Source organism: Scyliorhinus torazame, chromosome 8 (genome assembly GCF_047496885.1).
Source record: "Scyliorhinus torazame isolate Kashiwa2021f chromosome 8, sScyTor2.1, whole genome shotgun sequence".
NCBI classification, from domain to species: Eukaryota; Metazoa; Chordata; class Chondrichthyes; order Carcharhiniformes; family Scyliorhinidae; genus Scyliorhinus; species Scyliorhinus torazame.
The window spans coordinates 236,320,375-236,392,463 of NC_092714.1; positions in this window are offsets into that span (position 1 = coordinate 236,320,375).

Here is a 72,089-nt window from a genome sequence, read left to right on the forward strand (position 1 = left end):
TCCTGTACACATTGGACAAAAACGGACCCATCTAAAGTACTCGAACTATAGCGTTTCCAGTCAATATTTGGAAAGTTAAAGTCCCTCATAACAACTAACCTGTTGCTTTCGCTCCTATCCAGAATCATTTTTGCAATCCTTTCCTCTACATCTCTGGAACTTTTCGGAGGCCTATAGGAAACCCCTAACAGGGTGGCCTCTCCTTTCCTGTTTCTAACCTCAGCCCATACTACCTCAGTAGACGAGTCCTCATCAAACGTCCTTTCTGCCACCGTAATACTGTCCTTGACTAACAATGCAACCCCTCCCCCTCTTTTACCACCTTCCCTGAGCTTACTGAAATACCTAAACCCCGGCACCTGCAACAACCATTCCTGTCCCTGCTCTATCCATGTGTCTCCGAAATGCCCACAACATCGAAGTCCCAGGTACCAACCCATGCCGCAAGTTCACCCACCTTATTCCGGATGCTCCTGGCATTGAAGAAGACGAACTTTAAACCACCTTCCTGCCTGCCGGTACACTCCTGCAACTGTGAAACCTTACTCATGACCTCACTACTCTCAACCTCCTGACTGGAGCTACAATTCAGGTTCCCAAGCCCCTGCTGAACTAGTTTAAACCCTCCCGAAGAGCATTAGCAAATTTCCCCCCCAGGATATTGGTACCCATGCCATGTGCAATAGGGGCTGGTTTAGCACAGTGGGCTAAACAGCTGGCTTGTAATGCAGAATAATGCCAGCAGTGCGGGTTCAATTCTCGTACCGGCGTCCCCGAACAAGCGCTGGAATGTGGCGACTAGGGGCTTTTCACAGTAACTTCATTGAAGCCTACTTGTGACAATAAGCTATTATTATAGATGGTAGAGTGGCTTTTGGAGTCAGGAGGTAAGTCATTAACTGTATAATACCCAGGGTGGGATCTTCCAGCCCTGCTCACTGCTAGGATCATCCGATCCCACATGAAAGTCAATAGATATTTGGCTGGAATCTCCCAAACTGATGGGGCCAGAAAATACCAGGCCCAACCTGCTCCCATAGTCACAGTGTTCATGTGACTGGCTCATTTCAGTTTCTGGTCAACAGTGACTACACCCCACCCCCACCCCAGGATGTTGATCGTACCAATGGATGTCAAGGAAAGATGATTGGCTTTTTCTCCTTGCAAAAGGTGATTGGCTAGCACTTGTATGACACAAATGTTACTCGCCATTTATCAACCCAAAATGGAACATTGTTCTGGTTTTCTTGCATGTGATCACAGATTGCTATGTTGTTTGACAACTTTGCAACTTGAACAATATTCAATCATCATTGAAGATTGCCACTCTGACCTTACGATCATTGAGGAAGCAACTGCTTTTCACAGTAACTTCATTTGAAGCCTACTTGTGACAATACGCAATTTTCGTTTCATTTCATTTCAACTGAAGATTATTGGGCCTAGAACACTTCTTTAAATTACTCCTGCAGAGATCTCCTATAGCTGAGATGATTGTCTCTTACAACCATAACCATCTGCTCCTTTCCAGTATGACTCCAGTCAGTGGCGAGGTTTCCTTTACTTCCCATTGACTTCAACTCTACGCGAGGTCCATGGTACCACATTTAGTCAGATGCTGCTTTGATGTCAAGATCATTCCCACCTCCCCTTTGGAATTCAGATCTTTTGCCCACATTTGGATCATGGGTGTATTGTGTTCTGAGTTGTCATGGCGGAACCCAAAATGACCCCCAGTGAGCAACTAAAACCAATGAAATGAGGTACTGATCTACTGAATCTCAAAGGATTGAATGGAGTACTCCTGTTCCTATGTACCAAACAATCAGCAGCGATCAAAATGTTCAGTTGAATTTACAGTGTGCAAACTCCAGCTAGTTTGTAGAAATTATCCTTATGTTTATTCACTGTCCAAAGTCATTTGCGTTTAAACAAGGAAGTATCTAAATCCCTTTGTCAGTTTGCTCTTTCTTCAATGCAAATGATCCTATTATCTCTCTGTAATCGAACTTTAGATAAGCAAATAGTGGATGGATTTTACATAAATGCCATATAAAAAGAACATTTTTAGACGGTGGCGCTCACTCAATAACTATCAGCTGAACTTGCAATTTGAAGATTCACACCCAGAGGATTTTCCTTTTATAAAGTATTACCATCCCGGGACCAGAACCCAACATTTGCTAGGGTACCGGATAAGAACCCCAATACTTTTTTTAATTTGTAGAACTGTGAGAAAAGGATACTTCGCTCCAGGAGTGATTCCACACACAAATAGGGATAGGGTATATTAAAACAAACTTTATTATCAACTTTAACATCATAAATTCAAATAGCTTACAATTGCTTAACAATAAAATGAAACACTTTAACTCCTAACTGTTACCTTCTTTAACTCCAATCAAGTAAACCCCATTACACTTAAACCCCACTTTTAAATACAGTGAGCAAACACAGGATTACCGGCTGTACACTAGAATAGAGTTTATTTTAAAAGAATGCTTGGAGAAAGAGAGAGACCTGTGGGGAAACAGCCTACAGATCCTTGTCTGTATCAGACTGCTGCTTAACCCAAAAGCCTTTTTGCAGAATCTACTGTTCAACTCGCAGCCAAAACTGACTAAATACAAACTGACTACTAGTGACCGGGCACAGACCTGGTTCCTCCCATTAATTATATCATCCCATTCCACTCAAATCCCATGATATACTTACTTACATTTAACACAGTGAGTGGAACTCAACCAAAACGTTTCTTTTTTTTAAAAATATATTTTATTGAAATTTTTTTCCCTGAGCAACATTTTTCCCGCTTACAAAACAAGCGAAACGATAACAGTAACAAAACAGAAATTTTTAAACTTTTTAACGATGATAATAATAGTAGTAATAATATACAAGTAACAAAACCTCGTACTCTATTGACCTATACTCAACTGCCTCCCCCCCTCCCCCCTCCCCCCCCTCCCCGCTGGGTTGCTGCTGCTGGTCATCCGTCTTCCCTCTAACGTTCCCCTAGGTAGTCGAGAAATGGCTGCCACCGCCTGGTGAACCCTTGAGCCGATCCTCTCAGGGCAAACTTTATCTGCTCCAGTTTAATAAACCCCGCCATATCGTTTACCCAGGCCTCCAGTCCGGGGGGTTTCGCCTCCTTCCACATGAGTAGGATCCTGCGCCGGGCTACTAGGGACGCAAAGGCCACGACATCGGCCTCTTTCGCCTCCTGCACTCCCGGCTCTTCCGCAACTCCAAATAGAGCTAACCCCCAGCCTGGTTTGACCCGGGCCTTCACCACCTGCGAAATCACTCCCGTCACTCCCTTCCAATACCCTTCCAATGCCGGGCACGCCCAAAACATATGTGCATGGTTTGCCGGGCTCCCGCCCACATTTGTCCTCCACTCCAAAGAACCTGCTCAATCTTGCCCCCGTTATGTGTGCTCTATGTAGCACCTTAAATTGAATCAGGCTAAGCCTGGCGCATGAGGAAGAGGAATTTACCCTGCTTAGGGCATCAGCCCACATACCCTCCTCTATCTCCTCCCCTAATTCTTCTTCCCACTTTCTTTTTAGTTCGCCCACCGATTCCTCCCCCTCTTCCCTCATCTCTCTATAAATCTCTGACACCTTGCCCTCTCCGACCCACACCCCTGAAAACACCCTGTCCTGTATCCCCTGTGTCGGGAGCCGCGGAAATTCCCTCACCTGTTGTCTAGTAAACGCCCTCACCTGCATATATCTCAAGAAATTCCCCCGGGGTAACTTATACTTTTCCTCCAGTGCTCCCAAGCTCGCAAAAGTCCCATCTATGAATAAATCTCCCACCTTCCTAATTCCCAACTGGTACCAGCTCTGAAATCCTCCATCCATTCTTCCTGGGGCGAACCTATGGTTGTTCCTGATCGGGGACCCCACCAGGGCTCCCCGCACCCCTCTCTGTCGCCTCCACTGTCCCCATATGTTCAGTGTTGCCGCCACCACCGGGTTCGTGGTGTACTTTTTCAGTGAGAACGGTAGCGGCGCCGTCACCAGCGCCTCTAGACTCATCCCTTTACAGGACCTTCTCTCCAGCCTTTTCCACGCCGCTCCCTCACCCTCCATCATCCATCTACGTATCATTGCCACATTAGCGGCCCAATAATAATCTCCCAAGTTCGGTAGTGCCAGTCCTCCTCTGTCCCTACTGCGCTGCAGGAACCCCCTCCTTACTCTCGGAACTTTCCCTGCCCACACAAAGCTCGTAATGCTCCTATCTATTTTATTAAAAAAGGTCCTGGTGATTAAAATAGGAGACATTGAAATACAAATAAGAACCTCGGGAGGACCATCATCTTAATTGCCTGCACCCTGCCCGCCAGCGATAAAGGCTGCATGTCCCACCTCTTAAAGTCCTCCTCCATTTGTTCTACCAGCCGTGTCAGATTAAGTCTGTGCAAGGTTCCCCAGCTCCTAGCGATCTGAATCCCCAAGTATCGGAAATTTCTTTCCACTTTCCTTAGCGGTAAGCCTTCTATCTCTCTACTCTGGTCCCCTGGATGTATCACATATAATTCATTCTTCCCCATGTTTAACCTATACCCCGAAAATTCCCCGAACCTCCTCAAGATTCGCATAACCTCTATCATCCCCCCCGCTGGGTCCGACACGTATAGCAATAGGTCATCCGCGTATAACGAGACTCGGTGTTCTTCTCCCCCTCTAGTCACCCCTCTCCATTTCCTGGAGTCTCTCAGCGCCATGGCCAGAGGTTCAATTGCCAGCGCAAACAACAATGGAGACAGCGGGCATCCCTGTCTTGTTCCCCTATATAATCGGAAATACTCCGATCTATGTCGACCTGTAACTACGCTTGCCGTTGGTGCCCCATAAAGTAGTCTAACCCAGCGAATAAATCCGTTCCCAAACCCAAACCTCCTTAACACTTCCCATAAATACTCCCACTCCACCCTATCAAATGCCTTCTCTGCGTCCATTGCCGCCACTATCTCGGCCTCCCCCTCCACTGAGGGCATCATTATCACCCCTAATAGCCGTCGCACGTTAACATTCAATTGTCTCCCTTTTACGAACCCTGTCTGGTCTTCGTGCACCACCCCTGGGACACAGTCCTCTATCCTCGATGCCAGCACCTTTGCTAGCAGTTTGGCGTCCACGTTCAATAGTGAAATAGGTCTATAGGACCCACACTGCATCGGATCTTTGTCCCTCTTCAAAATTAGCGATATCGTCGCCTCCGACATTGTCGGGGGTAGTGCCCCCCCTTCCCTGGCCTCATTGAACGTCCTCGCCAACAACGGGGCCAACAAGTCCAAATATGTTCTGTAGAATTCCACCGGGAACCCGTCTGGCCCCGGGGCCTTCCCTGCTTGCATGCTTCCCAGTCCCTTAATAACCTCGTCCACCTCAATCGGTGCCCCCAGGCCTGCCACCGCCTGCTCCTCCACTTTCGGGAACCTCAACTGGTCCAGGAACTGCCGCATCCCCTCTTCTCCCTCTGGGGGCTGAGACCTATACAGTTCTTCATAAAAGGTCTTAAACACCTCATTTATCTTTCCTGCCCTTCGCACGGTGTCTCCCCTCTCATCCCTAATTCCTCCTATCTCCCTCGCTGCTGCCCTCTTTCGCAGTTGGTGCGCCAACAGGCGACTAGCCTTTTCCTCATATTCATACCTCCTCCCCTGTGCCTTCCTCCACAGTACCTCCGCCTTTCTGGTGGTCAGAAGGTCAAACTCGGTCTGGAGTCGTCTCCTCTCCCTGTACAGCTCCTCCTCCGGGGTCTCTGCAAATTCCCTGTCCACCCTTAAAATCTCCCCCAGTGATCTATCCCTTTCCTTGGCCTCTGTTTTCCTTTTGTGGGCCCCAATAGAAATCAGCTCTCCTCTGACCACCGCTTTTAGTGCTTCCCAGACCACTCCCACAGGGACCTCGCCGTCGTCATTGACCTCCAGGTATCTCTCGATACACCCCCTCACTCTTGCACACACTCCCTCATCCGCCATCAGTCCCGCATCTAATCGCCAGAGTGTTCTCTGCTCCCTGTCCTCTCCTACTTCCAGGTCCACCCAATGTGGGGCATGATCCGAAACCGCTATGGCTGAGTATTCAGCTTCTTCCACTCTAGAGATCAACGACCTTCCTAGAACAAAGAAATCTATCCGGGAGTACACTTTATGGACGTGGGAGAAGAAGGAATACTCCCTAGCCCTGGGTCTAAGAAATCGCCATGGATCCACTCCCCCCATTTGGTCCATAAACCCCTTAAGTACCTTGGCCGCTGCCGGCCTTCTTCCAGTCCTTGAGCTGGATCTATCTAGCCCCGGGTCCAGCACCGTATTGAAGTCCCCTCCTAAAATCAAATTTCCTGCCTCCAGGTCCGGAATACGCCCCAGCATCCGTCTCATGAACCCGGCATCGTCCCAATTTGGGGCATACACATTAACCAACACGACCTCCATTCCCTCCAGCCTACCACTCACCATTACATATCTACCTCCACTATCTGCTACGATGTTCTTTGCTTCAAATGCTGCCCGTTTCCCCACCAAAATGGCCACCCCTCTATTCTTTGCGTCCAGTCCTGAGTGGAACACCTATCCCACCCATCCTTTCCTTAGCCTAACTTGGTCCGCCACCTTTAGGTGCGTCTCTTGGAGCATAACCACGTCTGCCCTTAGTCCTTTCAAATGCGCGAGCGCTCGGGCCCTTTTTATCGGCCCATTCAGGCCTCTCACGTTCCACGTGATCAGCCTCACTGGCGGGCTACCTGCCCCCCTCCCGTGTCGACTAGCCATTACCTTCTCTAGGCCAGTCCCATATCCCGCCTCCGCGCTCCCGCTCGCTCCCCCAGCGTCGCATTCCGCCCCCGACCACCTTCCAAAACGTTTCTAAATATCAGTTTGGTGAGTTTGGCGGGGTGTTGCTTGAATGTTCAGGTAGATGAGTTGTTTGGAGGTTTGTACACTCTCTCCCATGCCTCAACTTCAACTCTGCATGTTCCTGAAGAGGTCCCTCCCTTCTTTATCGTGGTCAGTCACAAGCCAGGGACTCCATGAGTCCGCTGGGGCATTTGATCTTTTCAGGGATATTATAATGACATCCCAAAACCGTTTTTTCTCTTCACCTGGGATTTCTTCATCTACTAATTCTCTGAAGCATATTACGAAATGTTACAAATAACAACATTCCACCGTAAGAATTAAACTGATATTTCATATTGTGCCCTTTAGCTTCCAGCCACAAGTGAGTTCCAATTACAGCAGTTGCTTCATGAATCTGGTGTCAAGCATATGAATCACATGTCTTGTCCAGTGGAGCTGTGTTTTGAATGATTAGCAGCTTGCTGAGGTGCACGGTGGCTTGCGAGAGGATGCTGCTGTTGTATCACTTTTGCTGCCACCAGATTTAGAGGCGAGACTCTGCTGGTGGTACTGCTCCAGTGTTTTGAGATGCATATTGCTGCCAGTAAACCATGACTTTTGTCTTGGATTTAAGATCCTCAAATATTATTTTCTCAGTCTGCCGGAGGCTGGGTTGGAGGCAATGACCTCGGTAACCTAACATCTCACCAATGGGAAGTTGCTCAGTCTCTCAAAAGTGACTCTAACCGCATAGAATTTTAGTATACAGGCATGGGCCTCTCGACCAAACAAGTCTATATGCTGGTGCTTTATTTCCATATCTGCCTCCTTCCAGCTTACTTCATGTCACCTTCGCAACATATTACTTTCTCCCTCATATATTTACCAAACTCTCATCTGTGCTTATTCCCTCAACCCCTATGGTAACAGAGTGAAACCCAGTTTCTGAGTGAAGACATTTCTTCTGAATTCCCTGTTGGGATTATTGGTGTAACTTAAATCTAAGGTCCGTGTTTTTGTACTCCCTAAAAGTGGAACCCTCTTCTATACATTTGCATGATTGAACCCCTTCATAATTTTTTAAGTTTTCATCAGATCACCTGATAGCTTTCGACCTGATTGTTGCACTCTCTCAGTTCTGGTGTAAATCATTTTTGCCCTGTCTCCGTGCTTCTGTATATTTCTGTACAATGGAGACTAGGACTGTGCACTGTACTCCGAGTGCGACCCAACCAAGGTACTCCATATGTTTATTATAGAATCTCCACTTCTGGGGCGAGATTCTCCGACCCTCCGCCGGGTAGGAGAATCGCCGGGGGCTGGCGTGAATCCCGCCCCCGCCGATTGCCGAATTCTCCGGCACCGGATATTCGGCGGGGGCGGGAATCGCGCCGCGCTGGTTGGCAGGCCACCCCCCCCCCCCCCCGCAATTCTCCGGCCCGGATGGGCCGAAGTCCCGCCGCTAAAATGCCTGGCCCGCCGGCGTAGATTAAACCACCTACCTTAACGGCGGGACAAGGCAGCGCGGGCGGGCTCCGGGGTCCTGGGGGGGGGCGCGGGGCGATCTGGCCCTGGGGGGTGCCCCCACAGTGGCCTGGCCCGCGATCGGGGCCCACCGATCCGCGGGTGGGCCTGTGCCGTGGGGGCACTCTGTCCCTTCCGCCTTCGCCACGGTCTCCACCATGGCGGGGGCGGAAGAGACTCCCTCCACTGCGCATGCATGGGAATGCCGTCAGCGGCCGCTAACGCTCCCGCGCATGCGCCGCCCGGAGATGTCATTTCCGCGCCAGCTGACGGGGCACCAAAGGCCTTTTGCGCCAGCTGGCGGGGCGGAAATTCGGCCGGCGCGGGCCTAGCCCCTTCAGGTTGGGGCTCTTCCCCCCCAGATGCAGAACAATCCGCACCTTTGGGCGGCGCGATGCCCGACTGATTTGCGCCATTTTGGGCGCCAGTCGGTGGACATCGCGCCAATACCGGAGAATTTCGCCCCTGAATTTCATTCTGCTAGAAATGAATCCTGATGCTTTATGTTCACGTTTTATGGCTTTGTTAACTTTGATCTGTGTTTGCTGCTCCACATCATTAGTAACCACCTGTCATCTGCAACTGCTTCTTAAGAATTCTCTGTCTTCTCAGCTTGCTCGCTGCTTTGAAAAATGCCAAACCTTCCTCTTCAACTACTTCTTCAGGTCCCCACCATTTCTGTTTTATGTTTTTCTCTCTTGTTAAACCCACATTTCCTCTCAATGGGAAGCCAAGATATTTACCCGCAAGCGAGGATCCCAATGTTCTGGGATTTCAGCTTTTCATGTCTTTGATTAGGGAATAATAATAATAATAATCTTTATTGTCACAAGTAGGCTTACATTAACACTGCAATGAAGTTACTGCGAAAAGCCCCTTGTCGCCACATTCCGGCGCCTGTTCGGGTACACGGAGGAAGAATTCAGAATGTCCAAATTACCGAACAGCACGACTTTCGGGATAGTGATCATTCACACAAGATGAGCCACAGTAGGTTCCAGGAGCAGAGGAAGAATCGTCACAGCCGATTTCAAACCTGTCCTCATCCAATGTACATTCCAACCTATTTGGGGGATAGGAATTGCGACTGATTTAACCCATGAGCACTCAGGGAAATTACTGTGGCGCCATTGATAAAGAACAATATACCCAAGTTTGTTGATGATACTAATTTAGGTGGCATAATGGTTTAAATAGGAGCAGAAAGTTTGCGACGGGATTCTGATAGATTAAATGAGTGGGCAATTGAGTTCAGTGCAGCAATCTATTTTCAGCCTAACAGAATTAGATCACCAACATTGCATGCGCATTAAGGGAATTAGGCAATTTGAGGTAACAATGAATTGTTCTACACCAATTTTTATACTGGCAGTACGTTTCCAGATATGCCCAAACTGGGAGGCCCAAAGTTGGCACAAATAATTGGGCAAGTTACTTGTACCTATTGTGGTAACATATGCATTTTACCTGAATAGGTGGATTGAATATGGACCGCTTGCCACACCAGCAGCAGCTAGCAGATCTGTGATGGAAGGAGCGATGGAATGCTGTTTGGCAGAGACCTACAGTCATGCTGTGAAGTCGGCCTGCAGGAGCACTCCTGCTCAACTCCAGCCCCACAAAAAGGTAAAGCGGGCGATTCTCTGCTGGCGGAACACCTGGCGCTCATCCAGCTATGCCAGGAGAATAATGGGAGAGCCTCTAAATGGGGTTGGCGCCAATGCCGAACAGAATGTGATGCACCCAACCCATTGCAGCTGATGTAACCTGGTTCACACCCAGTGTGGGTGTGAACCAGATTAACATGTTTAAATAAGCATTGAACTATGCTTTGCCAGTTTCAGGCCGGATTGTCCCGGCTCCTTGGATTCTCCCAACTGCCGGCCCAGCTAGGCCGACGGGAATCACCACTAGTCTCCAGCAGTGGGGCTCTCAGGACATTGGAGCCCCAGGTTGCCATGGCATGGCAGGGCAGGGCCCTGGTCGGCACTGCCGAGGGGCAGGGCATAAAAACGGGTGGGTTTGAAAAGGGCAGGGCCTGAACAGGTGTGGGCCTGAACGGGGCGGGGCCTGAAAGAGGGCAGAACATGAATGGGGGCATGAAGGGGAGCAGGGAATTTGGCGATCCCAGAGCGGGGTGTTGCCCCCCTGGGCTGGGGAGCTGGTACCGGCAATGGCGCGGGTCGCCTGATGCCGGTGAGAAGGGGTGAGGGGTGGGGGGGGGGAGACCCAGTGGGGAGCCCCGATATCCCGATGCTAGTGATATTTTGACGGCGAGGGGTGGAGCGGTTGATGCCGACAAGGATTCCGGTGAGGGGGGCACTGACGCCCTGATGCCAGCAATATTGCGGGGGAAGGGCCTTTACTGTCACTTTGAGAATGGGACACCCTTTTCCGATCTCTGTGAAGCTGGACTTGTTGGTATGTTTATGTCCCACCCCTCTCAATGCTGCTGCAAAACCTGCCCCCCACCAAAGAATTTCTAAGTGTGGATGGATTGTGATCTGAATCGCGCTGCCCAACCGACAGGAATCGCCGGAGGCCACACTTAGAAAATTTGGGGAGAATTTGCCCCAATTTTTAAAGAATATGGGTGGGATTCTGCGGCGGCCGACGCTGGAATCACCGAACACGATTGGGTGGAAATCGGTTTTGACCCCGAAGCCGTGGCGGGCGCCGTGTTCACGCCAAAGCACAATTCTCCGGTGCCTCGGCAGCAACATCAATGCGGCCCACTCGTCACGTACAGTAAACGCTGTTTGCATATCATTAGCGGGCCTGACCCGGTATTCTCCAGGACCTCCGCGATCCTCACCGGGGGGGTTTTCCCGACGGCGAGGTTCACTTGTGCTTTTAAAAATTGAGAAACGGGCGCCGTGGCTGATGAGGGACAGAGAGGAGGTAGGAAGGGGAGAGGCACTACCATGGGCTACCGATCCTGATACTGACCAAGCTGGCTGGGGTGGGGTGTGAGCTCTGCCAGGGCCGTGGCGGCGGCGTGACAGGGGGGGGGGGGGGGGTGGGGAATGGACTGTGAGGTCAGGGTGATCACAAACAGGACTGGGGCAGTGTCCAGGCATGGACCGTTATTGCCCGGGCCTGCAAGACAGCCAACTTGCCTCGCGGCCCACTGACCACCCACTTTGGCCCCTGGTTTTGCAGAGTGCCACCGGCTGTAAGGGTGCCCCCACCCCACCAGTCTCGCACCCCAGCCCCCACTCTCCACCCCCCATTGTCCGCCAGTCCATCCTTCCCAACCAGCCACCTCCCACCGGTGGGGCATCATGTGGCCCGCCCAAGGGCAACGCCCACAGTAGCCCCTTCAAGAGGGCACCGTATGGGACCCATGGAGTGTACCACTGGCAAGGACCTCACCAGCTGACGGTAACCCTGACAGCAGGGACGGGTGCCAGGGCCAGAGGTCCCAACAGTGCCAGGCACAGACGGGACCCGGGGGGCGGAGCTGAGGGAGGGGAAGATGCGGGGAAGAACCCGCAGTGCCAACCAGACCCACCGTGTAGACGGTTGGACCTGGTTGGGCACGGGGATTCATACCATGAGAACATGTCAGCCTTTCACCTCCTGCAGACAATGGATATTGGAATACAACCAGTAATGGTGTACTTCCTCCTAGTCACCACAGCCCTGGGGATGAATTGAGGCTGTGCGAGCTAGAGCTGCTCGAGGAGGAGGAAGCTACAGTAGCGGAGCCTGCCCCAGAGGAACAGGAGGCAGCCGCTGAGGATGGAGAGCCAGCTACCCAACAGGCCGAATAGGAGGAAGTGCTGGACGAGGCCTCATGTGTACCGGCACCGCTTGTCATTCTAGCACCCGCCGAACCGAGCATGCCGGCGAAGACTCCGGCTGAGCAAGGGGACAGTGCGAGATATCTGCCAGATCATGGCGAACCTGGCCCTGCAGGGGAATGGGGGAGGACATCCGCTCCCGGTGGTTGTCAAGGTGACCGTCGCCCTGAACCTTTGCGCCACGGGCTCCTTCCAGGCGCCGAGTGGGGCCCTGTCCGGGATCTCACAGAGCTTGGTGCACAGGTGAATCTGTGCTGTCACAGAGGCCCTCTATGCCCAATCGGCACAATACATCCATTTCAATGTGGACTGAGCCCACCAGGATGTCCGGGCAGCGGGGTTCACTGCGATCACCGACGTGCCCCAGGTCCAGTGGGAGATTTATGGGATGCATGTCGTCCTATAAACACCTGCAGATGACAGGCCGCTGTACAGAAACCAAAAGGAGTTCCACTCGATGAACGTTCAGCTGGTAAGTGACCATCAGCTGCGTGTCATGCACGTCTGTCCTTTAAAAGCACTTGTCTTTGCTGGAGCAGGCCAGTGGATTTCGGCGGGAGAACAGCTGGTGAGTCAGTTTCAGCGGGAGCAGTGCGGAAGTGGCTGCTGGGAGGTAAGTCTGTCCTTTAAAAGCACTTGTCTTTGCAGGGGCAGGCCAGTCGATTTCGGCGGGAGAACAGCTGGTGAGTCAGTTTCACCGGGAGCAGTGCGGAAGTGGCTGCTGGGAGGTAAGTCTGTCCTTTAAAAGCACTTGTCTTTGCAGAGGCAGGCCAGTCGATTTCGGCGGGAGAACAGCTGGTGAGTCAGTTTCAGCGGAAGCAGTGCGGAAGTGGCTGCTGGGAGGTAAGTCTGTCCTTTAAAAGCACTTGTCTTTGCAGGGGCAGGCCAGTCGATTTCGGCGGGAGAACAGCTGGTGAGTCAGTTTCAGCGGGAGCAGTGCGGAAGTGGCTGCTGGGAGGTAAGTCTGTCCTTTAAAAGCACTTGTCTTTGCAGGGGCAGGCCAGTCGATTTCGGCGGGAGAACAGCTGGTGAGTCAGTTTCAGCGGGAGCAGTGCGGAAGTGGCTGCTGGGAGGTAAGTCTGTCCTTTAAAAGCACTTGTCTTTGCAGGGGCAGGCCAGTCGATTTCGGCGGGAGAACAGCTGGTGAGTCAGTTTCAGCGGGAGCAGTGCGGAAGTGGCTGCTGGGAGGTAAGTCTGTCCTTTAAAAGCACTTGTCTTTGCAGGGGCAGGCCAGTCGATTTCGGAGGGAGAACAGCTGGTGAGTCAGTTTCAGCGGGAGCAGTGCGGAAGTGGCTGCTGGGAGGTAAGTCTGTCCTTTAAAAGCACTTGTCTTTGCAGGGGCAGGCCAGTCGATTTCGGCGGGAGTGGAGCTGGCTGGTTAGTCAATTTCAGCAGGAGCTGTTTTAGGCGGGAACAGGAAGTCGACCCGCGGACATCTGGGAAGACCCTCACCAATAAATTCTGGTGGAGAGGAAACCCGAGACACTACACGTGTAGTGTCTCCCACCCGCCCTCCTCCTCTAACCTAATAATAAAACCCATTGGTCTGAGGTAAGTACCATATTTTACTATATTATTATTATTTTTTATAAAAAATTTAATTTAGTTGTTCGCCAGATCTTGGTAGAAAGTTAGAGGAATGGCAGGGAAGGGAGTGCAATGTTCCTCCTGCAGGATGTTTGAGGTGAGGGATGCAGTTAGTGTCCCTGCTGATTTTACCTGCAGGAAGTGCTGCCATCTCCAGCTCCTCCAAGACCGAGTTAGGGAACTGGAGCTGGAGTTGGAAGAACTTCGGATCATTCGGGAGGCAGAAGGGGTCATAGATAGCAGCTTCAGGGAATTAGTTACACCAAAGATTGGAGATAGGTGGGTAACTGTAAGAGGGGCTGGGAAAAAGCAGTCAGTGCAGGGATCCCCTGCGGTCGTTCCCCTGAGAAACAAGTATACCGCTTTGGATACTTGTGGGGGGGGGGGGACTTACCAGGGGTAAGCCATGGGGTACGGGCCTCTGGCACGGAGTCTGTCCTTGTTGCTCAGAAGGGAAGGGGGGAGAGGAGCAGAGCATTAGTAATTGGGGACTCGATAGTCAGGGGCACAGATAGGAGATTTTGTGGGAGCGTGAGAGACTCACGTTTGGTATGTTGCCTCCCAGGTGCAAGGGTACGTGATGTCTCGGATCGTGTTTTCTGGGTCCTGAGGGGGAGCAGCCCCAAGTCGTGGTCCACATTGGCACTAACGACATAGGTAGGAAAGGGGACAAGGATGTCAGGCAGGCTTTCAGGGAGCTAGGATGGAAGCTCAGAACTAGAACAAACAGAGTTGTTATCTCTGGGTTGTTGCCCGTGCCACGTGATAGTGAGATGAGGAATAGGGAGAGAGAGCATTTAAACACGTGGCTACAGGGATGGTGCAGGCGGGAGGGTTTCAGATTTTTGGATAACTGGGGCTCTTTCTGGGGAAGGTGGGACCTCTACAGACAGGATGGTCTACATCTGAACCTGAGGAGCACAAATATCCTGGGGGGGAGATTTGTTAGCGCTCTTTGGGGGGGTTTAAACTAATGCAGCAGGGGCATGGGAACCTGGATTGTAGTTTTAGGGTAAGGGAGAATGAGAGTATAGAGGTCAGGAGCACAGATTTGACGTCGCAGGAGGGGGCCAGTGTTCAGGTAGGTGGTTTGAAGTGTGTCTACTTCAATGCCAGGAGTATACGAAACAAGGTAGGGGAACTGGCAGCATGGGTTGGTACCTGGGACTTCGATGTTGTGGCCATTTCGGAGACATGGATAGAGCAGGGACAGGAATGGTTGTTGCAGGTTCCGGGGTTTAGGTGTTTTAGTAAGCTCAGAGAAGGAGGCAAAAGAGGGGGAGGTGTGGCGCTGCTAGTCAAGAGCAGTATTACGGTGGCGGAGAGGATGCTAGATGGGGACTCTTCTTCCGAGGTAGTATGGGCTGAAGTTAGAAACAGGAAAGGAGAGGTCACCCTGTTGGGAGTTTTTTATAGGCCTCCTAATAGTTCTAGGGATGTAGAGGAAAGAATGGCGAAGATGATTCTGGATAAGAGCGAAAGTAACAGGGTAGTTATTATGGGAGACTTTAACTTTCCAAATATTGACTGGAAAAGATATAGTTCGAGTACAATAGATGGGTCGTTTTTTGTACAGTGTGTGCAGGAGGGTTTCCTGAAACAATATGTTGACAGGCCAACAAGAGGCGAGGCCACGTTGGATTTGGTTTTGGGTAATGAACCAGGCCAGGTGTTGGATTTGGAGGTAGGAGAGCACTTTGGGGACAGTGACCACAATTCGGTGACGTTTACGTTAATGATGGAAAGGGATAAGTATACACTGCAGGGCAAGATTTATAGCTGGGGGAAGGGCAATTATGATGCCATTAGACGTGACTTGGGGGGGATAAGTTGGAGAAGTAGGCTGCAAGTGTTGGGCACACTGGATAAGTGGGGCTTGTTCAAGGATCAGCTACTGCGTGTTCTTGATAAGTATGTACCGGTCAGGCAGGGAGGAAGGCGTTGAGCGAGGGAACCGTGGTTTACCAAGGAAGTGGAATCTCTTGTTAAGAGGAAGAAGGAGGCCTCTGTGAAGATGAGGTGTGAAGTTTCAGTTGGGGCGATGGATAGTTACAAGGTAGCGAGGAAGGATCTAAAGAGAGAGCTAAGACGAGCAAGGAGGGGACATGAGAAGTATTTGGCAGGAAGGATCAATGAAAACCCAAAAGCTTTCTATAGGTATGTCAGGAATAAGCGAATGACTAGGGAAAGAGTAGGACCAGTCAAGGACAGGGCTGGGAAATTGTGTGTGGAGTCTGAAGAGATAGGCGAGATACTAAATGAATATTTTTCGTCAGTATTCACTCAGGAAAAAGATAATGTTGTGGAGGAGAATGCTGAGCCCCAGGCTAATAGAATAGATGGCATTGAGGTACGTAGGGAAGAGGTGTTGGCAATTCTGGACAGGCTGAAAATAGATAAGTCCCCGGGACCTGATGGGATTTATCCTAGGATTCTCTGGGAGGCCAGGGAAGAGATTGCTGGACCTATGGCTTTGATTTTTATGTCATCATTGGCTACAGGAATAGTGCCAGAGGACTGGAGGACAGCAAATGTGGTCCCTTTGTTCAAAAAGGGGAGCAGAGACAACCCCGGCAACTATAGACCGGTGAGCCTCACGTCTGTAGTAGGTAAAGTCTTGGAGGGGATTATAAGAGACAAGATTTATAATCATCTTGATAGGAATAATATGATCAGGGATAGTCAGCATGGCTTTGTGAAGGGTAGGTCATGCCTCACAAACCTTATTGAGTTCTTTGAGAAGGTGACTGAACAGGTAGATGAGGGTAGAGCAGTTGATGTGGTGTATATGGATTTCAGCAAAGCGTTTGATAAGGTTCCCCACGGTAGGCTATTGCAGAAAATACGGAGGCTGGGGATTGAGGGTGATTTAGAGATGTGGATCAGAAATTGGCTAGCTGAAAGAAGACAGAGGGTGGTGGTTGATGGGAAATGTTCAGAATGGAGTACAGTCACAAGTGGAGTACCACAAGGACCTGTTCTGGGGCCGTTGCTGTTTGTCATTTTTATCAATGACCTAGAGGAAGGCGCAGAAGGGTGGGTGAGTAAATTTGCAGACGATACTAAAGTCGGTGGTGTTGTCGATAGTGTGGAAGGATGTAGCAGGTTACAGAGGGATATAGATAAGCTGCAGAGCTGGGCTGAGAGGTGGCAAATGGAGTTTAATATAGAGAAGTGTGAGGTGATTCACTTTGGAAGGAATAACTGGAATGCGGAATATTTGGCTAATGGTAAAGTTCTTGAAAGTGTGGATGAGCAGAGGGATCTAGGTGTCCATGTACATAGATCCCTGAAAGTTGCCACCCAGGTTGATAGGGTTGTGAAGAAGGCCTATGGAGTGTTGGCCTTTATTGGTAGAGGGATTGAGTTCCGGAGTCGGGAGGTCATGTTGCAGCTGTACAGAACTCTGGTACGGCCGCATTTGGAGTATTGCGTACAGTTCTGGTCACCGCATTATAGGAAGGACGTGGAGGCTTTGGAGCGGGTGCAGAGGAGATTTACCAGGATGTTGCCTGGTATGGAGGGAAAATCTTATGAGGAAAGGCTGATGGACTTGAGGTTGTTTTCGTTGGAGAGAAGAAGGTTAAGAGGAGACTTAATAGAGGCATACAAAATGATCAGGGGGTTGGATAGGGTGGACAGTGAGAGCCTTCTCCCGTGGATGGAAATGGCTGGCACGAGGGGACATAACTTTAAACTGAGGGGTAATAGATATAGGACAGAGGTCAGAGGTAGGTTCTTTACGCAAAGAGTAGTGAGGCCGCGGAATGCCCTACCTGCTACAGTAGTGAACTCGCCAACATTGAGGGCATTTAAAAGTTTATTGGATAAACATATGGATGATAATGGCATAGTGTAGGTTAGATGGCTTTTGTTTCGGTGCAACATCGTGGGCCGAAGGGCCTGTACTGCGCTGTATTGTTCTATGTTCTATGTTCTATGTCTGTGCCCGATGCCCAGGCGTTGTGCACAACGCCTTCATCCTGGCACACTCGGCGGCTTCTGGCCTATTTGAAATGCACCCCCCGGAATGGGGAGTTGGCTCCTGGGCAATATTATTGTGGTAGTCGGTGTTAGGGGTATTACGGTACCCAGGTTGATGCTGTAAGACCATTGGTGTGGGAGGTACCTGAGACAGCAATATCATTGGTGAAGCCTGCCTGCTGGTTCCGCCCAGTAAGGCGGAGCATAAGAGCCTGTGTCTCCCTAGAAGCTGCATTCTGTACCTGCGCTGCTGGGGGAAACATCTAGTCCAATAAAGCCTTCAATTGTCTTCCAATCTCGCTTCTGGAGTTATTGATCAAGTATCAATTTATTGGACTAGATTTTAAAGAATGGAGCTCCGAATCAAGCTGGAGTGTCTGCAACTCAGCCCCCATGCGGCAAACTCAGCGGCAACCTTCAAACACTGGCTGGCGTGCTTCAAAGGGTACCTCAGGGCGGCCACGACTGAACCTACCGAGGACCAGAAACTGCAAGTTTTCCACTTGAGGATGAGCCCAGAGATCTACACCCTCATTGAAGATGCGGACGATTTCGAGGCCGCAATGACCCTGCTGAAAGGACACTATATTCGTCCAGTAAACCAGGTCTACGCCCGACATCTGCTAGCGACGAGGCAACAAATCCCGAGGGATTCGCTGGAGGAATTCTACCGTGCGCTCCTGGTGTTAGGTAGGAACTGTGACAGCCCGCAAGTTTCAGCCAGCGACCACACAGAACTTTTGATCCGGGACGCTTTCGTTGCAAGTATGCTGTCCTCCCAAATCCGCCAGCGATTGCTAGAAAAAGAGACACTAGGCCTCAAGGAAGCAAGGGCCCTTGCTAGTTCCCTGGATGTGGCCTCCCGAAACGCCCGCGCTTACGTGCCCGACCGCGCAGCGACCCCTTGGGCAGTGTGGAACCCCCCGCGGCCGACTCCAATGCATCTCCCATCCCCCCACAAGCTTGTGCTGCGTGACTACCAGGCAACCCCGGGGGGCTCCGCTGCTATTTTTTGGGAGAGCCAAGCATCCCCGGCAGGGCTGCCCGGCCCGCTCCTCCACCTGCAAAGGGTGCGGCAAAAAGGGCCATTTTGTGGCGATATGCCAGACCCGGACAGTCGCCGTGGTCTCCGGGGGCGAACCGGGACCGCCTCCCTAACCCTCTCTACGAGCCACGTGCGGCCAGCGGGCGCCGCCATCTTCCTGTTCCAGAGCCACGTGCGGGCCCCGGGCGCCGCCATCTTGTTCCCCGGGGACCACATGCGACGGATGGGTGCCGCCATCTTGCACACCCCCAGCCTTGTGCGACCAGTGGGCGCCGCCATCGTGGCTGGAGTCTCAGGACCCCGGTTTGGATGACCACACACCGCCCGAGCAAAACCTCCAACCTCTGCCACGAATTGCCTCGGTGACCCTGGACCAGTCTCGGCCTGAACGCTCTCGACTGCGACGATGACCGTGCTCATCAATGGGCACGAAACATCCTGGCTGATCGACTCCGGGAGCACAGAGAGCTTCATACACCCCAACACGGTAAGGCGCTGTTCTCTTCCCATCCACCCAGTTCATCTCCCTGGCCTCCGGGTCTCACTCTGTGGAGATCAAAGGGTTCTGCGTAGCGAACCTCACGGTCCAGGGAAGGGAATTTAAAAATTTCCGACTCTACGTTCTCCCTCACCTCTGCGCTGTCACGCTCCTCGCGTTAGATTTCCAATGTAACCTCCAGAGTTTAATTTTTAAATTCGGCGGCCCTATACCCCCCCTCACTGTCTGCAGCCTCGTGACCCTCAAGGTCGATCCGTCTTCCCTTTTTGCGAACCTCACCCCGGATTGCAAACCCGTCACCACCCGGAGCAGACGGTACAGTGCCCAGGGCCGGACCTTCATTAGGTCGGAAGTCCAGCGGTTACTGAAGGAATGTATTATTGAGGCTAGCAACAGTCGATGGAGAGCTCAAGTAGTGGTTGTAAAGACCGGGGAGAAGCATAGGATGGTCATCGACTACAGTCAGACCATCAACAGGTTTACGCAGCTGGACGCGTACACTCTCCCCCGCATATCTGATCTGGTCAATCAGATTGCACAATACAAGGCCTTTTCCACGGTGGATCTAAAATCTGCCTACCACCAGATCCCCATCTGCCCTAGCGACCGCAAATACACTGCAGTTGAAGCAGATGGGCGTCTCTACCGCTTCCTAAGGGTTCCCTTCGGTGTGACAAATGGAGTCTCGATCTTCCAACGGGAGATGGACCGAATGGTTGACCGGTACGGTTTGCGGGCCACGTTTCTGTACCTCGATAACGTCACCATCTGCGGCCACGACCAGCAGGACCATAACACGAACCTCCGAAAATTCCTACATACCGCAAAAATCCTTAATCTAACCTACAACAAGGACAAATGCGTGTTCAGCACCGACCGTCTAGCCATCCTCGGCTACGTAGTGCATGATGGAGTTATAAGCCCAGATCCCGAACGCATGCGCCCCCTCATGGAGTTTCCCCTCCCCCACTGCTCCAAGGCCCTGAAACGCTGCCTGGGATTTTTTTCATATTATGCCCAGTGGGTCCCCAACTATGCGGACAAAGTTCGCCCACTAATTCAATCCACGGTTTTTCCCCTGTCACAGAGGTCCGCCAGGCCTTCAGCCGCATCAAAGCGGACATTGCAAAGGCCACGATGCACGCAATCGATGAATTTCTTCCCTTCCAAGTCGAGGACTATGCGTCCAACATAGCTCTGGCGGCCACCCTCAACCAAGCGGGCAGACCCGTGGCCTTCTTCTCACGCACCCTCCACACTTCAGAAATCCACCATTCCTCAGTTGAAAAGGAGGCGCAGGCCATAGTAGAAGCTGTGTGACACTGGAGGCATTACCTGGCCGGCAGGAGATTCACTCTCCTCACTGACCAACGGTCGGTTGCTTTCATGTTCGGAAATGCACAGCAGGGCAAGATAAAGAACGATAAGATCTTACGGTGGAGAATCGAGCTCTCCACCTACAACTATGAGAACTTGCATCGTCCCGGGAAGCTAAACGAGCCTCCTGATGCGTTATCCCATGGCACATGTGCCAACGCACAAGTGGACCGACTCCGGGCCCTCCACGAGGACTTCTGCCTCTCGGGGGTCACTTGATTCTTCCATTTCATTAAGACCCGCAACCTGCCCTACTCCATCGAGGAGGTCAGGACCGCCACCAGGAACCGCCAAATCTGCGCGGAGTGCAAGCCGCACTTCTACAGGCCAGAGAAAGCGCACCTGATAAAGGCTTCCCGTCCCTTTGAACGCCTCAGAATGGACTTCAAAGGGCCCCTCCCCTCCACCGACCGCAACAAGTACTTCCTGAACATGATTGACGAGTACTCCCGGTTCCCATTCGCCATCCCCTGCCCCGACATGACTGCAGCCACCGTCATAAAAGCCCTCCACAGTATCTTTACACTGTTCGGTTTCCCCGCCTACATACACAGCGATAGGGTCCTCCTTTTTGAGCGACGAACTGCGTCAATTCCTGCTCAGCAAGGGCATTGTCTCGAGCAGGACGACCAGTTACAACCCCCGGTGAAACGAACAGGTAGAGAGGGAGAACTGAACGGTCTGGAAGACCATCCTACTGGCCCTACGGTCCAGGAATCTCCCAGTCTCCTGCTGGCAGGAGGTCCTCCCGGATGCTCTCCACTCCATCCGATCACTGCTATGTACCACGACAAACCTGACACCTCACGAACGTCTCCTTGTCTTCCCTAGGAAGTCCTCCTCCGGGACCAAGCTCCCAACCTGGCTGCAGCTCCTGAACCCATCCTGCTCCGCAAACACGTGCGGGCGCACAAGTCGGACCCATTGGTCCACCTCCTTCACGCTAACCCTCAATACGCCTACGTGGCGTACCCCGACGGCCGTCAGGATATGGTCTCCCTCCGGGACCTGGCGCCCGCTGGGTCCCCACGCACACCCCTACCACCAACCCCACTCTCCCTCCCACCGGTGCCCCCCACAGCCGCCCCCTTCCCAGATCATAGACTTTACAGTGCAGAAGGAGGCCATTTGGCCCATCGAGGCTGCACCGGCCCCTACAAAGAGCAACCCACTCAAGCCCACATACCTACCCTATCCCCGCAATGCAGCAGTTAAACTTTTCGGACACTAAGGGCAATTTAGCATGGCCAATCCACCTAACCTGCACATCTTTGCACTGTGGGAGGAAACCGGAGCACCCGGCGGAAACCCACGCACACACGGGGAGAACGTGCAGACTCCACACAGACAGTGACCCGGTCGGGAATCGAACCTGGGACCCTGGATCTGTGAAGCAATTGCGCTAACCACTATGCTACCGTGCTGCCCAGGTGGATCGGTTCTCCCACTGGTCCCATCTAGGGGTGATGAAGCTGCCGAAGAAGCCAAAGCCACGCTCCCGGAGCCACGGATGCCCGAGCCGGAGCCTGCTTCACCGCCGAAACTGCGACGATCGCAGAGGATAACCAGGGCCCCTAACCGACTAATTGCTTCATTTTGAATGTAAATAAATACTGTAAATAGTTGCGACATGTAATGAGGCAAAACACTATAGCAATGTATACCGGGTACCACCATAACCTCAACCTCTACCACTGTGTTGCTAACTTTTGGTTGGTTCTTAATTTGGCTCTATTTAATCACATTTGCTCAAGAGTCGCCAGGTATCTTTCGACACCGCCACAAGGTTCAGAACCGAATACTGATCAATGACTCGATACATCAGTTAGTAAGTTCAAAAGCAATGCTCATTTATTTACACACAGTCAAATCTACTCATGCATAAACTCTACAAACTAAACTACCACTATTACTTAGGCCTATACTTAGCTTCAGGCGCCCACTCAGTCAGAGGAACAATGGCCGTTGCTCGGTTCTGAGGCTGCTGGGTTGAGCTGTTTACAGGGTAGCAACTAGGAGCGTCTATCTCGTAGCGTGCGTTGACTTGGAACTTACTTGGTCTGCTATAGCTGCTAGGCTGGTCTCTCTCTTCGCTGAGAGCCAAAGCCAAAGGAGAAAGATTCTCCCTTGGGTGATACTCTTATACTGGAAAGGGCTTCGCGCTCTTTTGGGGGGAATTGGGTCTTTCCCAATCATCCGTATCGATTTTCCTCCAATAGAGGGGTGGTTCCCTGATCGCTGGGCGTGTCCTGGTGACTGTCAGTCTGCTTTGTCTGAGCTTCTTCTGGCGCCGGGGAGTCTGTCCTAACATTGTGTATCTAAATTCCCTTTTGTCCCCGGAAATGGCTCATTAGTATGTAAATCGTTTGGTAGTTTCTGTCCTGTCTGAGCGTTTAATCAACAGACAGAGCTTGCACCTGGTTGTTTCTTAGCATTGTCCAATTTTCCTTGCAGTCTTTGCAAGTGTCCATTTTGTAATTGGGACGTGGCCATCCCAGATGGCTACACACCCTACTTGTGATCCTCAACGCGAAGCGTGAAGGATCACATTACCATGGCGTCTTCATCCTCTGGGCACCCATGCTTAGGCTCTACACTGTCCTATCCTATGCAACACAATTTTACCTAAATCATTTTAATTACATTCATTATCAGAAATTTCTACAGGGCGCTATGACATTAATACATGCATTACAGAAAAATAAAAAAACTGGAACCTCTAACTATTCTCAATAAGCTATCCTCATTTAAATAATCCAAAAATACAAACAATCCAACAATAATCTATACATCATAAACTGTACAAAATAGCAGCACACAAATTTCTCTGGCCTGGCAGTCAGACACAGAGGTTTACATCTCTTTATTCCATAGAATACTTTAAACAAAATGGATGCTCTTTAATCCGTCCCAATGGGTTCGGGGGTCTGGTGAAATCCAAAAATGGGGGACCTAAATCTGTATACGGGGGTGCGAGAGCGATATGCTCTGTTTCGCCATTTCCTGACTCTAAACGTTTGCACGACACTGCAAAGTATCGCCAGCACTAAGAGAGCTTCGACTACATATGAGAATGAGTACCAGGTGATAAACTTATCACACCAGGTCAGGGTATTGCTAGCTGTCGCTGGGCTAGTTATCTCGGGGTTCCGTGTATTACAGGGGTGAGAGTCATTTACGGTTTGTGTGGTGGGGGTCAGGGGGTTAGCGTCCGTGCGCAACTGAATGGATCCCGCTAAGATCCATGTGAACACAAAGGCTGTCTTCATCTTTGTCGGACTTCTTTCTCTTCCTCTGTGGTTCCTGAGTTTCTGGAGTTCTGTGAACACAAGCATAATTTCTGTTATTATCTTGCGTAAGATCTCGTATGTCTGTCCTTTACTGCCAATTTCCCTTTATAATTGGTAACCATCTGTGACTCCCTCATTTTTTTTTTAAACTGAATATTTGGGCAAGACATCTAAGAAAATACTGCCGTACTGCGAGCCGTCTCGCAGTCTGTGTGATTTACCATCCCAGTGTTTGAGGATGTAAATAGCATAGGGAAGCAACCTAAGGGTTGCCAAAACCAAACAAAAGAATTTTGAACGTAACGAGCCAAAATGGGGTGCGTATGGGCCGCGGCGGGTAAGAAATGGGTGGAATCCCCGGGTAGGACGGTGATCAATGCCGTATGAGCTCTACCCGTGCGTAGCTGACCAGAGGGGGGTCCTCAGGCAGGGCGGGGGCCAATGCCGTTTCTCCACTGCCTGAGCAACCAGCAAGAACGGGTAAGAATGTGGTCATCGTGGGGGGCTGCCTCTCGAATTAGGAGAGCAACTATGAGTCGTATTCTGTCGACAATCTAGTTTCTCTGAACTATTGTCTGGGACAAACTTGTTCCATTAACAAGTTTCTGGGGACAAACTAGATCCTCTAACAGCCATTTGCCGTCAAAGGGGGTGGTGACGTGGGGCCGTGAAAGAAACTTTCCGAGTTTACACACAACACTTAACGATAACACTAACGAACAAACATTCAACAAACATGGTGCAGGTTCCATCAGAAAGGACACCGTATCTCTCCATCGGTTCCTTTTTTCTCCATCATCTGGACACCTCACTGCTCAATAGCGAACAGGGTCGCAAAGGGATTGGTTTGGTGGGAGTCAGACTCGAAGTCATCATCTTCTCCCGGCTGCCAAACTCTTGTCTGTAATAACCGTGCTAAAGGTGCTTGGGGCGAATTGGGGTCCATCTCATCATTCCGGATGAGCCTGAACGAATTGTCTCGGTGCCAAAATCGTGTGTCGAGGTTGGAGCTGCTATGCTTCAATCCGTAATCGTCGGGCGGTGGGTCTGGGTCAGGGGCTTTGATATAAGTGATCTCAAATGGGTTGGTAGAATCATGCTCAGATTCACTGGGAGTGGGGCCTGGTGCAGGGGTGTAGGCGTAATGTGGTGTGCTGTGGCTATCGTCATCTTGATCGCTATCACTGTCGCTGTCGCTGCTGGTTGAGGGAAGGGAGAGGCGGAGTCGTACCTCTGGGGGCGGAGTTGAAGTCATGTCTGAGGGCAGGCTGGAGTTGTTGGGGGAGGGTAGGAATACGTCATCTGTGGGCGGGGCATGATCATCTGCTGCTGCGAGCAGGATGTGTGTGTGGTTATTCTGTGAGCCGTAAGCCTTGAGCTGGTTTATATGAAACCACGCAGACTTAACATTGGGATAGGTTATTTTGTATACTGAGGGGCTGACTTTGTCCGAAATGGAGTACGGTCCGGAAAATTTGGGGGAGAGGAATGAACTGGGGTTGTAAAGGGAAAGCATAACTTGTTGCCCTACTGTAAACTCAGTGGCGTGTACTGTTTTGTCAAAACAGGCCTTGCTCTGTTTCTTCCTGGTTCCAAGTCTCACTGCTGCGGCGAGTTGGGCTGCCTTTTGTTCTGTACTAGTTGTGTGACCGCATTTTCATGTGTGAGGGCTGTAACTGCGGGGCTGGCCAAATCCAGTCCTAATAAATACTCAGTGCCTTTCATGGGGCGTCCGGTCATGAGGGTGTGGGGGGTGTATCCTGTGAATGTAGATACTGTGTTTCTTAAAAACATCAAAGCAAATGGGAGTACTGAATCCCAGGTGCTATTATTTTGCTGAACCATTTTCCTGAGGGTGGCTTTCAATGTCCTATTCATTCGTTCTACAATACCACTGGGGGTGGTATGCGATATGGAACTTTTGTGTAATTCCGAAAATCGTGAGGACGTTTTACATTACACGTCCGGTGAAATGGGAGCCTTGATCGGACTCTATACTGCGTGGGAGGCCCCATCTTATAAAGATGTTAATATTTTAGCCGTTGCCTTGGCCGTATTAGTTTGTGATGGAAATGCTTCCACCCATTTTGTGAAGGTGTCTATGACCACCAACACATACTTGTAACGATTCCTGCACGGGGGTAGGGGTCCTCTAATCTATCTGGTGATTTGTCCAGGGTCCATTAACGGGGCAGGTATGGCTAAGTTGAGCCTTTTTTGCATATCTGTCCGGATTGTTCTGTGCACAGATTAAACAATTCTCTACATAGTGTGTGACATCGGTTTTTAAATCAGGCCACCAGCAAAGCGGTCTGAAGGGGGCTAGGGTGGGTTCAATTCCTTAGTGTCCATGATTGTCATGGAACTGACAAATGATCTGGTTCCTGTCCTGGCTGGGAACTATATAAATGCCATCCTTTAAAATCACACCGTCATGTGTGGTTATTGAGTTTTTAAACTTGTCGTACCGGGCTGGGAAGGTTCCCTTTAAAACTTCCCTGAGTTTCTCGTCCTCTTTCTGGGCCTTCGCTAAATCCTGAATGTTGGTCTGTGAGACCTGAATTGCGTGTACTGGGGTACTTTCGGGGGGGTTCTAAAAATAACCATGCCTGGAGCCTGCCTTCGCTAGGGCGTCTGCTTTAACGTTACCGGGGGGGGGGGGGGGGGGAAGAACGGTGATGACTGCGAACCTTAATTATCCCGTATTTCCTATCCTTCACTGTCTCTAAGATATGGCGGAGTAATGGGGCTGAGGGTAGGGGTTTACCGTCCACAGAAACAAATCCTCTTGTTTCCCAGAGTGGTAGGAACTCTGTCAAACTATCGCAGACATACAAGCTGTCTGAATAGATGTCTGCTGGGGTCGGGAACGAGTCTGGGTGGTCTACAATATACACAATTGCTGCCAGCTCTGCTGCCTGTGAGCCGAAGTGTCCTGGCAACTTCAAGGAAATTTCATCGAGGGTGCGTCCCTGCTCGTCCTCTACATATATACCGCAACCGGTAATTCTCTTTCCGTTTAACACTGTGGATGAGCCATCCACATATATCCTTAGGGGTGCGCACGTGTCTGTGGGCTGGGGCCTCTGGGGTGTACTACCTGTTTTCCTGGGGGGTGTTTGGGGAATAAATGGGCCTGTGTTGTGTTTAGTGGTGATGATCTCACATTCATGAGTGGTGCCTGCATACTGCAGATTATCGGCAAGGAATGTGTGGGTTTTGGTTCTCTCTCTCCCTGGAAAAGAAGGGTCCAATGGGCTGCACGGATTTGGCTGACTGTGCCATCTTTAAGTCGGCCGTCTAACAATAGCTGTGTCGGTGTGTGTTCTGTGAGGATGGTGGTGGGGTTGAGTCCTGTAATGTATGCGAAGTATTGCACTGCCCAAAAAACTGCAAGCAGGTACCTTTCACAGGCAGAAAATCCTTGCTCTACAGGGTCTAACATGCGTGAGGCATAGGCATAGGGCGTAACTGGTCGTGGCGTTCCTGGAGGAGCATGGCCGAAAGAGTTCAGTCGGTGCTTGCTACCTGTATAGCATACGGGGAATGTGGATCTGGGACCTGTAATGCGGGGGCTGTGCTGAGTGCTCTTTTTAAAGCGTCCTCGGCATCTGTGTGCTGTGGAAGCCATTCCCAAGGTGCCTGCTTCTTGAGAAGGTCGGATAGGGGCGCTGCTTTAGTGGCGAAACCGTCAATATGGTTTCAGAAGTAACCAACCAGTCCTAGAAATGACCGGAGGGCTGAGACATTGTGGGGAAGGGGCAATTTGATGATCGAGTCAATTCTCTTGTGCTCGATCATGCGTTTACCATGAGTGATCACTGTTCCCAAGTAAATCACCTTTTCTTTCAGAATCTGGGCCTTCTTGGGGTTGACTTTACAACCAATTTCTTTTAGGAGTGCTAGGAGTTTGGCGAGAAGTGAAATGTGCTCTCCCTTTGTGTCTGTCTGTAGTAACAAGGCGTCTACATACTGGACCAGACAATCGGGTCGGGAACATTTTGCTAATCCATTTGCCAGCTGTCGGTGGAAAATGGAGGGGGAGTTGTGGAAGCCTTGTGGAAGGCACGTCCACGTATATTGCTGTCCCTGGAATGTAAAGGCGAATTTGTACTGGCACGCTTTAGCCAATGGAATGGACCAGCCGAGCAGTTGCCATACCAGGCTGTGATGCCGCCCGATAGGATGCTTTCTATGGTGCATCTGTAAAAGTTGGTAAGGGTCAATGTGGAAATGCCGAATTTCCTTAGTTTCCTGAGGAAGTATAGGCGCTGTTCTGCTTTCTTGGTGGTAGCGTCGACGTGGGTGGACCAGGACAGATTTTTGGAGATGTGCACCCCTAGGAATTTGAAACTGGAGTGCTGGCTGAGCCGAGAAAACCAGCATGCAGCTCTCCTGCTGGGTAGCCGAGTTTTCTCTCCAGATATTCCGGTACTCTGTGTACAAAAAATCTGCAGGCTTGGCCCATGCCATCACAGTGGCGGGGTGGGGCCTGATAGACCTCACAACACCTGAACCATGCTAAACAAAATACTCCCCCACATGGATCCGGGAAACACCCCAAACCACACGTACTGGGGCAATCCTCACACAAGCACTAGGCCACCCCTCCCCTCCCCCCATTCCATAGAAGCACCAGGGAACAGACCCCCTTCCCTCCACACAGGTACCTAGGCAACCCCACCCCACACATAATGTGAACCATCCCCCTTCCCTAATAGAGCTCCCAGAAGTGCCCCAGGCAGTGCCTGGGTACAGCCCAGGCATGTCCCTCCGCCATCTGGGGCAGTACTTGCCTTTGCACCCTCGGCGAGTTCCATTCACCTGGTTCACATTGTTCAAAAGCTGTTGTAAACCTCACCGGTGTCACATCACACGGCGAGTGGGGAATTTCTACTGTGGTTTGGGGAGGGGGGGGGGGGGGGGGGGGGGCAGGTCATGTATGGCAGGAAAGCCCTTTAATTGTATCATAATTTATGGAAATGAAGTTGACACCCTTTCTGAGTTGGAACCTCGTTACTTCACCAGCGAGGGGCGGGGAAAATCAGTAAACAAAGTTTTGCCGGTAAGAATCTCATTTTCCAACTCTTGGGAGATTTTGCGTCCCGCTGCTATTTGTGCTCATGACGAACACAGGCATAAAATTGCCCCCAACATCTTTACAACAGGAACAATTGGATGCAATCACATTGGGCCTTCAGAAGGGGAGTCCTGACCTCTCCCCTGGCCACAACTCATGGCTTCTTTGGAACGCAGATGCAGTTACGGGACATCATCATGGCCTGCAAACATTGGTAGGACAAACACAGAATTCAAGAGGTGCATTCCAGCATAATGAATGTTACATACTCTTTCTCAACATCAACCCACCTCAACCATTCGTCTACCCTTTTCCTGTCTCTGTAAACAAGGGTCAGTCTGTTTAAATCAATACATGAAAATCAAGAGCTACACTGTCTGTGTGGAGTCTGCACGTTCTCCCCGTGTCTGCGTGGGTTTCCTCCAGACGCTCTGGTTTCCTCCCACAAGTCCCGGAAGACGGGCTGATAGGTAATTTGGACATTCTGAATTTTCCCTCCGTGTACCCAAACAGGCGCCGGAATGTGGAAACTAGGGGCTTTTCACTTCATTGCAATATTAATGTAAGCCTACTTGTGACAATAAAGATTACAATGAAGATTACAATACACTGAGCATTGTTTTAGCCGTGTCCTATCTAAATTCAGGATTTGAGCTCTTCTCTTGTTACTTGGCTACAGTGTGTGTACATTACACCCATCCAATAATATTGTTTTAAGATAACAATTACTGCTTTCGCTTCAATGTTGTATTTATATTGAAAGCTATTTATTTTAGCGGGTTGGAAATGTAGATTATGTGGTCAGGATAATGGACTGCAGTTGAACAGGAAGTATTATCAACAACTCTACTCAACACTGCTGTGTCATCTTAATGCTTAAATAAACATGATGTGGAGATGCCGGCGCTGGACTGGGGTGAGCACAGTAAGAAGTCTTACAACACCAGGTTAAAGTCCAACAGGTTTGTTTCAAATCACTAGCTTTCGGAGCACTGCTCCTTCCTCAGGTGAATGAGGAAGGAGCAGTGCTTAAATAAACAACAACACAGAGGTGAGAACAACTTATACTGAAAACAAGAGAAGTGAAATGACAGAACATGTCTATGAACCCCTGCTCCCCCATCCCACACCCCTTTCTCAATTCTGTTCCCACAGATTACACCATCAACAAGTCTGGCTTTACTTCATATAAAATTGAGACACTGAACTGTGAACCAACTGCTTGACTATGTTAGGCAACTTGGTTGAGGCAGAACAACATGTACTAATTATCGTCGCCTTTGGGGAAGGGGAAGCTTTGATAAGAAATTGCTGCATAATTCCTGTTTAAACAAACTGGAAGACCACCTGGTATTAAAATGTACTTATCTGTCCAATCGGAAGCGAAGAGAAAATGTATATGTAACACAGATTAAAGATGAAGAAAGAAATGTGTCATGGGTTTCTGCTTTAGATGTGATCAGTAAGTTTGTCACAATAAATTACACTCGCCATTGTGTTAGTTTTGAATACATTAAAAAAAAAAAATTTAGAGTACCCAATTCATTTTTTCCAATTAAGGGGCAATTTAGCGTGGCCAATTCACCTACCCTGCACATCTTTGGGTTGTGGGGGTGAAACCCACACAGACACAGGAGAATATGCAAACTCCACACGGACAGTGACACGGATCTGGGATCGAACCTGGGACCTCGGCGCAGTGAGGTAGCAGCACTAACTGCTGTGCCACCGTGCTGCCCACGTTTCTTTAATACATGAACTGATGCAACTGGACAACAATTCAGAATGTCCTTTTTCCAAAATATGTTTGCATTTAAATATATTCCTCGATTTATTTGCCTGCTGTATTTCAATTAATACAATTGAAAATAGGTTGATCACAAACATACATTCTTAATAAGTGTTTAGTTCCTCAGCCATGAGGAACCTAATTTTAAATAATGAAAATGACCTTTAAAAAAACTAGACCGTACCATTTACTGTCAGGTTATTTGTAAATTGCTCAGCAAACAGGCACAAAATAGCAAAAACCTGCCAGGTTGATTAATTTGATCTGTGGGTATGGCTAACTTTACGTGCAGTGCCTGCTTCCAGTGCAATGTTTTATAAATTAGTGCAAAGGGACAGCACGGTGGCACAGTCATTAGCATTGCTGCCTATGGCGCTGGTGACCCGGGTTCGAATCCCGGCCCTGGGTCACTGTCCATGTGGAGTTCGCACATTCTCCCCGTGTTTGTGTGGGTTTCTCCCCCACAACTCAAAAGATGTGCAGAATAGGCAGATTGGCCGCGCTAAATTGCCCCTTAATTGGAAAAAATAATTGGGTACTCTAAATTTATAAAAATAAGTAAATAAATAAATTAGCGCAAAAGATCACAAAACTTAGGAGTGCAGAAATGGAATTGGTGCTGGAAATTCCTCAAACTTTTTCTTTAGCTTGCCGGTTATTGGGTGAATTGTACGGAAATGCCAGTACAATTTAGCATCCACACCAGGTCTAGCTGTTTACTGTAATATGACGCCATCTTACACTGGCCCAAGTTAACCTTGCAAAAGTTGCAACCTCCGTGTACGGGAAGCTGTGACTTACATTACATAACCTGGACAGGCGCACTCACTAACTGTTTTAGAACGAAGAACATAGAACATACAGCGCAGAAGGAGGCCATTTGGCCCATCGATTCTGCACCTACCCACTTAAGCCTTCACTTCCACCCTATCCCCGTAACCCAATAACCCCCCCCCCCCTAACCTTTTGGGGCACTAAGGGCAGTTTTAGCATGGCCAATCCACCTGACCTGCACGTCTTTGGACTGTGGGAGGAAACCGGAGTACTTGGAGGAAACTCACGCAGACCCGGGGAGAACGTGCAGACTCCGCACAGACAGTGATCCAGCGGGGAATCGAACCTGGGACCTGGAACCTGAAGCCACAGTGTGAGACACTTGTGCTACCGTGCTGCCCTGTTTTGTTGGCTGGAGTCACGGATTCAAGCCCTGGCTTGCTCAGAGTCTACATATAAAAATCTGCTGCAAAATGTTGGCATAGAGGTGAGAACAGGGTCAAAATTGGCAACAGGTTTGGGACTAAAGCAGGGGGACCACGTTAGGGACTGATGTGGATTGGCAGGAGCGAGCTTAGAATTTACAAATAGGGGGATTTTCCTCCCCCTCCGCCGTGTGTTCTGCAGCGGCGGAGGGCGGTTCGCCAAGTGGCCGGCGGCGGGATCTTCTGGTCCTGCTGTTGTCAACAGGCTTCCCGTTGAATACACCTCTTGCCACTGGAAAACTCATTGTGGGGGTGCAGCATCAGTGGGACTGTAAGACCCCGCCAGAAAATCCCGCCCCATTGTCACATTCAAAATCAGACAGGGGAAGGCTGAGTATAATGAGGAGCATAGATAAGGTGGATAGTCAACATCTTTTTCCCAAAGGTAGTGGAGTCTAGAACTAGAGGGCATAGGTTTAAGGTGAGAGGGGAGAGATACAAAAGAGACCAGAGGGGAAATGTCTTCACACAGAGGGTGGTGAGCATCTGGAACGGGCTGCCAGATGGCGACAAGTGTGTAAGTGTTGCAATATATGTTCTCAATAAAAGTTAAGTTTATCTTCACTAAACCTGTTCCTCAAGTTATTACGCACACTGTGAAAGCAAGTTCCTTATCTTATTTTAAAACTTGTCAACAAAGCACTTTAACAATTCACATTTTTAGAAAAGTTTTCAGTCCCTCCAAGCCAATCTGCCCCTGTACAGTTTTGGATTGTACAGAATGTACCTGATGTGTTGGGTGTTCTGGATCACATACAGGTCACAAACACTTGAAATAGTGCAACACTATTTTATTGAATCATTAACTGTTTAAACATGCTCAGACTGTGGGTTATTACGATGCTAGCTTTAACTAAAGACGTTTGCCTTGTCCTAACCAGTCGATGCACTCAGCACATGGTGAATGTCTGTGTTACAGGCTGTGTGCGCTGTCCTCCTAGCTAGCTGCAACTCGAATGAGCGGGAACTCTGACGTCCCCTGTCTTTATAGTGCTTGTGCTCTCACTGGTGAGTGGCTGCGGTGTTGTGTGTGTTGATTGGTCCCGCTGTGTGTCCATCAGTGTGTGTCTGCACCATGATATACTGGTGTATATTATGACAGTACCAATCTTAATCACAATCTTGGTACGGTAACTAATTCCAATCGTGCTGCAGGCCTCCATCCTAATCTGCTGTAAGCCTGAAGCCTGCAAGAGATGGGAACAGGAGTAGACCTCCCATCCATTGACTCTATCTGCACCTCCCGCTGCATGGGGTAAGCGGACAGCTTAATCAAAGACCCCTCCCACTCGACTTACTCACTCTTCCAACTTCTTCCATCGGGCAGGAGATACAAAAGTCTGAGAACACGCGTGAACAGATTCAAAAACAGCTTCTTCCCCGCTGTTACCAGACTTCTAAATGACCCTCTTATGGACTGAACTGATTAATACTACACTCCTGTATGCATCACCCGATGCCGGTGTCTACGTATTTACATTGTGTACCTTGTGTTGCCCTATTATGTATTTTCTTTTTCTTTTATTTTATTTTCATGTACTTAATGATCTGTTGAGCTGCTCGCAGAAAAATACTTTTCACTGTACCTTGGTACACGTGACAATAAACAAAATCCAATCCAAATCCAGTTCGTCCAGCTTGTATTGGGTTCCAATTGATTTGCTGCCCTTGAACATAATTGGGGAGTTGTAGTTGGCCAGCACTTAACTGAAACTCAAACCAAATTTGGTAAGGGCCGCATGCCGGGACAAACAGGCATAGAAACATAGGGACATATGACAAAGCAGCTGACTATTCAGTCCTTTGAACCTGCTCCGCTGATCTGATTGTGTCTCAACTCCACTTTCCTGTCTGCCCTCTATAACCCTTGTCCCCCTTGTCTATCGAAAATATATCCAGCACAGTCTTGAATAGGTTCAATGACCCGGTCTCCACTGCCTTCTGGGAAAGAGAATTCCACTAATAGAAAAATAACTCTCCTAGTCTCCGTCTTAAAAAGTAGCCCTCTCATTCTCAAGCTGTGGGTCCTGGAAGCGCGACTTAACCACAGCGTTGTGTCCGGCGTGGATCTGGGCAGGCCCGTTAAATATCCGGAAAGGCCAAAATCGAGATTCGCACCAGGCGCGAATGAGTTTGCTATCTAACTGGCCCGCTCCCGATGACGAGTTCCGGATCTTGCCCAAATATGGTAAGCATATATTTGACCCCAATATGCATTAATTTCCATCTCTTTCTTTTAATTTAGAGTACCCAAATTTTTTTTCCAATTAAGGGGCAATTTAGCGTGGCCAATTCACCTATCCTGCATATATTTTGGGTTGTGGGGATGAGATCCATGTAGATACGGGGAGAATGTGCAAACTCCACACAGTGACCCGGGACTGGGATCGCACCGTGCTAACCACTGCGCCACCGTGCTGCCCCTATTAATTTCAATCTCATTAGCAAGATCGAAGTCGAATATAAGGGCCTCCTGGGAATTAACCGGCTCCCCAGAAAGAAATCACATGGGCATTGTTTAATACTCCTTCTTAAAAACATGAAGTTGGTGCATGGCTGCTGAGGGAAACTGAGGAAGTGAGTAGCCAGTTCCATTTTCGGGGAGGACGGGGGCTGACGAGGAGAGGAGGTGCAGGGCCCCTCTGGTGGGTTGGGCTTGGTCAGGGGGCTGAAGTGTTCCAAGTCGGGGTCGTCCCTGGGCCCCAGGGGGCGGGGGTTGGGGGTGGGGGGTGGAGGTTGAGGGACCTTTTGTCCGTGAAGCCTTCAAGCCATCTTTGAATATTGTGGATACCGTAACAGGGGCAACTACAGCTGCTGCCTGTCTGTCCTATCAAATACCTCCAGGACAGAGCCCTGCTCTTGGTTCTATGTTGAAAGTCACTTTAACCCCTTTTGACTGTGAGCAGCCTCTACTTTCACAGCTGAAGGCTATTTTGAATATGGAATTGTCCTTATAATTTGTGAGAGCAGTTCACGGCTACAGGTTGTGTTTGCTGCTTGCTCCTGCTGGTAGTTGCAGATACCTGGAGGCTGCTGTTGCTGTTTCCTTCCTTTTCTGTTGCTGGGAAGAAGGATAATTACCTGGGTACTAAAACACCGAGCTCAGGGGGACATATGAATCCAGAAGACAATCCGGTTTGAAGCAAGAATTCGCTGCAGTGCCTGGTGCGCAACATTGTTCCAAATGGGCCACCTGATGACCCCGTTGAAGAAATGCCTTTGTAAATAGCACCCAGAGGTGAGCTACCGACCACAGAACTCACAGCCTCTGATCAGCACTTACAGCTCTTATAGCCACAATATTTATAAAGCTGGTCCAGGTCAGTTTGTGGTCAAGAGTAGCCCCCAGGACTTCCGGGTGCGGCGATGACCAGCTGAGTCGCACGTTTCGGCAGCTCCCTGTGAAACGGACTTTTGGGCTCTTGATAGGAGTCCCAACGGCAATTTTGACGGCTAAAAACACTGTGTGGTAAACCAGAAGGGAATCCCCCCTGGATACGGGTGGAAAAAGGAGGAGAGAGTGGCCAGATTGCAGTGGATCCTTTAGAACAGCGGCAAGGAAGGCAAGCAAAAACCAAGATGGCGTCGGAAGGTGGCAGTTTAACATGGGGCCCTGAACAACAAGAGTTCTTGAAATGCTGTGTGGAAGAGCTCAAAAAGGAAATGAAGAAAGAGCTGTTGGCCCCGATACTACAGGCGATCGAAGGGCTAAAGGAGGAACAAAAGACCCAGGAGCGGGAGCTTCGGGTCGTGAAGGCAAAGGCAGCCGAGAATGAGGACGATATACAGGGCCTGGTGGTGAAGACGGAGACGCAGGAGGCACATCAGAAACGATGTGTGGAAAGGTTGGAGGCACTGGAAAACAACGCAAGGAGGAACAACCTGAGGATTCTTGGTCTTCCTGAAGGTGTGGAGGGAGCGGACGTCGGGGCATATGTGAGCACGATGCTGCACTCGTTAATGGGAGCGGAGGCCCCGGCGGGTCCGTTGGAGGTGGAGGGAGCATACCGAGTGATGGCGCGAGGACCGAGAGCAGGAGAAATTCCCAGAGCCATAGTGGTGAGATTCCTCCGTTTTAAGGATAGAGAAATGGTCCTTAGATGGGCGAAGAAAACTCGGAGCAGTAAATGGGAGAACGCGGTGATCCGCGTTTATCAAGACTGGAGTGCGGAGGTGGCGAGAAGGAGGGCGAGCTTTAATCGGGCCAAGGCGGTGCTTCATAAAAAGAAGATAAAATTTGGAATGCTGCAACCGGCAAGACTGTGGGTCACATATCGAGGGAGGCACCACTACTTTGAGACGGCGGATGAAGCGTGGACTTTTATTGTGGAAGAAAAACTGGAATGAGCGGGTTATTAAAAAGAACGTTCGAACAAAGTGGTGGGGCGAATGTGGGGGGCAAAGAGGGGTTTTATGTACTAATCCTGCGATGTGGTAACTTTTCTCTCTCCCACAGGTGGTGATGGGGGGAGGAGGGGAGGTGGAGGAGATGGGGCGTTGGCCATTGGGGGCGGGGCCAAGGGAGAAGCGCGGGCTTGGTTCCCGCGCTATGATAATCATGGCGGGAATAGAGAAGCAGGAAGGAGGGGGCGTCGCACGGTGCGAGCCGAGGTCACGGGGGGAAGCCGAGGTCAGCCAGAGTTTGCTGACTTCTGGGAGCAACATGGGGGGAGTAATTACGCTAGCGGGGGATCTAGCGGGGGGGGGTGGGAGGGGGGAATTACTGGGTTGCTGCTGCTGGGGAGAGGGGGGAGCTGGTATGGGAGAGGATGGGCGGGGGGGCACCGCCTGGGGGAGATACAGCTGTCTGGGAACCGGGTGAGGAGCTGGAAAAAGGTGATGGCTAATCGACAAGGGGGGGGTGTAGGAAGCCCCCCAACTCGGCTGATCACGTGGAACGTGAGAGGGCTGAACGGGCCGATAAAGAGGGCACGGGTACTCGCACACCTTAAGAAACTTAAGGCAGATGTGGTTATGTTACAGGAAATGCACCTGAAACTGATAGACCAGGTTAGGCTACGCAAAGGATGGGTGGGGCAGGTGTTCCATTCGGGGCTAGATGCGAAAAACAGGGGGGTGGCTATATTAGTGGGGAAGCGGGTAATGTTCGAGGCAAAGACTATAGTGGCGGATAATGGGGGCAGATACGTGATGGTGAGTGGCAAACTACAGGGGGAGACGGTGGTTTTGGTAAACGTATATGCCCCGAACTGGGATGATGCCAATTTTATGAGGCGGATGCTAGGACGCATTCCGGACCTAGAGACGGGAAAGCTGATAATGGGGGGAGATTTTAATATGGTGTTGGAACCAGGGCTGGATAGGTCGAAGTCCAGGACTGGAAGGAGGCCGGCAGCAGCCAAGGTACTTAAAGATTTTATGGAGCAGATGGGAGGTGTAGACCCATGGAGATTTAGCAGACCTAGGAGTAAGGAGTTCTCGTTTTTCTCCTATGTCCATAAAGTCTACTCGCGAATAGACTTTTTTGTGCTGGGTAGGGCATTGATCCCAAAGGTGAGGGGAACGGAGTATACGGCTATAGCCATTTCGGATCACGCTCCACACTGGGTGGACTTGGAGATAGGGGAGGAAACAGGAGGGCGCCCACCCTGGAGAATGGACATGGGATTAATGGCAGATGAGGGGGTGTGTCTAAGGGTGAGGGGGTGCATTGAAAAGTACTTGGAACTCAATGATAATGGGGAGGTCCAGGTGGGAGTGGTCTGGGAGGCGTTGAAGGCGGTGGTTAGAGGGGAGCTGATATCAATAAGGGCACATAAAGGGAAGCAGGAGAGTAAGGAACGGGAGCGGTTGCTGCAAGAACTTTTGAGGGTGGACAGACAATATGCGGAAGCACCGGAGGAGGGACTGTACAGGGAAAGGCAAAGGCTACATGTAGAATTTGACTTGCTGACTACGGGCACTGCAGAGGCACAATGGAGGAAGGCACAGGGTGTACAGTACGAATATGGGGAGAAGGCGAGCAGGTTGCTGGCACACCAATTGAGGAAAAGGGGAGCAGCGAGGGAAATAGGGGGAGTGAGGGATGAGGAAGAAGAGATGGAGCGGGGAGCGGAGAGAGTGAATGGAGTGTTCAAGACATTTTATAAAAAATTATATGAAGCTCAACCCCCGGATGGGAGGGAGAGAATGATGGGCTTCTTGGATCGGCTGGAATTTCCCAAGGTGGAAGAGCAGGAAAGGGTGGGACTGGGAGCACAGATCGAGGTAGAAGAAGTGGTGAAAGGAATTAGGAGCATGCAGGCGGGAAAGGCCCCGGGACCGGATGGATTCCCAGTCGAATTCTATAGAAAATATGTGGACTTGCTCGCCCCGGTACTGACGAGGACCTTTAATGACGCAAAGGAAAGGGGACAACTGCCCCCGACTATGTCTGAAGCAACGATATCGCTTCTCTTAAAGAAGGAAAAGGACCCGCTACAATGCGGGTCCTATAGACCTATTTCCCTCCTAAATGTAGATGCCAAGGTCCTGGCCAAGGTAATGGCAATGAGAATAGAGGAATGTGTCCCGGGGGTGGTCCACGAGGACCAAACTGGGTTTGTGAAGGGGAGACAGCTGAACACGAATATACGGAGGTTGTTAGGGGTAATGATGATGGCCCCACCAGAGGGAGAAACGGAGATAGTAGTGGCGATGGATGCCGAGAAAGCATTTGATAGAGTGGAGTGGGATTATTTGTGGGAGGTGTTGAGGAGATTTGGTTTTGGAGAGGGGTATGTTAGATGGGTGCAGCTGTTGTATAGGGCCCCAGTGGCGAGCGTGGTCACGAATGGACGGGGATCTGCATATTTCCGGCTCCATAGAGGGACAAGGCAGGGATGCCCTCTGTCCCCATTATTGTTTGCACTGGCGATTGAGCCCCTGGCGATAGCGTTGAGGGGTTCCAAGAAGTGGAGGGGAGTACTTAGGGGAGGAGAAGAGCACCGGGTATCTTTGTATGCGGACGATTTGCTACTATACGTGGCGGACCCGGCGGAGGGGATGCCAGAAATAATGCGGATACTTGGGGAGTTTGGGGATTTTTCAGGGTATAAATTGAACATGGGGAAAAGTGAGTTGTTTGTGGTGCATCCAGGGGAGCAGAGTAGAGAAATAGAGGACTTACCGTTGAGGAAGGTAACAAGGGACTTTCGTTACCTGGGGATCCAGATAGCTAAGAATTGGGGCACATTGCATAGGTTAAATTTAACGCGGTTGGTGGAACAGATGGAGGAGGATTTCAAGAGATGGGATATGGTATCCCTGTCAATGGCAGGGAGGGTGCAGGCGGTTAAAATGGTGGTCCTCCCGAGATTCCTCTTTGTGTTTCAGTGCCTCCCGGTGGTGATCACGAAGGCTTTTTTTAAAAGGATTGAAAAGAGCATCATGGGTTTTGTGTGGGCCGGAAAGACCCCGAGAGTGAGGAAGGGATTCTTACAGCGTAGCAGGGATGGGGGGGGGCTGGCACTACCGAGCCTAAGTGAGTATTATTGGGCCGCTAATATTTCAATGGTGAGTAAGTGGATGGGAGAGGAGGAGGGAGCGCCGTGGAAGAGATTAGAGAGGGCGTCCTGTAGGGGGACTAGCCTCCAGGCTATGGTGACAGCCCCATTGCCGTTCTCACCCAGGAACTACACCACAAGCCCGGTGGTGGTGGCTACACTGAAGATTTGGGGACAGTGGAGACGGCATAGGGGAAAGACTGGAGCCTTGGGGGGGTCCCCGATAAGAAACAACCATAGGTTTGCCCCGGGGGGAATGGATGGGGGATATGGAATGTGGCAAAGAGCAGGAATAACGCAACTGAAAGATCTGTTTGTGGATGGGAAGTTCGCGAGTCTGGGAGCGCTGACCGAGAAATATGGGTTGCCCCAAGGGAATGCATTCAGGTATATGCAACTGAGGGCTTTTGCGAGGCAACAGGTGAGGGAATTCTCGCAGCTCCCGACACAAGAGGTGCAGGACAGAGTGATCTCAAAGACATGGGTGGGGGATGGTAAGGTGTCAGATATATATAGGGAAATGAGGGACGAAGGGGAGACTATGGTAGATGAACTAAAAGGGAAATGGGAAGAAGAGCTGGGGGAGGAGATCGAGGAGGGGCTGTGGGCAGATGCCCTAAGCAGGGTAAACTCGTCATCCTCATGTGCCAGGCTAAGCCTGATTCAGTTTAAGGTATTACACCGGGCACATATGACTGGAGCATGGCTCAGTAAATTTTTTAGGGTGGAGGATAGGTGTGCGAGGTGCTCGAGAAGCCCAGCGAATCATACCCATATGTTTTGGTCATGCCCGGCACTACAGGGGTTTTGGATGGGGGTGACAAAGGTGCTTTCAAAAGTAGTAGAAGTCCGGGTCGAACCAAGCTGGGGGTTAGCTATATTTGGGGTTGCACAAGAGCCGGGAGTGCAGGAGGCGAGAGAGGCCGATGTTTTGGCCTTTGCGTCCCTAGTAGCCCGGCGCAGGATATTGCTAATGTGGAAAGAAGCCAAGCCCCCGGGGGTGGAGACCTGGATAAATGACATGGCGGGGTTTATAAAGCTAGAGCGGATTAAGTTCGTCCTAAGGGGGTCGGCTCAAGGGTTCACCAGGCGGTGGCAACCATTCGTCGAATACCTCGCAGAAAGATAGACGGAATGGGAAAAAGAAGGCAGCAGCAGCAGCCCAGGATCGGGGGGAGGGGTGGGGGGCGGGGGGGGAGGAGGAACCAGAAGGACTCTCAGGGTTGTTAATATATACTGTATAGTATATATAGGTCGTTGCTACAGATAATTATATATTGGACTGTTAAATTATATTTTTGGAGAGTGTTACTTGTGACTAGCCAATTAGGGCTAGTTTTCATTTTTGTTATTTATTATTTATTCATTTTTTGTTTAGAAAATAGGTCATTGTTATTTGTGTTGTTATAATATTGTGTAAAGGATGCACAATGTACTGTGTTGGTTGACCAAAAATTTTCAATAAAATATTTAATTAAAAAAAAGAGTAGTAGCCCCCAGAATGTTGACAGTGCAGATTCAGCAACTGTAATGCCATTGAATATGAAGGGGAGATGGTTATATACAAAGTAGGTTCTTTCATACATTGTATTAAAAGCACACAAAATAATCTACCTTCCTGTACTACCACTATAAGTTCAAAAGCATAGATTAGACTGTTATTTAGTAACTTAGTGGGCCTTTGGAGACTTCACCACCCTCTCGCACTGGCCAGGCACAAGCGGGGATCAGGCTCTGTCTTCAAGCTGGAGGCTCAAGGTCTTCTGCGATTGTTCTTTCTCGAGGTTTTGCGACATCTTGGTCACTTCTGCATTGATATTTATATATTTTTTTGAACCGTGTGTCTAACAGCCAACATGCATTCCTAGATTCCTACAAACCGGTGACCTCCCCTTTCATTGGACAATCCACAGCAAATTCTAGTGATTATGGCCCGTTATATTTCACACCCGCTTATCTCTCACTCTTCCCCTTCCTGGGTGATCGTTCTTTCACCTTGTTTCCACCTTCCGCCTCTGGCACCTTTTGCCGATAACGATCAATCTCACAGTCGGGGCTACCATCTGCTGTCCTGTTTCCTGTTTCAGAATCTGCACGATGAGCGCTTAATGTCTCTTTTGTTTCTTCAATTTTTCTGTTACTTGGCCATATTTCCCAGCAGGGTGTGGGCCAGGGACACACCTATAGTCTGGAATGGTCCCGACAGATTGGAAGTTAGGAAATGTGATACTGTTGTTAGAGAAAGCAAAGAGCTTGCAAGCTAGGTGGCCTGACATCATTCATTAGGAAAATGCTGGAATCTATTATTCAGGAATAAGTCTTGGTAATGCACTTAGGAAATCATTGTATGATCAGACAAACTCAACATGGTTTTGCAAAAAGGAAATTGTGTTTGACAAAATTATTGAAGTTTTTTGAGGATGTATCCAGCAGGGTAGGTAAAGGGGGCACCGTAAATGTATACGCAGTATTCCAAAAGGCATTTGATAAGGTGCCACATAAAAGATGAATAAGCAAGATAATGGTGCATGGAGTTGCAGATAGTACATTCTCATGGAGAGAGGATTGGTTGAAAGACAGGAAGCAAAGAGTGGGCATAAATGGAGCATTCTCAAGTTGGTAGGTTGTGACTAGTGAAGTGCTACAAGGAACAGTGCAATGACCTCAACTATTTGCAATCTATATTATGACTGAGCTTAGACAGAGTGTTAGGATGTAAGTTTGCAGTGATACAAAGCTAGGTAAGTCATGCGGGTGACACAGAGAAGCTGCAAAGAGATATAGACAGGTAAAGTGAGTGGGCAAAGGGATGGTGGATGGCGTATAATGTGAGGAAGTGCGATGTTTTTCACTTTAGTCGTAAGAATAGAAAAGCAGAATAATTTTTTTAAAGGTGCAAAACTTGTAAAAATTGATGTTCAGAGAGACTTGGGTGTGTTGGTACAAAGTTAGCGTGCATGTGCAACAAGCAATGAGGAAGGCAAATTACATATTGGCCTTTATTACAAAGGGATTGAAGTACAGTGTAGCACAATCAATCACTCACGAGACGAGATGAGAAGGAGTCGAACGATGGCTTTATTACCCAGACTTGTTCCCCAGCAGCACAGTTACAGAATGCGGCTGCTGGGAGAATCCGGGCTCTTATACTCCGTCTTACTGGATGGAGCCAGCAGGCGGCTGATCCAATCGGGATCCAGTGTCTATCCACCAATAGCCTCTCGGCATCACAGGGTACCTTAATACCCCTAGTACATACCACCACATTCACCCCCTGTTAGAAAGGAACCCGGCGGGGTAGTGGGCCGTATGGTGGTAGGGGTTTCCAAAGTCGGTACCTAGGATGCCGCTAACACGGCGACTATGCTCCGATATTAACTACTTACAATGCCGCTTTTACTGGGCAACCCAAAAAAATTATTTACAGAGGCATTTCTTGCTTCATTATACTGATTCGATGAGTCGAATGGGTGCCCTGGTCGTCCTCGCTGATCGTCTTAGCCCCGGTGGTGATGCAGGCGCAGGTTCGGGCCCCGTCGTCTCTGGAAGCGACGCAATGCCTCGTCCCACTCCAATATCCCTATTTGGGGCTCGGGGAAGGACCGATCCACCCTGGAAGGGGGCGGCTGGGGGGTGCGCCGGCGGGAGGGAGGGGGTGATTGCTGTTGGGGGGGGGGTGCGTGGCTCCAGAGGGGGGTCACTTATGTTGGGGGGGGGGTGGCTCCGGCGGGTGCCAGGTCCCACAAGGATACTGTGTCCTGTCGGCCATCGGGGTACGCCACGTAGGCGTATTGAGGGTCCGCGTGGAGGAGATGAACCCTCTTGACCAACGGGTCCGATTTGTGCGTCCGCACATGCTTTCAGAGCAGGATGGGTCCTGTGGCTGCCAGCCAGGTCGGAAGTGACGTTCCGGAGGAGGACTTCCTAGGGAAGACAAGGAGGTGATCGTGTGGTGTTTGATTCGTTGTTGTACACATCAGCGACCGGATGGAGTGGAGGGCGTCCAGGAGGACTTCCTGCCAGCGGGAAACTGGGAGACATCTGGACCGCAGGGCCAGTAGGACGGTCTTCCAGACCGTACCGTTCTCCCTCTCTACCTGACTGTTCCCCCGGGAGTTGTAACTGGTCGTCCTGCTCGAGGCGAAGCCCTTGCTGAGCAGGAATTGATGCAGTTCGTCGCTCATGAAGGAGGACCCCCTATCGCTATGTATGTAGGCGGGGAAACCGAACAGCGTAAAGATGGTGCCGAGGGCTCTAATGACCGTCGCCGCGGTCATGTCGGGACACGGGATGGCGAATGGGAACCGGGAGTATTCGTCAATCACGTTGAGGAAGTACGTATTGCGATCGGTGGAGGGGAGGGGCCTTTGAAGTCCAGACTGAGGCGTTCAAAGGGACGGGAAGCCTTTATCAGGTGCGCTTTATCTGGCCAGTAGAAATGCAGCTTGCACTCTGCGCAGATCTGGCACTTCCTGGTGGTGGTCCTGACCTCCTCGATAGAGTAGGGCAGGTTGCGGGTCTTTACGAATTGATAGAACCGAGTGTCCCCCGGGTGGCAGAGGTCCTCGTCGAGGGTTTGGAGACGGTCCACTTGTGCGTTGGCACACGTGCCGCGGGATAGGGCATCAGAAGGCTCGTTCAGCTTTCCGGGACGATACAAGATCTCATAGTTGTAGGTGGAGAGTTCGATCCTCCACCGCAAGATCTTGCCGTTCTTGACCTTGCTCCGCTGTGCATTATCGAACATGAAGGATCGTAGTTGGTCAGTGAGGAGACTGAATCCCCTACCGGCCAGGTAATGCCTCCAATGCCGCACAGCTTCTACTATGGCCTGGGCCTCCTTTTCCACTGAGGAATGTCGGATTTCTGAAGCATGGAGGGTGCGTGAAAAAAAGGCCACGGGTCTGCCCGCTTGGTTGAGGGTGGCCGCCAGAGCTACGTCAGACGCGTCGCTCTCGACTTGGAAGGGGAGGGACTCATCGATCGCGTGCATCGTGGCCTTTGCGATATACGCTTTGATGCGGCTGAAGGCCTGGCGGGCCTCTGTCGACAGGGGGACAACCGTGGACTGGATAAGCGGACGGGCCTTGTCCGCGTAGTTGGGGACCCACTGGGTGTAATAAGAGAAGAAGCCCAGGCAGCGTTTCAGGGCCTTGGAGCAGTGGGGGAGGGGGAACTCCATGAGGCGGCGCATGCGTTCGGGGTCGGGGCCAAGAACTCCATTTCGCACTACGTAGCCAAGGATGGCTAGACGATCGGTGCTAAACACGCGTTTTTCCTTGTTGTATGTGAGATTCAGGGCGTTAGCGATCTGGAGGAATTTGCGGAGGTTGGCGTCGTGGTCCTGCTGGTCGTGGCCGCAGATGGTGACATTGTCGAGATACGGGAGCGTGGCCCGCAAACCGTACCGATCAACTATTCGGTCAATCCCCCGTTGGGAGACCGAGACCCCGTTAGTGACGCCGAATGGAACCCTTAAAAAATGATAGAGCCGCCCATCTGCTTCAAAAGCAGTGTATTTTCGGTTGCTTGGGCAGATGGGGAGCTGGTGGTAGGCGGACTTAAGGTCCACCGTGGAAAAGACCTTGTACTATGCAATCCGGTTGACCATGTCGGATATGCGGGGGAGAGGGTACGCATCCAGCTGCGTGTACCTATTGATGGTTTGACTATAGTCTACGACCATCCTCTGCTTCTCCCCGGTCTTTACAACTACAACCTGGGCTCTCCAGGGACTATTGCTGGCCTGAATTATGCCTTCCCTCAGCAGCCGCTGGACTTCTGACCGGATAAAAGATTGGTCCTGGGCGCTGTACCTTCTGCTCCTAGTGGTGACTGCTTTGCAATCCGGGGTGAGGTTCGCGAACAGGGACGGCGGATCGACCTTGAGGGTCGCGAGGCTGCAGATAGTGAGTGGGAGTACAGGGCCGCCGAAGTTAAACGTTAAGCTCTGGAGATTGCACTGAAAATCCAATCCCAGGAGTGTGGCAGTGCAGAGGTGGGGAAGGACGTAAAGCCGGTAGTTTTGAATTCCCTCCCCTGCACCATGAGGTTCACGATGCAGAACCCTTTTATCTCTACTGAATGGGACCCTGCCACCAGAAATTTTTTTTGATTACTCGGGTGGATCGGAAGGGAACAGCGTCTTACCTTATCAGGATGCATAAAATTCTCCGTGCTCCCAGAGTCGAACAGGCAGGGCGTCTCGTACCTGTTTACAAATATAGTCGTTGATGCTGTTTGGAGCGTACGGGGCCGCGACTGGTCCAGGGTCACAGAAGCCAGTTGTAGTTGCTGCATCGGGGCGTTTTCTTCAGGCCCCGTGTGACCATCCATCCCAGGATCCTTAGATGTCAGTCGAGATGGTGGCGTCCACGGGTTGCTCACTGTCGGGAGTGGACAAGGTGGCACCGCCCATGGATCGCACATTGCCGGGGGAGCACAAAATGGCGGCGCCCCTCCCTCCCGCATGGAGTCCGGGACCCAAGATGGCGGCGCCCGTTGGTGGCACCTGGATCGCTGGGAGGGTTGAGTTTGGGGTTCTCCCCCGGAAATTGCGGCTACCCCCTGGGCCTGGCACACAGCTACAAAATGCCCCTTTTTCCTGCACCCTTTACAGAGGGCCGAGCGGGCTGGGCAGCGCATTCGGGGGTGTTTCCCCTGCCCGCAAAAGTAGCAGCGGGGCCCCCCCGAGTGATCTGCCGCTCTGGCAACGCAGGCTTGCGGGGGGGGGGGGGTGGTCCCGGAGGTTCGGTCGCGGCAGGGGTCCACGGTGCTCAAGGGGCTGCACGAGGTCGGGGGCGTAGGCGCGGGCGTTCTGTTATGCCACATCAAACGAGGCCGCGAAGGCCCGTGCCTCTTTGAGGCCTAGTGTGTCTCTTTCCAGCAATCGCTGGCGAACTTGGGATAAAAGCATACCTGCCGCGAACGCAACTTGGACCAGCAGCTCTGTGTGTTCATTAGCCGCAACCGATGGGCAGTTGCAGTTTCTCCCCAGTATCAACAGCGCACTGTAGAATTCGTCCAGCGATTCCCCGGGGATCTGCCGTCTCGTCGCGAGCTGGTGGCGTGCGTAGACCTGGTTGACGGGCCAAACGTAGATTCCTATCAGCATAACGATCGCCGTCGGGAAATCTTCCGCATCCTCTATGAGCGTGTAGATATCAGGGCTCACCGTGGCATGCAGGACCTGGATTTTCTGTTCCTCTGTAGGTATGCCGGGGGCCGTTTGGAGGTATCCCTGGAAACACGCTAACCAATGTTTAAAAGTGGCAGCTGCGTTTGCCTAGTGGGGGCTGATTCGCAGACACTCCGGCATGATTCGGAGCTCCATGTCCTTAAAAGTTTGCGTAATAAATTGTAGCACAATCAATCACTCACGAGACGAGATGAGAAGGAGTCGAACGATGGCTTTGTTACGCAGACTTGTTCCCCAGCAGCACAGTTACAGAATGCGGCTGCTGGGAGAACCTGGGCTCTTATACTCCGCCTTACTGGGTGGAGCCAGCAGGCGGCTGATCCAATCGGGATCCAGTGTCTATCCACCAATTGCCTCTCGGCATCACAAGATACCTTAATACCCTTAATACATACCACCACATACAGGAATAGAGAAGCCTTGCTACAATTGTACCTGACTTTTGTGAGACCACACCGAGAATGCTGTGTGCAGTTTTGATTTCCAGATTTAGGGAAGGATATACCTTCTCTCCTCAACCTTCACCTCATTTTTACTTCTATCATTTATTGAAATTTCTTCCATCGTTCTATCTTCCCCTCACCACTGTCTTCCCTCCCTTACAGCCCACCCCACTAGGGCCAACTTGGCCTTCAACACATTGCTTATCTCTGTTCTGCCATTGACACATTCTTAATGTGCAGCTATCAGCACCCTCCTTTGCCATTATCATCACCATTTACGTTCCCTTTGTCTTTTTGTCCACGACATCTTTGTCAAACTCCACCTATCCACTGGCCCTCAATCCAGCCCCACTGCTCCATGCACCTCCTCCTCACCCCACAATGTATAAATCTGACCCTATTTCCAGTTCCTTCTAGCTCCGACAAAGAGTCATCCAGACTCTAAACGTTAGCTCACTTCTCTCTTTTTCTCTCCACAGATGCTGCCAGACCTGCTGAGGCTGTCCAGCATTTTCTGTTTTTGCTGCTGCTCTGGGTCAGCCAGCAGATTGGATCTTGCAGGATTTGGGGTGGGGAGATTGGAGGGGCGGTGGTGGTGGTGGTGGTGGTGGTGGTGGTGGGGGGGGGGGGGGGGGGGAGGGGGGGGAGTGGTGGTGTACCTCAAACCAACGAGCTGGAGTTTTAGTAGCAGCCCAGGAGAAACACACAAAAAGAAAACCTCAAACTTTCCTGAGCCATTTTTCGGTCAGCTGCCAAGATCACTTGGTTAGAGCACTCAGGGTCTGGTACAACTGGACAACACAATGCGTGGCAAAATCCACCCATTTCCAACGGAATTTTGCAATTGGAGCCTTTCATTGATTCTTTAAGCAGTTGCAGGTGGGCTGTCTGCTCCTCAGTTTACAGGCTTTCCAGGATGTTGTTGTAGGCACGCTTTGGGCACCAAACGGTCGGACAACGTGCTACCCTGAAGGTGGCAACGCAAGTCGATAGAGTGGTCAAGAAGGCATACAGCATGCTTGCCTTCATCGGACGGTGTATTGAGTACAAGAGTCGACAGGTCATGTTACAGTTGTATTGGACTTTGGTTAGGCCACATTTGGAATACTGCATGCAGTTCTTGTCGCCACATTACCAGAAGGATGTGGGTGCTTTAGAGAGGGTGCAGAGGAGGTTCACCAGGATGTTGCCTGGTATGGAGGGTGCTAGCTATGAAGAAAGGTTGAGTAGATTAGGATTGTTTTCGTTGGAAAGACTGACGTTGAGGGGGGACCTGATTGAGGTCTACAAAATTATGAGAGGTATGGATAGGGTGGATAGCAACAAGCTTTTTCCAAGAGTGGGGGTGTCAATTACAAGGGGTCACGATTTCAAGGTGAGAGGGGGAAAGTTTAAGGGAGATGTGCGTGGAAAGTTTTTTACGCAGATGGTGGTGGGTGCCTGGAATGCTTTGCCAGCGGAGGTGGTAGAGGCGGGCACGATAGCATCATTTAAGATGCATCTAGACAGATATATGAACGGGCGGGGAACAGAGGGAAGTAGATCCTTGGAAAATAGAAGACAGGTTTAAATAAAGGATCTGGATCGGCGCAGGCTGGGAGGGCCGAAGGGCCTGTTCCTGTGTTGTAATTTTCTTTGTTCTTTGTTCTTTGTACTCAATTTTGAGCTGCTGGCCATTTATTGCTCAGCCACAAAACTAGCAATTGTGAGGTCCCCTATTTCTTTGCCTCCTTCCAAAGCAAGTAAGATGCAATCAGTAACAGAGAGGTTTGAGATAGGAAACATTTATTACTAATCTGAGCCAGGATGGTCTTCTATAGTATTTTTGATTGCCTAATGGGAGATCAGAGAAGAAATTTTATTTTTAATTGGCCTGTGGTTTTTATCTGAATTTTAATCTCTCCCAAAAGATTACGTGGATTCGTGGTGGGGAGTGTATAATGGTTTACAATACATAATAACTGGGGTGTTTTTGTTGGCTGTCATTTTTCTATTTGGGAATCTGCTAATACTGGCTATCAGTGTAACTGAGATTTGTTATTCATACCATCAGAATATTGACGTGCTATTCAAATTCCAATTAAATGCATACAAATAATGGCCCTTTGAATATTTGCCAGTTATTGTAGTGTTACTTTACCAAACTGAATGTGATAATATACTTGTAAAGATTTGTGTGCCAAAAGACAATAGACCAGATAAGAAATTGATTGGATTTTGCTGCATGGATTGAGCTAGGACAAGCGTCAACATCCTTTGTATTAGCCCCTGGGTTAGAAAGGTGCAGCTACTCAAGGGAGAAAGTAGAAGAGACTGAATCAGAAATAGCAATTACTGTATCTTATCGTAAACTGTTTTCCTCAGATACTGGATGTAAATATGACTCCATTTTATGTTAAATATTAATCTTCTGTGCCGACTGCAAATAAAAGCAGAGAGAACATTAAGGGTGCATAACTTTATTGGAGCAGAACCTTAGATCATTCTTGCAGTAAGTTTAGACCCTGTTCCAAATTGCAAGGTGGAGGTTATTTACATGATCAGGGCAGAGCATTGGTATCTAACTTTTCAAGGTGCAGCACCCCACAGTTGCCCTGCCTGAGATACCCTGGCTTTTCCATGCCAAAGATTTGAGAATCTGCACTTCCAGATGTGACGTTTCCTGCTGTTGGGCATTAGGTTAATTCATTTGCTCTGAGATGGACGATGTTAGCCGAGCAGAAAGTGTTGAAATAAACTCAACAGGTCAGGGAGCACCTGTGGAGCGAGAAATAGATTTAATGGCCCAGATTTTGCACAAAGCAGGGTGAGAAGGGGGTGGCCTGACAGCGAACGATTAGCATTCGCTGCCATTACCTCTCTGAAACCGAACGCAACTTCTGAATTGAGTGCATGGAAGTGTTAATGCAAAACTCCCGGAGTAGCAGTTTTTCATTCCCTCTTCTGTTACGGGCTGAACTGTGAACACCCTCTACCAACCTCCCCAGCAATGAAATCAGTTGGGGTTGAAAAGGTGACCTGGGAGGAAGCCTTTGTCGCTCTCATTTCACTGTTAGAAATCCCATCAAAAGTTATATCTTGTTCAATCAGTGTAATTGTTTTTTTAAAAATATTTTTATTCTCCATTTTCACATTTTCTTCAGAATTTACACCCCACCAACAAACAGCAAATGGTAACGAATACAATGTCAATCCCCTTATTAACAACAACGATCCCATCCTCTCACCAACCCACAAACAACGGCCCGCATGCCAATAGAAGCATCAAATAAAACAAAACCTCCCAAGGAGAAAAGAAAAGGAATCAGGAATTGCCTATGGTCACCATTGACATATATAGTCCACCCCACCTCCCCAACCCCCCCCCCCGCCCTAAATATTCATGCCATCCAATCGCCGAAAGAGTACCGAATGGCACCCATGAATTGTAGGCATGCCCCCACCCACCCTCCCAGACTCCTCCCCTCCACGTCCTCTTGTAAACCCCTCCCCCCAACCTCGGTTCCTTCCCCCAACTTTTCACCCTGGCTAGACTCACCGAAACCTGTTCTACCAGGCTCCGATGGCCGCAGCCCCTCTCCCACCTCACTCCCGTTCACTGGCCAGCTTAAACCGGCCAGTGTGGAGGCCCCCGCCTGGGTCTCCTTCCCCCTTGCCCGGTCCCAGAAAAACCAAGAAATCCCCTTTAGCACACAACCCCAGCATACACACCCAAGCCCCAAAGAACCATCATTGCAAATGAAAGTCCCAACTCTTCCCTTGTCCAAATATGCAGCGTCGACTCATTAGTACATACACCAACACGCAGTGAAAATTAAAATTACATGAGGCTACATCGGCACACGACCCGCTCTCAGTCCCATTTCTCAATTCTGCCACAGTCCTTCTGCCTTCTCAAACTCCTCTGCCGCTTCCGCCGTCCCAAAATAAAAGTACTTGGATTTGTAGGTCACCCTCAACTTAGCTGGATATACTATGCCGCACTGCACCTTGCTGATGTACAGTGCCTTCTTCACCCGGCTGAAGGTAGCCCGCCTCCTCGCCAGCTCCACCGTAAAGTCCTGGTATATGCGTGTACCAGCTCCAGCCCACTGCACCACCCTCTTCTGCTTTGCCCAGCACAGGACTTTCTCCTTCACGATATACCTACAAAAACACACAGTTACTACTCTTGGCGGCTCACTCGCCTTTGGTGTAGGCCTCCACGATTGATGAGCCCGATCCAGTTCATATCGAGAGGGATTGTCCCTCTCCTCCAATAGCTCCGCCAACATCGTGGCAAAATACTCCGTCGGCCTCGGGCCTTCCACCCCTTCGGGCAGGCCCACTATCCTCAGATTCTGCCGCCTGGATCTGTTTTCCAGGTCTTCCATTTTGGCTCGCAGACCCTTGTTGGTCTCTGTCACCTACCGCAACTCCTTCCCCATCAAGGTGAGTTGATCACTGTGCTGCGATAATGCCTCTTTAATTTCCTTCAATGTCTCGCCTTGCCCCCGCACCTCCGCCGCTGCGCTTGATACTGCCGCCCTCACCGGGGCAATCGCCTCCTCCACCAGCACTTTCAATACCGCCCCCATCTCATTCTTCGTCGCTTCCATGTGCTTTGTGAACTGTTTTTCAAGTTCCACAGCCATCACCTTGGTCATTTCTTCTGCTGTGAGCAATGCGGCCTCCCCTGGTGCTCCAACCTCCACTTACCTTGCAGTTCCCGCGCTGACTTTTCCACTCCTCGGCGGACTTTCATTACCCCCTTTTTTACGGTTGTTTTTTCCCAAACTTGGACATTTCTCCTCACTGTGCCTTCTTACAGCTTTTTCAGCCTCCGTTGCCCCTGGGACGGGGCGTTAAAACCCCCAAATTTCTATTCCCAAGCGGGAGCCCTCCAGTGTGCGGCTGCCTCCCGCCTGCCGTCACCGGAAGTCCCGCTATTGGGTTTTAATAGAGATGCGAATAAGAACTATTGCTTTCAAGAAAGGAAAGAGACATAAAGCAGGAAACTACAGACCAGTTAGCTTAACATCTGTTATAGGAAAATGCTGGAATCTATTATTGAGGAGGTTATGGTGGGGCACTTCGAAAATCTCAATGCAATCAAGCAGAATTAGCATGGTTTAGTGAAAGGAAAAACCTTGTTTAACTAATATTTTTTGAGGAAGGATAAGGCTTCGTTGATAGGGGGGAATCGGTGGATGTGCTGGATGTGCTTATGTGATTTCCTGAAGACATTTGACAAAGTGCCACAACAAAGGTTACTACATAAAATAAGAGCTCATGGTGTAGGGGAAACATATTAGCATGGATAGAGGATTGATTAGCTAACAGGAAACAGAATAGGGATTAATAGATTTTTCAGATTGGCAAGATGTGACGAGTGGAGTGCCACAGGGGTCAATCAGTGCTGGGTCCTCAAATTTTTACAATTTAAACAAATGACTCTGGTGAAGGGCCCAACCGTATTTTTGCTACTTTTGCTGATTACACAAAGATAGGTAGGAAAGAAAATTGTGAAGATGATATAGGATTTATGCAAAGAGACATAGGTTAAGAAGTGGGCAAAGATTTGACAGATGTGGGAAAATGCAAAGTAGTCAACTTTGGCAGGAAGAATAGAAAAGCAGCATCTTCCGGTTAGGCACACTACAGCCTTCCGGTCTCAACATCGAATTCAACAACTTCAGATGATTAGCTCTACCCCACCTCGACCCATTTGGTTTCATCCCATTTCATTTGAACTGTCTTTTACCATTTCTTTCTCTCTTGTCTTTCTTTATATATATATTCACCCCCCATCTTATCCACCTTTCCTTACCTTTTCTCCCCTTTGCTTCCCCATTCCCCCCCCCCCCCCCCCACCCCCCCACATATACATCTGTCACAGTTTACCCTCTGATGTTAGTTTCTCTGCTGTTTGGCCTTCCACGCCTTTTGTTCTCTCTGGGGACTGCCATTAGCACTCTTTCCCCATGGTTTCTGTGGCTGCTAGCACCTCGTTTCCCTTGGTTTCTATGAGCTATGACACATCTATCATTCTCACGCCACAGTATAAATATTTCCCACTTCCTCTGTCTTATAGTTTTGACAAAGGGTCACCTGGACTCGAAACATTAGCTCTTTTCTCTCCCTACAGATGCTGCCAGACCTGCTGAGATTTTCCAGCATTTTCTCTTTGGTTTCAGATTCCAGCATCCGCAATAATTTTGTCCACTCACACAATTTGGCCAGAGGTGTCAAATCCGTCTACACCGTCGCTGCTTGGGCCCTAATTTTGAGATGTTTAGCTGCATCTACAATATGATTAATCCTGAGGCCCTGCTCTCTTATTGCAGCTACACTTGACAAGATGAGCATGAAGAAACAAGGTATAGGAGCCATCACACCCAATTCGAATTCACAGTGATCCCAATGTTCAGATAAATACCGAACTTCACACACAATTCTCTAATCTGAGTTTCTCTCAAATCAGGCACTGCACTGGTTACAATGGATTTGGATTTATTGTCACATGTACCGAGGTACAGTGAAAAATATTGTTTTGCGTACAGTCCAGACAGATCGTTCCATACATGAAAAACATAGGACATACGATAAATACACAAAGTAAATACATCGACATAGACGTGGGGTGAAGATAGCTGTGTACCCCTACCAAAGAATTTAGAATATACAGCAAGCAGTCAGGAGACAATTGCTTAGTTACCAACTCTAATTATATGCTTTCTGGGGAAAGAAATTAGTCAAGTTGCTGAAGCATTGAACAGAATATTAACCAAGTGCTGGATCTTAAATATCTAGCCCACAAAATGGAGACTTGTCTCAATAGCACAGAATATTATTTTATATTCATATGAAAGTGCATTAAATGGATCACATCACAATCCAAATCATTTGGATTTAATTGAATAACATTAGCACTTTGTACATTTTGCTGGTAGATATGTATTAAATACCTGCTGATTTGCCAGGGAAACAAGGAATTCAGACTGAATGATTAGACTCAACTTGTCGTTGTAAAAGCTCTGAGTTTGAGTACTGAGTTTAATTCTAATTAATGCTTAATTATTTCATGCTTGACATCATATATCTACAAACTCACCAGCAAGCCACCAAAGGATCCTTTGACAGCACCTTTCAAACCCATGGCTTCTACCACCTAGAAGGACAGGGGCAACCACTGCATGAAAACACCTCCACCTGCAAGTGCCCCTTCAAATCACACACTATCTTGACCTGGAAATACATCATTGTTCCTTCACTGTCACTGAGTCGAAGTTCTGGAACTCCCTCCTAACCGCTCTGTGGGTTTGTCTACACCACTGCAGCGGTTGGAGAAGGTAGCTCATCACCATCTCCTGAAGATCAAATAACGATGGACAATAAATGTTGGTCTACCCAGAGATGCCTACATCCCGTGAAGTCATTTTTTCTTTTTAGTAAACATTTTATTGAGGTATTTTTTGGTATTATAACAACAACACAATGAACAATGTACATGAAACTATAAACATAATGTAAAAGCCGACTCCCTCCCTTACAGGTCCCACCTTTATTAACACCCTACTCTAAGCTAAACTAACCCTCCACCCCCTTCTGCTGACGATTAATTTTCGGCGAAGAAGTCGATGACTGGTTGCCACCTCCGGGCGAACCCTAACAGTGACCCTCTCAAGGCGAACTTGATTTTCTCCAAACAGAGAAAGCTAGCCATGTCCGATAGCCAGGTCGCCGACTTCGGGGGCTTTGAGTCCCTCTAAGCTAATAGTATCCGTCTCCGGGCTACCAAGGAAGCAAAGGCCAGAACGTCTGCCTCTTTCTCCTCCTGGATTCCCGAATCTTCCGACACCCCAAAAATCGCCACCTCTGGACTCAGCACCACCCTTGTTTTTAACACCGTGGACATGACATCTGCAAACCCCTGCCAAAATCCCCTAAGCTTCGGACATGCCCAGAACATGTAGACATGGTTCACTGGTCCTCCCGCACATTTTGCACACCTGTCTTCCACCCCAAAGAACCTGCTCATCCGGGCCACTGTCATGTGAGCCCGGTGAACAACGTTAAATTGTATCAGGCTGAATCTGGCACATGTTGCGGATGCGTTGACTCCACCCAACGCGTCCGCCCATAGACCATCCTCCATCTCTCCTCCCAGCTCCTCCTCCCACTTGCGCTTCAGCTCCTCGGTCTGCGTCTCCTCTGATCCCATAAGTTCCTTGTAAATGTCCGAGACGCTCCCTTCTCCTACCCACCCTCTGGAAACTACCCTGTCCTGAATCCCCCTTAGCGGTAGGAGCGGGAAGGTTGACACCTGTTTACGTAGGAAGTCCCACACCTGCAGATATCTGAATTTGTTTCCCCTCGCCAACCCAAAACTCTTCCAGCGCCCCATATTTGGAAAGCTCCCCTCTATAAACATATCCCCCATCCTCTCAATCCCTGCTCTCTGCCATATCCGGAACACCCCCATCCATACTTCCCGGGGCAAACCGGTGATTATTACAGATTGGGGACCAGACCGATGTTCCCTCTGCTCCCACATGTCTCCTCCATTGCCCTCAGACTCTCAGGGCTGCCACCACCACGGGGCTGGTGGAGTACCGTGCCAGCAGGAATGGCAGAGGCGCAGTAACCAATGCCCCCAAACTGGTGCCCTTGCATGAAGCCGCCTCCATACGCTCCCATGCCGACCCCTCCCCTACTATCCACTTCCTGATCATGGATATATTCGCCACCCAGTAATAGTTACTAAAATGTGGCAGCGCCAACCCGCCCTCTACCCGACTCCGCTCAAGCATTACCTTCCTTACCCGCGGGGCCTTGCCCCCCAAACAAAGCCAGAGATCACTTTGTTGACCCGTTTAAAAAAGGACCGCGGAATAAAGATGGGAAGACATTGAAACATGAACAGGAATCTCGGGAGGACCGTCATCTTCACCGTCTGCACCCTCCCAGCTAATGACAACGGGAGCGCGTCCCATCTCCGAAAATCGTCCTTCATTTGGTCTACTAGCCGGGCCAGATTTAATTTATGCAGCCGGTCCATTCCCACGCCACTTGAATGCCTAGGTACCTAAAGCTTTCCCCTACTAATTGGACCAGCCCCTTGAGGCTCTCAGAGCAATTGCTAACAGCTCTATAGCTAGCACGAACAACAGTGGGGAGAAGGGGCATCCCTGTTTCGTCCCCCGGTGCAGTCTAAAATAGTCCGATGGTGTCCTATTCGTCCGTACACGTGCTACAGGAGCCTGATACAGCAACCTGACCCAGTCAATAAAGCCTCGCCCAAGTCCGAACCGTCCTAGTATCTCCATCAGATATTCTCATTCTACCCGATCAAAAGCCTTCTCTGCATCCATTGCGACCACTACCTCCACCTCCCTACCTTCTGGGGGCATCACGATCATATTGAACAGCCTTCTTACATTGGCCACCAACTGCCTACCCTTAACAAACCCCATCTGGTCCTCCCCAATTACGTCCAGAACACAATCCTCAATCCTGGAGGACAAAGGTTTGGCCAGCTGTTTGGCGTCAACATTCAACAGGGATATCGGCCTGTAGGACCCGCACAGCTCCGGGTTCTTGTCCCGCTTCAGAATCAGCGAAATCGTGGCCTGTGACATCGTCGGGGGCAGCACCCCTCTTTCCCTTGCCTCATTGAACATCCTCATCAACACCGGCCCCAATATCCCAGAGAACTTTTTATAAAACTCCACTGGGTACCCGTCCGGCCCCGGGGCTTTTCCCGACTGCATGGCCTTCAGACCCTCCGCTGTCTCTTCCAACCCGATCAGGGCCCCCAGCCCTTCTACCAGCTCCCCGTCCATCTTTGGGAAATTCAGCCCCTCCAAGAATTGCGTCATCCCCCCCGGCCCCGTAGGGGGTTCCGACCTATACAGACTACGGTAGAAATCCCTAAACGCCTTATTCACCCCTGCTGAATCTCCAACCAGGTTCCCATCTCCATCATTTACTTTCCCTATCTCCCTGGTTGCTTCCCTCTTTCTAAGCTGCTGTGCAAGCATTCTGCTGGCCTTCTCTCCGCCCCCCTCGCCTTTCTCAGCTGCTCCACCGCCCTCCCTGTGGTTAACAAGCCAAACTCTGCCTGTAGCCTCCGCCATTCACTTAAAAGCCCTGCCCCTGGGGTCTCCACATACCTCCTATCGATCTGTAATATCTCCTTAACCAGTCGGTCCGTCTCTGCCCTGTCCACCTTCTCCCTATGGGCCCGGATAGAGATCAGCTCCCCTCTGACCACCGTCTTCAGTGCTTCCCACACCACCGCTGCTGAAATTTCCCCCGTGTCATTGACCTGCAGGTAGTTCTGAATACATTTCCCCAGCCGCTCGCACACCCCTTCATCCGCCAAAAGTCCCACATCTAATCTCCAGTGCGGGCGCTGGATACTTTCTTTACTAACCTGCAGGTCAACCCAGTGCGGAGCATGGTCTGAGATTGTGATCGCCGAGTACCCCGTGTCCACCACCCTTGCCAGTAAGGCCCTGCTCAAAATGAAGAAATCGATCTGGGAGTACACTTTATGCACGTGTGAGTAGAAGGAGAACTCCTTCACCCTCGGCTGTGGATCTCCCCCCCCCCCTCCCCCATTTGCTCCATGAACCCTTTTAGTTCCTTTGCCATTGCTGTCACCCTGCCTGTTTTCAAGCTTGACCGGTCTAAACCAGGGTCAATAACTGTATTGAAGTCCCCTCCCATGACCAACCTGCGCGAGTCCAGATCAGGTATCTTCCCCAGCATCCTCTTTATAAACTCCACATCGTCCCAATTTGACGTATACACATTCACTAATACCACCTGCACTCCCTCCAGTTTCCCACTGACCATAATGTACTGACCTCTCACATCCGAGACTATTCTACCCGCCTCAAACACCACCCGCTTATTGATCAGGATCGCAACCCCTCTAGTCTTTGAATCCAGTCGCGAGTGAAAGACCTGACTGACCCAGACTTTCCACAATCTAATCTGGTCAGTCACTCTAAGGTGCGTCTCCTGCAACATGACCATGTCCGCCTTCAGTCCCCTAAGATGCGCGAACATACGTGCCCTCTTGACCGGCCCATTTAACTCTTGAACATTCCAGGTGATCAGCCTAGTTGGGGGGCTCATTCCCCCCCCGCTCATACAAACATCCTCTTTTTTTAATTTATTTTTTATTTTTTATTTAAAACAAATTTGTAACATTTACAGAAAAAAGGCAATAAGCAAAGAACCTTAACATGGTGAAAACAAACCGTGGGAAAAAACAAGCATAATAAGGCACTTCCCCCGTCGGCTCTGTTTGCACAGCCCACATATGGTCATCTAAACTAAAGTGGCTCTCACCCCCCCCTAAGTACCTTCTTGAATGGAGCAGTACAGTACAGATTAAATTAACAAACCCCCGCCACATTACATCTCTGGAAGCCAAAAGTCCTTTAGTTCAAGTCCAGTTTCTTGTCTTAATAAAAGTCCAAACCTGATCTGGCGATTCAAAGTAGTAGTGATGCTCTTCGAATGTTACCCAAAGCTTCGCAGGATACAGCATTCCAAACCTCACCTCCTTTTTAAAGAGGGCCACCTTTACCTCGATAAACCCCGCACGCCTCTTGGCCAGCTCCGCTCCCAGGTCCTGGTATATGCACACCTTACAGTTCTCCCACCTGCGGCTCCGCTCCATCTTGGCCCACCGCAGCACACGTTCCTTCATACAAACATACTCCAACATCAAACAATCCCCACACAATTGCCCGACAGAAAAACACCAAAATCTAAACAAGTGCTCCTCCATCCCCCAACAGTGCAAATGAAAACCTTAACTCACTCAGCTCTGCCGCTGGTCCCAAATCAATACAGAAGGCATTAAAACAGCTTCCACAAAACGAAAAACGAGAAACTTTTTTTAAAAAAAGAACAGAGAATCAAAAAAAAAACATGAACGTTGCAGCAAAGTTCAAAAGTTCTCAGTCCACCATCAGTCCTTTCCTTTTCCAGAAGTCCAGCGCGCCCTCAGGCAACTCGAAATAAAAGTGCTGTTCCTCGTACTTGACCCAGAGACGGGCCGGATACAACATCCAAACCTTTTTCTCAAAAAGGATCGACCTAATTTGGTTGAAGCCTCCTCTTCTCCTGGCCACCACCACACTCAGGTCTTGGTAGACCCGCAGGATACTATTGTCCCACTTACAGCTCCGTGTCTGCTTGGCCCACTGTAGAATGCGCTCCTTATCCAAGTACCTGTGGAATCTCACCACCATTGCCCTCGGGGGGGCTCCTGGCCGTGGCTTCCTCATGAGTGCTCTGTGAGCCCTGTCCACCTCCAAGGGTCGGGGAATGCCCCATCCCCCAGCAGCTTCTCAAACATGTCCGCGATGTATGCTCCAGAGTCCGCTCCTTCGGACCCCTCCAGGAGCCCAACGATTCTAAGTTCTGCCGGCGGGACTTATTCTCTAGGTTCTCCACCTTCTCCAGGAGATTGTTCTGCTGGTCTCTCAGCAACTCCACCTCCAACTCCACCGCAGTTGGATGTTCCTCCTGCTCAGCCAGCGCCTCCTCCCCTTCTGGATCGCCCGATCTTGGGCGTCCAATCTAAGCTCCAGCCGCTCAATTGACTCTTTTATCGGGTCCAAGCAGTCTCGTTTATGCTTAGCGAAGCCTTCCTGAATAATTTGCATCAGCTGCTCCGTTGACCGCTGGCTCGACAAACCAGAGGTCCGGTCCTCCGCCATGCTGTCTCCCGCTGCAGCTTCAGCTCAAGCCTTCTCTGTCTTTCTGTTTCTGCCTTTACGAGCACTTCTAGTCCTTCTCTCCATGCACCGATGTGGGAATTCAGTACACAATTGCCTCTGTTTCACAGTTCAAGTCCGGTAGAAAATCGGGGGATAAGGTCCAAAAGTCCGACCCGAGCGGGATGTGCGACTTACTCCTTCATAGCTGCCACTGAAAGTCCCCCGTGAAGTCATTTTTAATAAGCAGACAGGTTTTCATGTTGTTGTCCCACGGTTCATTCTACTGTTCATTTAACTTACTTTGCTGCATGTACATTGAACATAATTCTGTGGAACGTTATCGTTCTTGTTTTCTATATTATACATAAAAATGGATGTCGAATTTATTGTAAATTTAGATACAAATAGCAAATGTTAGTTTAGCTCAATAGTAGTATTGAACTAAACAATGAAAAATCATTGGAGGCTAAATTGGATAATGGAGCACCCTATTCTTAGGAACTACGCAGCCAACTTAAGACATTACCAGAGCTGGCGATGTGCCTGGACTCATCCCATGGCAGGTATACACGGTCCCAAATTGGCAATGCTGCTTGCAGGCAGGCACATATGAATCACTGGCAAAATGCAGAGCGGTGAGGTGAAGATATGAATCAGTGTGCCACGTGCTTAATGCCACCTTTGTCATTTTACAACTGCACACTCCGGTCAAAGGGTCAGCTTAACCTCAGACTTTGAACGTGATGTTAAACGGAATGAAGATGTCCCCACCAGTGCGATTTAAAGGAATCATGAAACACTTACAGCTTAGCTACTGGACTATTGGTTTAGGCTTCTGACATAATTGTGTACATTTTTGGTGGTTTCCTACACTTGGTTAAAGTTTGAATATTCTTCAGGAAGTGGCCTGGTTGGTTCTGAGGTATGGTTTTCATCAAGTAACGTATTGTGCTGTAGGAAGTTGCTTCCAGACATAAAACTATGGGAAGTACAATGGTTAATGGGAAGCAAAACAGCAGGTTAGCACGTAGGGAGGTGGGTTCAACTACAAGGAAAATTATGAAAAACGATAAAGGGAAGAACTCAGGAGATGTTATTAATGGAGATGTTAGAATTCAAAAAGAAGGTATAAAAACTAGCATAAGGGCATGTTACCTAAATGCTCTTAGCATTCGAAGCAGAGTAAATGAGTTGACGGCACAATCATCGCATATGAGTTTGCTTTGGTGGCCATTACAGAGACATGGTTGCAGGGTGGACACGACTGGGAGTTAAATATCCAGGGGTATAAGACTATTTGGAAGGACAGATAGGAAGGTGAGGGAGGTGGTGTAGCTCTGATATTTAATGATAACATCAGGGCGGTAGTGAGAGATGAAATACGTTCCATGGAAATAAAGGTTGAATCCATTTGGGTGGAAATTAGAAATAGTAAGGAGAAAAGGGTGATAGGTGTAGTCTATTGGCCACCAAATAATAACATCACAGTGCAGCAGGCAATAAACAAAGAAATAACTGTTGCATGTAAAAATGGTACAGCAATTATTATGGGAGATTTTAATGTACATGTTGATTAGTCAAACCAGGTTGGTCAGGGCAGTCTTGAGGAGGAGTTCATAGGATAGTTCCCTTGAACTGTATGTACTGGAATATATGAGGGAGAATGTTAGCCTAGACCTGGTTATGTGTAATTGGACAGGAATAATTAATAATCTCATAGTTAGGGATCCTCTCGGAAGGAGTGATCACGATATGTTTGAATTTAAAATCAGGAAAGATAGTAAGAAGGTAAAATCCAATACCAGTGTCTTGTGCTTAAACAAAGGAGACTACAATGGGATGAGGGAGGAGCTATACTGGGACAATTGAGGAATTTCAAAGCAATTTTTCACAGTGCTCAGCAAAAGCATGTACCAGTGAAAAGGAAGGAATGTAGGAAAAGGGATAATCAGCCATGGATATCTAAGGAAATAAAGGAGGATTTCAAATTGAAAGAAAATGCATACAAAGTGGCAAAGATTAGTGGGAAACTAGAGGATTGGGAAATCTTTCAAGGCCAACAGAAAGCCACAAAAAAAGGTATAAAGAAAAGTAAGATAGATTATGACAGTAAACTAGCTCAGAATATAAAAACAGATAGCAAAACTTTCTACAAAACGAAAACGAAAAAGAGTGGCTAAGGTAAATATTGGTCCTTTAGAGGATTGGTCCTTTAGAGAAGGGGGATTTAATAATGGGAAATGAGGAAATGGCCGAGACATTGAACAGGTACTTGTGGCGGTCTTCACATTGGAAAGCACAAATAACTGGCCAATAATTGATGGCATGGAGGCTATGGCAGGTGAGGACCTAGAAACGATAATTATCACGAAGGAGGTAGTGTTGGGCAAGCTAATGGGGCTAAAGGTAGACTAGTCTCCTGGCCTTGATGGAATGCATCCCAAGGTACTAAAAGAGATGGACGGGAAAATAGTAAATGCCCTCGTGGTAATTTACTAATGGACTCTGGGGCGGTTTTGGCAGGTTGGAAAACAGCAAATGTGACACCACTGTTTAAAAAAGGAGGCACACAAAACTATAGGCCGGTTAGCTTAACTTCTGCAGTTGGGAAAATGTTTGAATGTATCATCATGGAAGAAATAGCGAGACATCTGGATAGAAACTGTCCCATTGGGCAGATGCAGCGTGGGTTCATGAAAGGCAGGTCATGTTTGACTAATTTACTGTTACTCCTTGAGATTCTTGATAAGGTTCCCCACGGTAGGCTACTGCAGAAAATACGGAGGCATGGGATTTAGGGTGATTTAGCAGTTTGGATCAGAAATTGGCTAGCTGGAAGAAGACAAAGGGTGGTGGTTCATGGGAAATGTTCAGACTGGAGTCCAGTTACTCGTGGTGTACCACAAGGATCTGTTTTGGGGCCACTGCTGTTTGTCATTTTTATAAATGACCTGGAGGAGGGCGTAGAAGGATGGGTGAGTAAATTTGCAGATGACAATAAAGTCGGTGGAGTTGTGGACAGTGCGGAAGGATGTTACAAGTTACAGAGGGACATAGATAAGCTGCAGCGCTGGGCTGAGAGGTGGAAAATGGAGTTTAATGCAGAAAAGTGTGAGGTGATTCATTTTGGAAGGAATAAAAGGAAGACAGAGTACTGGGCTAATGGTAAGATTCTTGGCAGTGTGGATGAGCAGAGAGATCTCAGTGTCCATGTACATAGATCCCTGAAAGTTGCCACCCAGGTTGAGAGGGTTGTTAAGAAGGCGTACGGTGTGTTAGCTTTTATTGGTAGAGGGATTGAGTTTCGGAGCCATGAGGTCATGTTGCAGTTATACAACACTCTGGTGCGGCCGCATTTGGAGTATTGCGTGCAATTCTGGTCGCCGCATTATAGGAAGGATGTGGAAGCATTGGAAAGGGTGCAGAGGAGATTTACCAGAATGTTGCCTGGTATGGAGGGAAGATCTTATGAGGAAAGGCTGAGGGACTTGAGGCTGTTTTCATTAGAGAGAAGAAGGTTAAGAGGTGACTTAATTGAGGCATACAAGATGATCAGAGGATTGGATAGGGTGGACAGTGAGAGCCTTTTTCCTCAGATGGTGTTGTCCAGCACGAGGGGACATAGCTTTAAATTGAGGGGAGATAGATATAGGACAGATGTCAGAGGTAGGTTCTTTACTCAGAGAGTAGTAAGGGTGTGGAATGCCCTGCCTGCAACAGTAGTGGACTCACCAACACTCAGGGCATTCAAATGGTCATTGGATAGACATATGGATAATAAGGGAATAGTGTAGATGGGCTTTAGAGTGGTTTCACAGGTCGGCGCAACATCGAGGGCCGAAGGGCCTGTACTGCACTGCAGTGTTCTATGTTCTATGTTCATTACGAGCGTGGTAGACAATGGGGAACCAGTGGATGTGGTGTATCTAGATTTCCAGAAGGCATCTGACAAAGTGCCGCACAAAAGGCTGCTGCATAGGATAAAGATGCACAGTGTTACGGGTAATGAATTAGCATGGATATATGATTGGTTCACTAACAGAAAGCAAAGAGTGGGGATAAATGGGTGTTTTTCTGGTCGGCGATCAGTGGCTAATGGTGTGCCTCAGGGATCAGTGTTGGGACCGCAATTTTTCCAATTTACATAAATGATTTGGAGTTGGGGACCAAGTGTAATGCATCAAAGTTCGCAGATGACACGAAGATGAGTGGTCGAGAAAAGTGTGCAGAGGACACTGAAAGTCTGCAAAGGGATATAGATAGTTTAAGTGAGTGGGCATGGGTCCGGCAGATGGAGTACAATGGTGGTAGGAATAACAGCAAAATGGACTATTATTTAAATGGTAAAAAATTGCAGCAGGCTATTGTGCAGTGGGACCTGGGTGTCCTTGTGTATGAATCGCAAAAAGTTGGTTTGCAGGTGCAGCAGGTAATTAAGAAGGCAAATGGAATCAGGGAGGTTATGTTGCAACTGTATAGGGTGCTGATGAGGCCACACCTGGAGTACTGTGTACAGTTTTGATCTCCTTATCTGAGAAAGGATGTGCTGGCACTGGAGCGTGTACAGAGGAGATTCATTAGGTTGATTCCGGGCCTGAGGGGATTGGCTTATTAGGAAAGACTAAATAGACTCATTGGAATTTAGAAAACTGAGGGGAGATTTTATAGAAACATATAAAATTATGAAGGGAATAGATTAGATAGAAGCAGGGAGGTTGTTTCCACTGGTGAGTGAAACTAGAACTAGGGGCATAGCCTCAAAGTAAGATTTAGGACTGAGTTCAGGAGGAACTTCTTCACCTAAAGGGTTGTGAATCTGTGAAATTCCTTGCTGAATGTTTTAAAGGCAAAAATAGATAGATTTTTGAACAGTATAGAAATTAAGGGTTATGGTGAGCGGGCTAGTAAGTGGAGCTGAGTCCACAAAAAGATCAGCCATGATTTTATTGAATGGCAGAACAGGCTTGAGGTGCCAGATGGCCTACTCCTACTCCTAGCTCTTATGTTCTGTTCACTTTTATACATCTGCTTCCTTTTAAGTTGCTGCTGGAGGTGGAAGGAAAATCTCAATTTTTGCAGTGCCTGATTCTAAAGGGAAACCACTGAGGCTCTCTATGCACAGAGAAACAGTTTTATTCAATTTCATCTTGCCAAAGACAAACAGGAGGAGTAAGCACAAGATTGTGCCAAACTTGCAAGTTTCCCCATAATATATGGTTCCACTGACTGCACGCACCTTGCTTTGAATGATCCTCACCTGCACTACGCATCAACAGCAGGTGATTATACTCCTTCACAGACAGTGCGTCATGAAGGTTAATGGCCATTATCATGACAGCAGTCACAGTTCTTTCATCCTGCAGCAGTCATCTGTCCCACTGGTATTTGGACAAGCACCACATGTGGCTACAGTGTTATTCCCGCATGAGATGTCTCACGACTCCAGTCAAAGTTCATCCTCACATGCTTAGCAAATTTATGCTACTGTGTTGCACAACTTGGCCATTATGAGGAAACAATTCTTGCTTCTATTTATCAAGAACCTGAAGAGGAACTGGAAGAGGAACAATACACACAGCCCCTTTCTTCAAAGGCTCCAGGTGATCAGGTCATTCGTGAGCAATAACAGTTACCTCAACCATACCTGCCTGTTCAGTGACAGTCCCACACTTCTTACCATTCCTTGGAGCAGAGAAGGGTGAGGGGAGATTTGACGAAGGTGTACAGGATTCTGATAGATTTAGATAAAATAGACAAAGAAAAGCTGTCCCATTAGCTGATGGTACAAGGACAAGGATTTAAGGACACAGTTAAGATTTGGCATGTGGGTTATGGGTGGGGAATGTGAGGAAGAACCTCTTTACACAGTGAATAAAGTGACCTGAAACTTGTTCCTATGAGGATGCGAGATGCAGAGCTGATTAATGATTTTGAAAGGAATTCAAGTGAGAGTACTTGGGAGAAATAAAGGGCTATGGGGATAGAGCAAGTTATCGGACTGATTGAATTGCTCTACAGAGCACCAGCATGAAGATGAGGGGCCAAAAGGCCTCCTGTGTGGCATAATGGCCTATGGGCCGTATTTCTGTGGAAGAGACAGCATGATCGTCTCGGCAACCATCAGCAGACCCAGCTGTCATTCGAACACCCTTCAAACGATTTAAATTGTCTCAAGTAGTCAACCTGTTGTAAAAACAAGCAAACGTTTACTCACTCACCACATCAAAGATAAATAATCCTTTTATAAACTCTTAAATTGTCAACTAAAATATGAAGACATGTTGGCAAAAGTGGTTCATCAACTTTTGAAATTCAACCAAGCATTCATAATGGGCCCAAATGTCAAAACAAATCACGTGAAATTGAAACAAAGGCATTTATTTAAATTGATAAACCACGTGGCTCCCGAATCACACACCAAAGAACCCTGCTTGGCTGGCGATTAACAGCATCAACCAAAGCTGCAGACTGGATGGCCAGCCTGTCAGAATTTCCCCACCTGGAGAAAATCAAATTCATCATCCGAGGGTCGGAGGAGGGTTCCACAAGACATGGAAGCCATTCACCAACTAGGTCCAGGACCTGTTTATAGCCAACAACCAATAGAGTGAGGGGAGGGTGGGCCTGCACAGGACACAAAGAACAGGAAGACGGAGGAAAGGAGGGAGGGTAGGGAGAGCGGAGGTGGGGGCAGTGGGAACAGCCTGAATAAACAACGGAGGGGGGAACAATGCCACAAAGACAGAGCTCTGCGGCAGGGACGAAGGGGCCCAAGTCAAAATGACGGCCGGCCAAGGCCGAATCGCTCAACCATCCCACCCCCCCTTCCCCCCACCCCACCACTGCCACCGGGTGGAGAAGTCCATTCCAACCGGCAAACCCACAGAACCAGTTCCAGGGCTTAACACCCTACCGGGGCCAGCACAAGCAAATAACTAAAACCCTACCAAAATGTAAAATAGATCAAGACACGAAGGGAACATCTAAACAGAGGGGTGGGGTGGGGGAGGGGGGGGGGGGTGGGGTGAGGAGAGGAAGGGGAAGCTAACTGATAAGGGGAGGGGAAGGGGGAAGGAATTATACATATGTAAATACACAATGATCACTTTTTGTAAACTATGTATAAGAATTCCAATTAAAATATTTAAAATAAGGAAATGAAACCCACCGCCACCCCTGTGCATTCCCTAGTGATTGTCTTCCATGTGCCTTTACCTTTTTAAGTGTTACTATAAAGTGTTTCCCCAGTGGCTGCAGCATTGGAGGTGGTAGGGTATTGACCTTCAAATGAGGAGACTGAAGATAAACTTGGAGGTCAACCTCAAGCATCTATGGACCTGAAGGGCTCAGTATCATACTGCACTGTCATGGCCTGCCCTACAGCAGTCTGCATTGGTCTGATAGGCACTAGCAAGGGAACTAATGAAGTGAAAGGGGAGTGTGGTGATATACATCACTGTAAGTACACAAAGGGTTAATGTACATACACTACACCTAGCTAGACACTAGAGGGAACACCAGAGGCATGACACACAGACAGTCAACTAATAGGTCAGTAAGATAGGACACGACCAGTGGGCAGTCACAATACACACACGGGTGACACTACCACAGGAGGGCATTACACCAACCCATATAAAAGGACACATCACACATGCTCAGTCTCTTTCCAGTGGAGACTCTCAGTGAGTACAGACACAGGGTTGATTGAACATCACTCCCACCACATGAATTGTAGCAGACTGGTTAGTCAGTCTGAGTAGCTATAGCAGGATTAACAGTAGCGTTGAATCCAAGTAGGAGAATTGTTAATAGTTTAATAAATGTGTTGAAACTATCTCCAAGTCTGAACCTTCCTTTGTCAGAGTGCACATCAAGGAAGCAGCTTGTGCTACGTCAAGAGCATAACAAAACATGATTCCAGGAGTGGACTGTTAAATCTATATAGTTGCAACTCAGTGAACAGTGACAACCAGCAACAAAAGCCAGGCAAGATGATGTTCGGGATTCCGATTCTACAGCAGCTCCTGTAACAAGGCAATCTCAGTGAAAACTGGCGTTGGTTCCGGCAGAAATTCGAGATCTACTGGTAGCAAACGACCTAGATGGTGTGGCGGATGCAGAGAAAATAAAGCTTGTACTTACCATCGCGGGTCCAGTAGCAGCTGAAATCTTCCAGACCTTCAAATACTCGAAGGGGCAAAACAAGAGCGATTTCCAGGCAGTCCTGGACAAATTCCAAGAATTCTGCGAGGAACATAAAAGAAGAAAAGATAAAAGAGTCGTCAAAACTCACCGCGAGGTAGGCTTGCAGCAACGAACAGCAGTTTTGATTTGCAGCCATCTTGGAAAAGGTGCTGCACATGCGCAGTTGTGCGGAGAGCGCACAAAACGGGAAGGTCCATTTGCGCATGCACGAGAAGCCACGCATGCGCAATTGAGAAAAAGACCCCAAGTAAAGGAACAGCGATCTGCGCATGCACAATCGCTTCCTATGCATTACGTCACAAGCGCCGTGACATCAGAGGCCCTGGACCACGCCCACTTAAAGGGGAAATGTCCCAAAACACAGAAATAAAAATTTAAAGACTCAAAACCAGATTCGTTCACCTGTAACGACAGCACAATGCCTGCACTTAGACGAGTAGCTGAAAGTAACCTCCGCAGAACCCTGCAACAAGCAGTAAGCACCGCCCAAAGAGATGATACAGTCCTTGAAGACTATGACTCAGACCTTGAACTCTTCTTTGGACATTGCGAGCCCAATGCCAGCTCCAACACAAAACGTGATGATATGGTCTTGGAAGACAACGTCTCAGACAAAGCTATCACCTTGGGAGGCTACCCCAGTACCAAATCCGATCCGCAACTAGACGTGTTGCACATTGACGACCCTGACGACGGGTTCTTCGGATTTGAGGATCTTAAGCCCAGCATATACGACATCCCGACTCGTGAGTGCAGGATTATGCTGCGGCCTGACACCAAGAGACTGAGAGGGATACAAGCCCACAGAGAGCAGCCTGTTCCCACACAGAGAGTGGTCCACGCACCGCAAAGGGTCCCTGACTCCACACAGAGAGTGGTCCACGCACCACAAAGGGTCCCAGCCTCCATACAGAAAGCGATGAAAGACTCCACAGCAAGCTCGTGGACAGACTCCACGACAGAAGCAACGCAAGACTCCAGAGCGCAGTCCTTGCATGAACAAGACCATGAGGGTCTAGCAACCTCCACTGAGCAACCAGCAGCAGACAATGCAAGTCTGCCACGGTCAAGTGAACAACAGAAAGACTATGACAGTCTGCCATGCTCAAGTGTACAGCAAACAGACTATGACAGTCTACCATGCTCCAGTGAACAAGAAGAAGACTCTGACAGTCTACCCAGCTCAAGTGAACGACAAGAATACACTGAGGCTCTAACCACTGTATGTGCGACAAGTGACGACGGCATCCCACTTCTCATACCAGATGTGCAACGTGACAGACCTCAGCTAGAATGTACAGAGGCATCCGACAATCACAGTGAGACTATTGGTGACTCCGGTGACACCACGTTACTTCAAACCTCACTCGCTCAAGCCTCTCCGCAAGCAAATGCATTCCTGACTGTTTTGACCCCGGATGGGGAGCATCACAAAACTTCAGACGATTCATGTGAACCTAAAATGACTCCGGACGTGGAGCATCAAGAGACCTCTGAAGATGCAAGTGAACCTAAAATGACTCCGGACGGGGAGCATCAACAAGGCAAAAGTGACTCAGGTGAAGCAGACCAGACTCCAAACGGGGAGCATCAACAAGCCAAAACTGACTCAGGTGAAACAGACCAGACTCCAGACTGGGAGCATCGACATGCCAAAGCTGATTCAAGTAAGCCGGACATGACTCCAGACGGGGAGCGCCGCAAACTCAGTGACGGCACGCTCAAGGAAACAGCAGATGCCACAAAGCACGCTAACAAGAGTAACTGTGTGAAGGACTCATATTATCCACAGAGTGTGGTCCTTGAGCGCAGCAAACACGGCAACAAAACCAACCACCACAACAACAACACCAAAGACAATAGCAAGAAGCGTACCAGCGGCAACAACGTCGACAATAAGCACGACAAAAACAACACCAATGGAACTACGACTAGTACGACATGGTACAACTCTGCAAATGCAGGACACTGTTACTGCTCAACTCAGTACAATGACATGCCATGGCAGGACGATGTATCTTACCAATTCACGTCTGCTGCACTACCAACAGGCAACCTGGCTTTCAGGACAGATGCCATCAAGAATTACCACCACAAGCATCGAAAGAAAAAAAGGAGTCCAAATCAGACAACGACGTGACTTGACCACTTTTTGGTTCCTTCAGCACAGGGACACTGATGGCGTTTACAAAGCAATGCCACCATCAACATCACCAACTCACCAACCAAACAAAGCCACTCGACCATAATAATTAATGAACTTTGGACTCATGCATATGATTTGGACTTATTGCTTAATGATCACTGATATCATAACTTGTACAGAGTATCACTCATCTACCTAGTTTGTTCAATTTTCTTTAACACTGTACAGAAAATATGTAACACGAAAAAAAGGGGGGATGTGATGATATACATCACTGTAAGTACACAAAGGGTTAATGTACATACACTACACCTAGCTAGACACTAGAGGGAACACCAGAGACATGACACACAGACAGTCAACCAATAGGTCAGTAAGATAGGACACGACCAATGGGCAGTCACAATACACACAGAGGTGACACTACCACAGGAGGGCATTACACCAACCCATATAAAAGGACATATCACACATGCTCAGTCTCTTTCCAGTGGAGACTCTCAATGAGTACAGACACAGGGTTGATTGAACATCACTCCCACCACATGAATTGTAGCAGACTGGTTAGTCAGTCTGAGTAGCTATAGCAGGATTAACAGTAGTGTCTAATCCAAGTAGGAGAATTGTTAATAGTTTAATAAATGTGTTAAAGCTATCTCCAAGTCTGAATCTTCCTTTGTCAGAGTGCACATCAAGGAAGCAGCTTATGCTATGACAAGAGCATAACAAAACAGGGAGGAGTAGGAATTCTGTAATCTAAGAGCCAACAGCAGGTTCATGTCCCATGGAGCAACTGGCACTCTCCCAAAGTGGCTTTTCAACAACGCTGATGACTTGTTGGAGAACAGATTGCTGGACTACAGTGACAGTCCAGAAGCCCCTTTGAACAATGGTTCTGAAGAGAACTTGGAAGGCAACATTTTGGACATTAATTGCTGTAGCCTAAATGTTGTAGGGAACTGTTTGCCCTGCAATAAAGGTTGTTTTCGCTTTTGTCCTCAGAGGCTGCATAATAGTGGGTTTCACATTTGTTCTGATCGAGGTTACCATCCTATCCATTTCTGAAATGGTGGGTTGGCTCTAAGCTCTGCACAAAGCCTTGTGTCATGTTGAGGCTGGACTCCTCCATCCTCCTTGACATTATGTGCAGCCTTTCTTCTTTTTTTAAATGTAGAGTACCCAATTCTTTTTTATTTCCAATTATGGGAAATATAGCGTGGCCAATCCACCTACCCTGCACATCTTTGGGTTGTGGGGGTGAAACCCACGCAGACACGAGGAGAATGTGCAAACTCCACATGGACAGTGACCCAGAGCCGGGATTCGAACCCGGGTCCTCAGCGCCGCTGTCCCAGTGTTAACCACTGCGCCACATGCTGCCCTTGTGTGCAGCCTTTCTGATTAGGTTTCCCATGCATCACGTAGTTGGTTTTATATGTTCATCATTCTCCTTTTGCAATTTAGACCATCAAATTATCCATCTGACTGCTCGGCAGCAGCACTGGTTTGAGGCCTTGCCCTCTGGTGACCTGGCACCTATGCTATCTGTTGTCCTTGCCCTGGCACCAGCACACTCTAGCTAACTTGGAGGAGGTGCTAAAGAAATTTCAAGAGGCTGGAACAGGCCTTACGAAGGAAAAATTAACTTTTCAAGCCACTGAGGTAGTCTATCTGGACTATCGTATAGCTATACAAAGATTATACTCCATGGAAAACAAGGTCAGAGCAATAAAGGATGCTCCAATACCCAGAAACAGGGACAGTGTTC